Source organism: Bubalus kerabau, chromosome 11 (assembly GCF_029407905.1).
Source record: "Bubalus kerabau isolate K-KA32 ecotype Philippines breed swamp buffalo chromosome 11, PCC_UOA_SB_1v2, whole genome shotgun sequence".
Taxonomy (NCBI): Eukaryota; Metazoa; Chordata; class Mammalia; order Artiodactyla; family Bovidae; genus Bubalus; species Bubalus kerabau.
Window position 1 is genome coordinate 9418928 of NC_073634.1, and position 72089 is coordinate 9491016.

At 45.5% G+C, this 72089-nt stretch overlaps 1 protein-coding gene and 2 long non-coding RNA genes across 5 annotated transcripts in view; all 3 read left to right on the forward strand.

The window, feature by feature from the left end:
- Nucleotides 1-5834, forward strand: part of LOC129622336 (uncharacterized) — a 24080-nt gene extending 18246 nt beyond the window's left edge. The window contains exon 3 of the long non-coding RNA XR_008699910.1: nucleotides 5488-5834. This is a non-coding gene — a long non-coding RNA (uncharacterized LOC129622336). The remainder of the gene's footprint in view (nucleotides 1-5487) is intronic.
- Nucleotides 5835-19730: 13896 nt separating this feature from the next.
- LOC129622337 (uncharacterized) lies at nucleotides 19731-29297 on the forward strand. Of its 3 annotated transcripts, XR_008699913.1 has the most exons (4): nucleotides 19731-19932; nucleotides 24058-24201; nucleotides 27093-27145; nucleotides 27355-27612. It is a non-coding gene; the product is annotated as an uncharacterized LOC129622337 (long non-coding RNA). The 3 variants fall into 3 exon arrangements; XR_008699912.1 differs by lacking the exons at nucleotides 24058-24201; nucleotides 27355-27612 and adding an exon at nucleotides 28106-29297; XR_008699911.1 differs by lacking the exon at nucleotides 24058-24201.
- Nucleotides 29298-58443: 29146 nt separating this feature from the next.
- LOC129622339 (F-actin-capping protein subunit alpha-1-like) lies at nucleotides 58444-60227 on the forward strand. The gene is given in 2 exon segments (XM_055539062.1): nucleotides 58444-58711; nucleotides 58713-60227. Coding segments are annotated over 2 exon segments (858 nt in total). The 5' UTR covers nucleotides 58444-58451; the 3' UTR covers nucleotides 59311-60227.
- Nucleotides 60228-72089: the final 11862 nt, after the last annotated feature.

Consider the following 72089-nt stretch of genomic DNA (forward strand, 5'->3'; position numbering starts at 1 on the left):
CCGCCTTAGTTCATCCCTTCCTTTCCTTTTCTTTGTATATTTCTCAACTTAAAGGCATGATGGGCAAGGGTGGAGATATTTAACTTTTAAAATAAAGAAGCTCATTTTCTATGCTCTACTCCCCTTGCCAAGCTAGAAAAACCCCTGCAGTGATTCTGTATAATACTGTAGACTTGATAAGAATGAGTCCATGCATGTATATGGCTCATTCACAATTTGTCCCATTTTCTGAACCAAAAGGACAGTGAGGCTGGTTCCACAGCTATGAGCTGCAAGGATAGTTTGCAGCTGGCATTCTGCATCGTCATGGACTCCTTGACACATAGATTATAAACAAACTCTACTCCATCCTTCATTGGTGCAAGGGTCCTGGGTGGATCTTCAAGTCTTACAGCACTCATCGGTGGAGTGTGGGTGCCTCTTCCCCATTATCATATAAAGCTTCCTAGGTAACTCGGTAGTGAAGAAGCTGCCTGCAATGCAGGAGACATGGATTTGATCCCTGGGTCAGGAAGATCCCCTGGAGAAGGAAACGGCAACCCACTCTAGTATTCTTGCCTGGGAAATCCCATGGACAGAGGAGCCTTGTAGGCTGTAGTCCATGGGGTTGCAAAGAGTCGGACACGACTGAGAGACTAAACAATAGCAATAACAATTCTAGGTATAATGACAATGATTTCAGTACATAAGCACTTCACTTCCTTTTCCATCTGCTGGAGTGAGACCACAAACATTTGAGTTGAATTAAGAGGTTGCTCAAAACCATGTCATTTCTCATGTGTATCAGCTTACTGCCAAGACCATCATAGGGTCAGTTGTCAGTTTTGCTCCTAGGTTCTGAGCAAGAAACTGGATTTCCTTTTTATCTTCTGGCTCCATTTTTGAAAAACAACTCCTACTAACCTTCCGCTTCACCACTGAGGATCTGATTAGGCATACAGGCAGCAAAGCAGTAAGATGAAAGACTATCACTTAGTTAATTGGACTAATCAATAACTCATTTGACACCAACCACTTCTTGGTCTTATCCCTTCTTTAGTCTTCTGATCCCTAAGACGGGAAGCTTGATGCCTGGTTTTCTTTTCTTCATTCCTTTAACCTGGACTGTCACTGCCACCTCCCACCTCCCCCACCTCCAGTACACACTCATCTGCTAGAAAGGGATGCTCAGGGACTTCTCTGGTGGCCCAGGGGTTAAGACTCTGTGCTTCCAATGCAGGGGGTATGGGTTAGATCCCTGGTTAGGGAACTAAGATCCCACATGCTGTGTGGCACAGCCGAAAAAGAAAGCCTAGAAAGGGGCACTCATATCACTCCTCCCAGTACCTGTGAGGTGATAGACCCTTGAGTGTACCCCTCTTGCCTGTTCCTTACTCAAGCCCCCACGGGTTACTCGATTCATTGCTGACAGTCATCGGTCCATGTTCTCCACTGGTAGGATCTAATCTATTACAAGACTCTAAGCACAGAGGTATCCATCTCTCATCTTCCTTCTCTGCCACAGGCCAGTGTAAGGCACAGTCTCGGCTGAGAGGATGTGCTTGCAGACCCAGCATGTGGGCTCTTTGTAACCAGGCTGCAGGGCTGGGAGCACAAGGGTGAAAGCTGAGATGGAGTGCATATTAATAAGTCAATGGGAGCTCCTCTCCTGCACCTTATCCCCCAGCCTAGCTTTCATTAGTGACCGACCTGGTATTTTGATCACTTGACTGCTGCACCTACCATTCAACTGGGTCTGCTCTCCAGAGGGGAAGAGATCATCCCTTCTGTTGCTGCCATTCAGTCACTGAGTCATGTCCGACTCTTTGCAGCCCCGTGGATTACAGCACGCCAGGCTTCCCTGTCCTTCACCATCTCCTGGAATTTGCTCAGACTCAGGGCCATTGAGTTGGTGATGCCATCCAACCATCTCATCACTGTTGCCCCTTCTCTTCCTGTCTTTAGTCTTTCCCACCATCAGGGTCTTCTGTACATCTGTTCTGTAACATTGCCTAAAGTGAACCAGTGGTGAATGGTAGTAACTAGCTAAGCAGTTGAACAGAGAAAGATCACATACCAAGGTGACATGCTGCTTAGAGTCACCGTCTACAAGAATTCAGATGGAGGTATTTCCCCAGGAGGTGGAAACTCTCCCACGAAATCAGTTCCTCGCTTGCTGGTGGGCGTTCACCGTCACACATGTGCTAACGTGGAGGGGAGTTCAGTGGACGGCAGGGGAGTTGGAAGTTTGGACAGAGCTCAGATGGAGCTGTTATCCAGGAAACACCTTGACCCTGGGATCCCACCCTCCACTTACAGGGCTCTGTTTCCTGATGCAGCAGGACAAATTCTGTGCGAAGTGCTAAATATAATGCTTGAGGTAGTGTTTCTGGACGGGAAATGCAGTTTGAAAGTGAGGAAGATAAACATATTGGCAAAGAAGAGGCAAACACGAGAACTGAGCCAAAGGGAAAACCAGTGGCCTTCAAGCTGCAGACCTCGAGAATGTATTGGAAGGATGGCGGGTTTTGTTTGTTCGTTTCTTGTTTTGTTTTAGGGTGGCCTGAAGCAGGATGTGATACAAAACTGGAAAATCCAAACTTCAAGGGTTTTTGTTTTTTTTTTTTAAGAAACTCATCACCTTTGACTGAGGTATAAAAAGCAGAAACAAAAGTTATTTATGAGCTTCTTATAGCTTTTGCTTCATATTGTGGTGGTGTGTATCTTTTTCGTTTTTAAATACCAGGACGTTTATTTCAGTTTAAATTTCAGTATGTGAAGGCTTCTGATGGTAGTGGAAGTTACATGGCTTTAGTCTGTCTTCAGAGACACTGGGTTTCTTTTCTTGATAGCTTTCTGGACAGTCCTCTGTATACCTGACTTTCCAAAGTCTCACGCAATCCTAAAAGCAAGTGTGGGTCTTCCCTTTCAGCTGATGATCTGTGTGTGCAGGCATGCCCAGGTCCCTATTAACCATCCAAGTGATGGCTTAACACCAATTCATAATCCAGACTTGAATCCATGATTTCATGATTTGATTTCTAAGCTTTATACTCAGGAAAATGTCAAATACACACCGAAGTAGAAAGGAGCCTCTGATGAGATCTTCACGTGCCCATCTCACAGCGTCAGTGATGATTGCCATCTGTATGCCCACCAGCTCCCCACTGCCCAGTTTATTTTGAAGCAAATCCCAGAAATCACTTCATCCCATCTGTAGACAGTTCATCATGCATCTCGCAAATACAAAGACTCAAAAAGGTACCCAGAATATCATTTTCACACCCAAAATTTTAATCATTCCTTGGTATTTCAAATACTTCCACTAGATTATATTGAAGCACATATTAATATCAAGCATCCTGATAGTGTATCTACAAATAATTGTCTATACATCTAAAACATGAACACTGTTTCCTTTTTTCTAAGCAAAACCACAACGCAATTATCAGTTTTAAAAAAATTAGCCCCTTAATACCATCAGATATATTGTCATTGTATAAACTTTCCTGATATTCTCATAGATGTTATTTTATAGCTGGGTTGTTTGAACCTTGGTCCAGATAAACCTACAGATTGTGTTTGATAGCTGTGTCCCTTACATCTCTTTTGGTTTCTGGGCTCCCCTTCTCTCTTTGCTTTTATTTTTGTTTGTTTATTTATTTTTGGCTGTGCTGGGTCTTTGCTGCTGTGTGAGGGCTTTTCTCGAGCTGGGGCGAATGGGGGCTGCTTTCCGGTCATGGTCCTTGGGCTTCTCACTGTGGTGTCTCCTCTTGTTTCGGAGTGTGGGCCCTTGGGTGTGCAGGCTTCCGCAGCTGTAGTCCCCAGACTCAACAGTTGTGATGCATAGGCACAGTTGCTCCTAGGCATGTGGGGTCTTCCTGGACCAGGGGCTGAACTCGTGTCTCCTGCCTTGGCAGTTGGATTCTCTACCACTGAGCCACCAGGGAAGCCCTCTCTTTGTTTTCCTTGATAATTAATTCACTGAAGCACATGCGTCACATTCTGGATTTTTCAAGATTACAATCCAGTTGTGGTTTTCCCCCAAAAAACATTTTTATTATTGCCTTTACTTGTTTAAAAAGAAAATTTTATCGAGGCACATTTGTCAGACAGTAAACTGCACACTTTTAAAGTATGCATTTGGTAGGTTGTGACATAGGGCTTCCCAGGTGATGCAGTGGTAAAGAATCTGCCTGCCAATGCAGGAGACGCAAAAGACACAGATTTGATCCCTGGGTTGGGAAGATCCCCTGGAGGAGGAAACGGCAACCCACTCCAGTATTCTTGCCTGGAGAATCCCACGGACAGAGGAGCCTGACGGGCTACAGTTCATGGATTGCAAAGAGTCGGTCACGACTGAGCAACTGAGCACACACACAGGTTGTGACATAGGTGTGCACTTTGACACCATCATCACCATCAAGCTAATAAACGTATCTGTCACCCCCAGTTCCATTTCGCTCTGAACTACAGCACCCACTTGACTCATCCTGGTCTCAGTGTCTTTTCTATAAAATGAGGGCCCACGAAGGACAGGTGTATGAAACCAGATGATCGTCCGTGTTCTGCATGTGTTAAAATCTCTGTTGTTTCTTTCTTGGTTCATCGCTCTATCAGACGTTAGGAATATATCACATGTATAGATACGTGTCAGCCGCCCCTTCAATATAAATCCACAGATGGAACCTCTAGGTTAAATTAGCTTTTTTTTCTATTTCATGGAGTTTTGTTTTTCTTTCATTAAAAATATGAGTTTCTCTAGCAGCTTTCTCTCCTGTGTGTGAGAAAGGTCCATAAATTGGTTGCTCAGTGCTGGGAACTGGCATATTGCTATTTAAATTCCTGCGTCACAAATGTCTCATTTTGAACCTTTGTGAATCATCGCCCTTCTCCAAAACCAGACAATGCAATGTCAGTTTGGGGTCCTGCAAACTCTGATCATCCTCTAAAATGGGAACATGCCTGGGGAGGGGGATCAGTCATCTCCCTGGAAGAGGCCAGAGAGGTGTCGATTTTAGAATGTTCACAAGATGATCAAAATGGGCATAGCAGGAAAGTGTTTAAAGCTGACAACACAGAAGCAAAGGCCGTTAGAATAATACAATGTCTGCGTACTCGGGTCTCGGCAGAAAGTGCTGGCTGGCCAGAAGCAAACGGGGCCAATGGTCTGAACAAAAGAATGGTGGCCTTTTCCCTGGAGACATGCACATTTCAAGGACTCAAGCCTTCTGAGTAACAGGTCGTTCATCTGGTTACCCACTTGACACTAAGGGGCTGGTAGGTCTCCTAACACTAAATTAAATAATCCATGGCCCCCTAAGGAGTTTATTTTCTTGGGCTTCAGGATCTCAAGACAAAATACTCAAAGGCAATTCAAAGGGAAGCTAAAACGTTTCATTTCAGTTGCATTCTTGAGCATCTCTGACCCCAGGAATCTTTTCCCATCCTTTTTCCTGGTGAATACCTATTCATTTTCATATCTTAACTTCATGTCTTTTGTTCTAGAACGTCCTCTCCCACCTCTGAGTTTTGGCTGATGCTCTTCTCCACGTCCCCCATCGCTCTGCCGATCAAGAATCTGGCGCTCCTTGGCACCGTCCACACTCTGCAGTGGGAAAGAGGCCTTGGCTATTACCTGTGTCTGCTTTTTAAGAAAAGTCCCAGACTGAATGCCTTAAAGCCACAACTAACTAGCCAGCTCATAAACTTAAATTCCCACCAAAAGTGTAGGAGGATTCTCTTTTCTCCATGACCTCTCCAGCATTTATTGTTTGTAGATATTTTTAATGATAGCTGTTCTGACCATATACCTGTATCACTTCTGATTTTTCCTTTAACATGAGCAAGTTTAAGGATCATCACTGGGTTCTATATTTTTGCTTTAACCAATACTGTCTTTTTTCTTTTTTTAACACACTTTACCAGGAAAGTGTTCAAACACATACATAAGCAGACAGAATGATCTACCTCTTAGGGAGAATCCCCCTCTACCTAAGACCTGCTCCCAAGATGGTCAGTTCCTGACCATCCGGTTTGTCTGTGCCCCCATCCCTGTCTTCCTCCTTCCACATTTAAAAAAAAAACAAATCCAGGATCTCTCCTCTGTAAATATTTTAATGTGTATTTCTAAAAGATAGGGAAATGCTTTTAAAATGGATAATCACAAAATTGTTATAGCAACATCAGATGAATGGATAGAGAAGGTGTGGTATACACAATGGAATGCTATGCGGCCATAACAAATGAAAAGTTTGCCATTTTCAGCAACACCGATGGACTTGGAGGGCATCATGCTCACTGAAACAATTCAAAGAAATACCAAATGTTATCACTTATATGTGCAATCTAAAAAATATAACAAGGGAGCTCCCTGGTGGTCCAGCGGTTAGGATTCAGTGCTTTCACTGCTGAGGGTCAGGGTTCAACCCCTGGTTGGGGAACTAAGATCCCACAAGCCAGTGGGCAAAAAAAAATAAATAAAAATAAAAAAAAATTAAAAATACAACAAATCAGTCAATAAAACAAAAAAGGAAGCAGCCTCTCAGATACAGAGAATGAACTAGTGGTTATCAGTGGGGAGAGGGAAGGGGGAGGGCAATATAAGGGTAGGTAGAAGGGGCTAACATGGGATTACATGAAATCACGTGTGTGAAACTTCAAAAAATTCTAAAGCACTATAAAATTAAAAATGTATCACTATAAAATTTATCTTTTTAAAAAAAAGCACTTGAAAGAAACATTTGAAAATACAAATAAGAAAGGGAACAACAAAGGTAGCTCAAAGGTTCTAGCAGGGATGGGGTGAGTTTGAATCAGGAGCACCAGTGGAGGGGCTTCTCTGGTGGTCCAGCGGACAAAACTTCTGCTCCCAAGGCGGGGAACCTGGGTTCAAGCCCTGGCTGGGGAACTGGATCCAGCACGGTGCAATGAACAAGAGTTTGCATGCTGCAACTAAGGCCTAGTGCAGTCAAATAGATGTGTAAATGAAAATAGGTATGTTTCTTAGAAGAGCGTAAATGGAGACGTGAGCCTTGAAGGAGACAAAGGTTGAGAAAGCAGGGAGGCCGTGGCTGACCACTCTTGGCCCTTTCTGGTGGGCTGAGGGACTCTGCTCTGTGCTCCTGCAGCCGCACGCTCATACTTCTTTGTTAGTGCTGTGGGGAGTGCTTTTCTCTCCAGTAAACTGTGAGTGTCCTATCAAAACAACCCCCCAATAATTCCTTAAAATGATCAAGTATCCAGTCACTGTTCAAATCTCCAGTTGTCTCCACGCTAAGGTCTGCATATTACCGATGACCTATATGTCTGAATCTATAGACCACGCTCCTCTTTCTCTCTTCCTTCTAAGATATTGAAAAACACCAGGTCATTTGTTCCACAGAGCTCCCCCTGATCTGGATTTTTGTGGACGGTGACTCCAAGCAACCATTTGACGTGTTCATCTGTTTTCTGTATTTCCTGCAAATGGGTAATCGGATCTAGGGGCTTGGTTTGTTTCCAATTCATTTATTTTGGAAAGACTACTTCATAAGTGATGTTTATTCTGGAAGATTTTTTCTTTCTAGATTCATGGCTTTCAAACTCTGCCCTTCACATGATGTCCCTTTGTATCTTGAATCAATAAAATGTTCACAATCTTTTTCTCTCCATTAATGAAAAATTTTTTTTAGTTTTTCCATGTTTACTACCCTGGCAAAAAACACATGTGTTTTGAAATGCCAAAGCAATAAATTTTCAAATTCATTTTGTTTGGAAGTGCATTTGCTGCCTAGGTGCTCTAATTCCAGCCTTCAGCAGTAAAACTTTATGAGGAGATCTTGTGAAATGTCTCACGCGCTGGTGAGACCAGTAAAATGCCAGCAAGTGGTTAGAGAAAATGAAACCTCACAGGCCAGTGTGGATATTCGGAAGGAAGAGAGAGAGGTAGAGGCTGTTGATAACATCTGGTCCCAGGGTCAACATCAGCCATGTAAGTAAGACATACCTGCCTCCGTTGCCTATCAGGAAATATCCAGGTTAGTCGGCAGCTCTTCTCAATCTTGTATCAGTTAAGACTTGAAAACGTGGCTGTAACTTGTTTGTAAACACACACACACAATCATGGCTGACATGGTATCTTTTCAATACAATTGCCTTCCCTATTTGAACGGTGCAGCTATGCAGACTACTAAAGCAAAGCTTTTTTTTTTTTCTAAATTAACCACTTCATCTAACAATCTCTTTTTGAAAATCATTTTATTTAGTTAGTTTTGGCTGAGCTGGGTCTTGGTTGTTTTGCAAGGGCTTTTCTCTAGTTGTGGCAAGGGGAGGCTACTCCCCAGTTGTGGCTGGGGGCGCTCCCCACTGCAGTGGTTTCTCTTGTTGTGGAGGACAGCCTCCAGGGCTCTCAGGCTTCCATAGTTGCGGCTCCCTGGCTCTAGAGCACGGGCTCAGCAGCTGTGGCGCATGGGCTTAGTTGCTCCTCAGGCAGGTGGGATTTTCCCAACGCAGGGATCGAACCTGCGTCTCCTGCATTGGCAGGCAGATTCTTTCCCACTGAGCCACCAGAGAAGCTCTCTAATAATCTCTTTTAAAAGAACAGCAACTTTAGAGCTGGTGGCAGCACAAATATGAAGACGGGGGGAGTGCAAAGTGCAGCAGCCTGCTCTCCCAAGCCCCCACAGATGGTAAGGGGGGGTGGCCCCCTGAGGAAAGGCCCATCTCACCAACTCACTGTATATGGAGTTCAGGGAGAGAAAGCCACCACGCGCCCTGCACCCAAGGGCCATCAGGCAGCAGGCTTGATGCTCAACACACCCTCACTTTCAACATCCTGGTCTTTTATTTGATTCTTAGGAGAGTGTGTATGGGGCTCTCTTTTCTCTCTCTTCTTTATTCTTTTTGTTGTTTGTTTTTAAAAAAAAAACACAATTGTGTTCTCTTATTTTTTAAGCAGAGGAATCAAGGGACAGAGGTGACTTCCATGAAGAAGCTATAAAGGGTTACATTCTAACCTGATAGCATCAACTGAAAAAAAAATCACAACCTCAAAGTTGAGAATTGTGTTTCATTTGGCAGAAAAAAAAAAAAAATGAGGACTTAAGCCCGAGACACAGCATCTCAGATAACTCTAAGGGACTGCTCAGAGGATGTGAGGGGGGAGCCAGGATATATAGGAGTTTTTGCACCAAAGACCAGGTATTCAGAACACCCAGAGATTCCTGTTACCTAAAGAGAACCAGACATCTCAAGTAAAGGAATTTAGGGCTTCCCATGTGGCTCAGACAGTAAAGAATCTGCGTGCAATGTGGAAGACGTGGGTTCGATCCCTGGATTGGGAAGATCCACTGGAGAAGGGAATGGAATCCCACCCCAGTATTAATGCCTGGAGAATTCTATGGAGAGAGGAACCTGGTGGGCTACAGTCCATGGGGTCACAAAGAGTGAGTGACTAGTGACTAACACACACACATACACGTATGTGTGGGGAGATGCAAGCGTCTGGGCTCACTGAAATCATCCCTTTAATGTGCACCTCAGCTCTCTGGGGCCAGTATCCTGTGCTTTTTCATCCTGAGGCCCCTCAGGGCACACTGCGGGGTGGTAGCTGCCGTGCTTGATGGCAGGACATCCCATTCCATCCTCAGCTCCCTTGGGGTGGCTGTAACGCCTTTTGTTCACTGATGTGGCAGCAACATCTTTTCATTGACAAGTAAATACCATGGAGGCGTCCCTGGAAGCTCAGTAAATGGTGGCGGTGGTATTATTCCCAGTTCACGGAGACGGTGACAAGCTCAGCCAGCAGCCAGGTGGATGGGAGCACCAGCAGGTGGGAGGAGATGGAGGTGGAGCCAGAGGACAGAACGCAGGAGGAAGCAGTGAGGCCCCAGAGCCTGGTGCCCTGCAGTGTCACGGAGCTCATCTGCCTCCTCACGTGCCTCACCCTATCCTCACCCTCCTCCCTCTGGCAGTCGTGCTGGAGAGGAAAGAAAACGTGTCTAAGCTTGTTGTTATCATTGTCACTAAGTTGTCCGCCTTTTTTGTGACCCCATGGACTGCTGCCCGCCAGGCTCCTCTGTCCCTGGGATTTCCCAGGCAAGAACACTGGAGTGGGTTGCTGTTTCCTCCTCCAGGGGATCTTCCTGATCCACGGACTGAACCCTCAACTCCTGCCTGGCAGGTGGACTCTTTACCACTGAGTCACTTGGGAAGACAGCAGTAGATGAGATAAAATGAGGAAAGTCATGGACTTGGTCTTTATAAGGCTAAAGGGATGATGGTGTTTTTGGCATGGAGGTTAGAGGTTGTGCATGTTCTAGCTTTTGCCTCTGGACAAGGTGTGCTGATTGGATGAATGGAAAAACATCACCAAAACAGAAGTCAGGTGATTAGAAATCACAGGTGTTGAGTGTTTGTGCATTATTCTTTTTTTCTAATGAAAATGGAAGCTCTCTGTCCAATCACTGAGGTGGTCGTCACCTGTTGTCATATAAAACCCACTTTTGGTCACATGTCACTACCCGACGGACTAACAGTTTGTTGTTGTTTCGTAGAATAAGACAAGATGACGCTTCAGAATGATGATTTTTTGATTTTCAGCCAGCTCATCAGGCACCCACTTAACCGAGCTTTTTCACCTTTCCAATTTGCTTCAAATGCTTAATGACCATAGCATGGTTGATGTTGAGTTCTTCGGCAATTTCTCATGTAGTTGTAAAAGCATCAGCTTTGATTATTACATTCAATTGGTCATTGTCAACTTCTGATGGCTGCCCACTACTCTCCGCATCTTCAGGGTTCTTGTCTCCTTTGTAAAACTTCTTGAACCGCCACTACCCCGTACATTTGTTAACAGTTTCTGGGCCAAATGCGTTGCTGATGTTGCAAGTTGTCTCTGCTGCTTTATGACTCATTTTGAAATCAAATTTAAAAATTGCTTGAAAAAAGAAAAAGGAGGCTCTCCAACTTGGAACACTGCCTAATAGATCCCAGGAAGGAGGTCTGATAAAACCCCAAAGGGCAGGACTTAACCTTGCTTACAGATAGTATGGAAAGAATCAGCTCAGTACTAACTTCAAAGAGGCTCAGGGGCAGCTGGGCTGTGTCCCGGCAGCCTCTCCTTTGATGGTGGGACCCCTCACCCCGGCTCACCAAGGACAAGCCGGCAATCTGTGTGTGAAGCAGAGGGCAAACATCCCTGAGAAAATTCCTCCCCAAGGCCAGAACGAGTGCAAATACTGCAGATCAATACCTAGGTTCCATCTGATGTAGGATCAAAGCAGACCATTGACCCACAAGTGAACACAGTGAATCAATGCCTAGAAGCAATTTTGGAAATGTAAATATACAAGTTTATGGTAGCGTAAGGTATGTATATAGCTCACAAAGAAATAAGGATGTAAATATCAAGTTTGGTCAGACTCGACATCGGTTTGATCTTTCCGGACAGCAAAGCTGCAACAAGCATAATAATAGTGACAAACTTGTTTTATGACTTCCAACCCAATACTCTACCCTGGCAATTAGACCACATAAAATTATTTATATACAGAGACTTCCCTGGTGGTCCGGTGGTTAAGACTCTGTGCTTCCACTGCAGGCGGCATGGGTTGTAAAACCCTGGTCTGGGAGCTAAGATCCTGCAAGCTGTACTCCGTGGCAAAAAAGGAAAAATTTTTTATTGAAGTGTAGTTGATTTCCAATGTTTCAGATTAACAGCAAAGTAGTGGTTCACTTTGCTGTATACCTGAAACATTGTGGATATATATTTATACATATATATTTTACACATAATATTTTATACATATATACATGTGAGAAACACTGGGCTGGAAGAAGCACAAGCTGGAATCAAGATTGCCGGGAGAAATATCAATCACCTCAGATATGCAGATGACACCTTATGGCAGAAAGTGAAGAGGAACTAAAGAGCCTCTTGATGAAAGTGAAAGAGGAGAGTGAAAAAGTTGGCTTAAAGCTCAACATTCAGAAAACTAAGATCATGGCATCTGGTCCCATCACTGCATGGCAAATAGATGGGGAAACAGTGGAAACAGTGTCAGACTTTATTTTTGGGGGCTCCAAAATCACTGCAGATGGTGATTGAGCCATGAAATTAAAAGATGTTTACTCCTTGGAAGGAAAGTTATGACCAACCTAGATAGCATATTCAAAAGCAGAGACATTACTATGCCAACAAAGGTTCATCTAGTCAAGGCTATGGTTTTTCCAGTAGTCATGTATGGATGTGAGAGTTGGACTGTGAAGAAAGCTGAGTGCCGAAGAATTGATGCTTTTGAACTGTGGTGTTGGAGAAGACTCTTGAGAGTCCCTTGGACTGCAAGGAGATCCAACCAGTCCATTCTGAAGGAGATCAGCCCTGGGTGTTCTTTGGAAGGAATGATGCTAAAGTTGAAACTCCAGTACTTTGGCCACCTCAGGTGAAGAATTGACTCATTGGAAAAGATTCTGATGCTGGGAGGGATTGGGGGTAGGAGGAGAAGGGGATGACAGAGGATGAGATGGCTGGATGGCATCACTGACTCGATGGACGTGAGTTTGAGTGAACTCCAGGAGTTGGTGATGGACAGGGAGGCCTGGCATGCTGCGATTCATGGGGTCGCAAAGAGTCGGACACGACTGAGCAACTGAACTGAACTGATAGTATACATGTACATACATCCATGTATGAAGTGAAATGAATTGAAGTCGCTCAGTCGTGTCTGACTCTTTGCAACCCTGTAGACTGTAGCCCACCAGGCTCCTCCATTCATGGGATTCTTCAGGCAAGAATACTGGAGTGGGTTGCCATTTCCTTCTCCAGGGGATCTTCCCGACCCAGGGATCGAACCCAGGTCTCCTGCATTGCAGGCAGACACTTTAACCTCTGAGCCACCAGGGAAGCCCTATACATACATACTGATATGGAGAAGGCAATGGCACCCCACAACAGTGTTCTTGCCTGGAGAATCCCAGGGATGGAGGAGCCTGGTGGACTATTATCTATGGGTTTGCACAGAGTCGGACATGATTGAAGTGACTTAGCAGCAGCAGCATACAGATATATTTTTATGTACACACACATATATATGTATATATATTTTTCAGACTCTTTTCCATTATAGGTTGTTAAAAGATATTGAATATAGTTCCCTGTGCTATACCATAAGTCCTTGTTGTTTTATCTATTTTGTATTCAGTAGTATGTATCTGTTAAACCTCAATTCCTAATTTATCCCGCCCTTTCCCCTTTGGTAACCATAAGCTTGTTTTCTAGTCTGTGAGTCTGTCTCTGTTTTGTACATAAATTTATGTGTATAATTTTTGAGATTGCACAAATAATTGATGTTGTATGATATTTGCCTTTGTCTGACTTCATTTAGCATAATAATCTCTAGGTCCATCCATGTTGCTGCCAATGACATTACTTCATTTTTTAAAAATAATTTTTATTTATTTATTATTTGGGGCTGTGCTGGGTCTTCATTGCTGTGCAGGCTTTTCTGTCGTTGTGGAGAGCAAGGGCTACTCTCTGTAGTTCGCAGGCTTCTCATTGTGGTGGTTTTTCTTGTGGAGCACTGTCTCTAGGGCACAAGGGTTTCAGGAGCTGCGGTTCCTGGCTCGAGGGCACAGAGTCAGTAGTTGCGGCACACGGGCTCAGCTGCTCCATGGCATGTGGGATCCTCTTGGACCAGGGATAGAACCCATGTCTCCTGCATTGACAGGTGGATTCTTTACCACTGAGCCACCAGGGAAGCCCGTTACTTCATTCTTTTTTATGACTGAGTAATATTCCATTGCATATATGGACCACATCTTTATCCATTCATCTGTCAATGGACTTTTAGGTTGCTTCCAAGTCTTGGCTGTTGCAAATAGTGCTGTTATGAATATTGGGATGCCTATGTTTTTGGAATTAATAGCTTTCTCCAGATATATGAGGAAGAGTGAGATTGCAGGATCATATGGTAACTCTATTTTTGGTTGTTTAAGGAATCTCCATACTGTTTTCCATACTGATCGTGTCAATTTATATTCCACTAATGGTGTAGGAAGATCCCTTTTTCCCCACACCTCCAGTGTTTATTATTTGTAGACATTTTATTTATGGAAATTCTAACTGGTGTGAGGTGATACCTCATTGTAGTTTTGATTTGCATTTCGCTAATAATTAGCGATATTGAGCATCTTTTCAAGTGCCTATTGGTCATCTGTATGTCCTCTTTGGAAGGTCTATATAGGTCTTCTGCCCATTTTTATTTTTTCTTATTGAGCTGTATAAGCTATTTGTATATTTTGGAAGTTAATCTCTTGTCAGTCACATTATTTGCAAATACTTTCTCCCATTCCATAGGTTGTCTCTCCCTTTTTTTGATGTTTTCCTTTTCTGTGCAAATAAACTTACATGAAGTTTTTAAATATCAGCTTAAAATTTGCAGTGGAGTAAACAGTTTCAAAATTCTTTTAAGAAGATGTAACGAAAATCTTTGCAAACTATAGTTTTTCGAAGTCCTATTAGAAGTGCCTCACAAAAAGAGTGCCTTAATCAAATAAATTTGGGGAATGCTTCAAATCCCCATTTTGAAAACTTACAACTCTTACTGATTATCTAAGAAATCCTATGTAAAGAAGTGTGTTTAACTTGGTTTAATTCAGTGTCTCCCAAACTTACTTGTTCACTGATGTGTATTTTCTCAAATACTCCTATTAATATCCTTGCGGTTGTTGGGGGAAAAGCTGCTCTTTCACATCCCTCTGGTTACTTAAATGAATATCCTGATAAAAGAAAATTGTGAATGAAATACTGAGAACAGTAGACCAAAATAAGACACATGTTACAACTATGCAGTACTCTTTACCGAATGAAATAGTTTAGTGATCAATGTAAAGAGCTTAGCATTTCCTGTTCTGTTATAAAGTTGCTGAAGACAAAGATGATAAGTAAGAAGAGAAGGCAGGAAGGAAGGGAGAGAGGGCGTGCGTGGGCAGGCAGGAATGATAGCTGGTTGACTGACTGATTGAGGAGAAGGTCCTGAGAAGAAAATAGGACTCTGGGCAGATATCCTTGATGCACACCATATGACCGTCTCTGGGGAACTGTCTCAACAACTGAGGAAGTTGTTTTAACCCACAGAGCTTGGCTCTTGAGAATAATTACTCAGTGCAGGCTGGTGGACACATAAGCTTTACATTGCGAGGGCAAAGGCCAACTTCAGATTTGGATGTGAACATTTTGTGTTGCTTGGATAAGTCATCTCCAGCTCATGCCTGTTCTCTGGTAAAACGTCTTGGGAAGAAATGGAGCAGCGGGCTGGTTTTGATGGTGTCCAGGGGAGCTGTGTTTCTTCTTCCCAGAGAATCCAGCTCTTGCTGGTGCTGGCACTTCTGTGGAAGACTCAGCTTGTTGATCTTAGGAACAACATCAGAGCATCTATAAAACAAAGCCTCCCAGCTTTGAAAGGAAGAAGGGGTCTTAGGGGAACAGTGCCACAGAAAATCCAACAAGAGGCCCTTTGGTGCTCAGAGGGGCGGGAACGTGCCTGGCGGAGAGCCCCGAGTGCCAGTCCTCCGAACGGACCAGCCTCCGTCGATGCGGATGGATATGAACGACAGAGGACCGTCCTCACTCCAAGGATCGGTCAGCTTAGCTACCAAAGAAAGCTGGTATTTCTTAAATGACAGACTCTGAAGTAATCTACTCTTGACTGTTTGAGCGTTTTATCTAATTACAGATTATATCAATCATGTGCTTGTATTCTAAAAACAAGCATAATTATCTACTCTCCTACTAATCTTTTTGTATTTTTATTGAGGTAAAATTTACATAACATACAACTATGTTAAAGTGTACAGTTCAGTGGTATTTAGGATATTCCCAAAGTTGCACAACCATCAGCTCTAGTTGGTGTCAAGTTTTTTAATTATCCCATTAAAACACCCCATACCCATTAAGGAATCACTTCCCACCTCACCCTCTCCTCAAAGCCTCATTGTTGTTCAGCTGCTAAGCTGTGTTTCACTCTTTGTGACCCCATGAACTGCAGCATGCCAGACTCCCCTATCCTTTACTATCTCCTGGAGTTTGCTCAAACTCATGTCCATTGAGTCGGTGATGCCATCCAACCATCTCATCCTCTGCCGCCCCCTTCTCCTCCTGCCTTCAATCTTTCCCAGCATCAGGGTCTTTTCCAATGAGTCAGCTCTTTGTATCAGGTGGCCAAATCCTGATAATAAATTCAATTTGTTTGTTGGAAGCAACTGAGATTGATTGTTGCTTCTGACCAGATATTCCTTCCTAGGCCCTCTTGGACTGGTCACTTATCTTCACAATGTTTTCATTTCTTCACCTACAAAGCAAGGAAATTTGCCCAGATACCGTCGCACCTCTGATTTGCATCTTCCTGGAACCTGACTCCAATGTGAAGCTAGGGTTTTGCTTACCCTTGGAGGCCACCGAGATCTTCTACTGTGTAAGTTAGCTCTCTACAAGTTACACAAAGGCAGAATCTCACTTCCCCCCAGAGCAAATGTCCTTGCTTTGTAGGTGAAGAAATGAAAACATCGTGAAGATAAGTGACCAGTCCAAGAGGGCCTAGGAAGGAATATTTGTTCAGAAGCAACAACCAATCTCAGTTGCTTCCAACAAACAAAGAAATTGAATTTATTATCAGGATTTGGCCACCTGATACAAATGCCAGCCAGAGGGAGTTTTAATTTTTACATATATCTGTTAGGATTAAAGTCACCAAGAGATAAAATGTCTAGGTTGGCAGAAGTCTTTGCGAACAGAATATGGTTAGAATATTTTTTTCCAGATGGGAATTTTGGGGTTTGACCCCATAAACATGGAAACATTCTGGTCTCTCTATCCATTCTCTATCTTCAGTCAGTCCCATGAATTATATATTCCATCCTGAATTATATACTTTCTGATATTGCTAAGTATGGTTCTGTGATCATATATCACATCTTCCTAATGAGATTAAATATTCTTCCAGTGTGCAAGCATGCTAAGTTGCTTCAGTGTTCACCTGCCAGGCTCCTCTGTCCACGGGGTTCTCCAGGCAAGAATATCTGAGTGGGTTCCCATGCCCTCCTCCAGGGGTTCTTCCTGACCCAGGGATTGAACCCATGTCTCTTATGTCTTCTACATTGGCAGGCTGGTTTTTTACCCCTAGCACCACCTGGGAAGCCCATTCTTCTTGAGTATTCTTGAGTAAAGTTTGGAAACGTATACTGCCTATTCTGAACCCTTACTGTATCCATCCCATTTTGGGATGTGGTAGTTATTCTTGAAAAGCCCACTGTTAAATTGCGTTCACCATCCAATCAGAGCGTTGCTCACAGGTGTTCTTACTTCATCAAGATGCTTGAGAGAAGTGTATGCCATTTCGTGACCGAAGGGACAATGGATTGAATAAATGAATGATGCCGATAAGGTCCACAGAATTCATGCTGAACATCAGAAAAAGTGCACCCCTCTCCCACCCTGTGTACCCACAGCTCAGCTCTCCACAGGCCAGGAGCAAGGAAACGGGTGGGCGACTCTTCTATTCCCATTAGCAGAGGTTTATCAAATGGGTCACAGAAGGATACTTTGAACATAGTAGATGCTGCATTACTCCAGGTCATTGGAGAAACAGATGGAATTAAATGTGCAAGAACATATTGGGGGCCTGTGTGAGAGAACATAGAAAAGAAGCCGAGGAAGGCTGGAGACTGATACTAGTTTGACTCTGAGTGAAGTAGAGTGGGAGGAAAAGTTGGGTGAGGGTCTCCTGGGTTGCCGTGCTGTGAGGCTGCTCCCAAGAAGCCAGAGGAGTCCTGTGGCTCCCAGGCACAGACCTGCCTTCATACTGTGTGCAGCTCAGGCACTGATGGAGAGCAGCCCGTGGGACGCATGGTCCCGATGCAAACACAGATGACGGATTTGAGTGGAGCAGCTGGGGTCCTTGATCAATCATACCCCCATAGTCGGCAATCTGTAAGGCTTGGCCATCACAGATGTTCATATTTCTGCTTCATTGAATTGATGATTTTACCTGAAAGAGTCACATCCCTCTTCTTTTCTTACCATGTCCATGCTCTCCATGACAGAAGATGCTACAGATCTCGGAGTGTAAGCGGCCTCAGCCATTCACATGCTGGGCAAATCCCCATGAGGAAGTTTACAGGATCCATGCTTTCTTCTTTTATTTTTTATTGAAATACAGTTGAAGTACAATGTTTCAGGTGTACAGCAAAGTGATTCAGTCACATATATGTATATCTATATGCACAAATATTTATGTATACATTCTTTTTCAGGGTCTTTTCCATTATTATTGTTGTTTAGTCGCTAAGTCGTGTCAAACCCTTTGCCCCCATGGACTGTAGCCCGCCAGGCTCCTCTGCCCGTGAAATTTTCCAGGCAAGAATACTGGAGTGGATTGCCATTTCCTTCTCCAGGGATCTTCCCGACTGAGGGATTGAAACTGGGTCTCCTGCGGCTTCTGCATCGGCAAGCAGACTCTTCACCGCTGAGCCCCCTGGGAAGCCCCATTATCAGTTATCCCGATGTGTTGAGTCTAGCTCCCGTTAGCTCCCTGGGCCATACAGTACGTCCTCGCTTTTTGTCCACTTGGTGTGCGGAAACATGCATCTGCTGACACACTTTTTTTTAATCGCAGACAGTTCAGATCACATCTGATAAACACCTTTTATCTCTGAAATAACACAAGATTTGGTCTCCAAAAAATAAAGGGTGCAACCGGAGTGTACATCTGCGACAGACAGACAGACAACACGTCTGTGACAGACTACAGACACTTGTCCTATTCAGAATTTGCTCCAACTAAGCTTTGACTCAGAATGTTTCAGTGCTTTCCCTCTTCTGACTAAAATGAAAAAGCAGAGATAATGCAGCCAGATCCATTTAATATCAAGTCATTAATTAAAAAATCTGTTTCATACATTTTTTTTTTCTTTTCAGATTCCAAGCAATTTGGCAAAATTGCAAACCAACTAGCCAAGTACTCACTGACATAACAACACCCTCAAGATTAGCATTACAAAGAAAAACATTGCTTTCTGGGACTACTAAAAATTACTTGCCAATAACCAAAGCAAAAAAAAAAATCAATACTTATAATAGATCAAAAGTTTCCATTTTTTTTTCCCCTCCCCTATAGGTATGTTGGTTACACACAACAGAACCACTTGAGCAGACCATAATAATGTCAATTCTGTAGAATTAAAAGGCTAAGAACTTGCCCCTGCTTTGATGATGTCATTTTCTTCCAGTTTTATTTTTAGAAAACACTGTTTACCTTATTCTGGAAGAAAATCTAATCACATTAGAATCATGGTTTCTAGTAGTTCTTAGCAGATTAAACCAGACTTTCAGAGGGTCTAGAAATAAAAGTTTAATGATATTTGCAAAAGACCAAACTTTGACTGGAAAGTTAGACTCATATTGTGTTCCTGTCTCATTGTCCTACATAGCCAGGGTAAGAAAAAGACACTTTGTTCATGGGAAAGCCATTTGGCTATTTTCCTTGGACCCTCATGCTCAAGTCTAATTCCATCAAAACGAAAGGCAACAGGCCCTGGAGAAGGGAACGGCAACCCACTCCAGTGCTCTTGCCTGGAGAATCCCATGGACAGGGAAGCCTGGTGAGCTACAGTCCAAGGGGTCACAAAGAATTGGACATGACTTAAGCACACACGCATGCTAGCACATTCCAGGGCCTCCCAGGTGGCACTAGTGGTAAGGAACCCTCCTGCCAATGCAGGACGCACAAAAGATCAAGGAATCTCTTGATCCCTGGGTGGGGAAGATCCCCTGGAGGAGGGCATGGCAACCCCCTCTAGGCAGTATTCTTGCCTAGAGAATCCCCAAGGTCAGAGGAGCCTGGTAGGCTACAGTTCTTGGATTTGCAAAGGGTCAGACAAGACAGCGACTAAGCATGAAAAGGCAACAGGAAGCCAAAGGTAAATTTATACAGATGACTTGGATAGGTTTTAAAAATGACCTTTTGTTCAGAAATCTCATTGAAAATGGGAATACCTCCTCTCAAGTTGTATGATGTACTTTGTTCTTGAACATTCTTTTTTAAAAAATTTATATTTATCTGTTTGGTTGCCCTAGGTCTCCTGGTGACTTCCCTGGTGGCTCAGATGGTAAAGCGTCTGTCCACAATGTGGGAGACCTGGGTTCGAACCCTGGGTTGGGAAGTTCCCTGGAGAAGGAAATGGCAACCCACTCCAGTACTCTTGCCTAGAAAATCCCATGGACGGAGGAGCCTGGTGTCCATGGGGAGGTCTCCTGGTAGGCTGCAGTCCATGGGGTCGCTAAGAGTCTGACACGACTGAGCGACTTCACTTTCACTTTTCACTTTCATGCATTGGAGAAGGAAATGGCAACCCACTCTAGTATGCTTGCCTGGAGAATCCTAGGGACGGGGGATCCTGGTGGGCTGCTGTCTATGGGGTTGCACAGAGTCAGACATGACTGAGGCAACTTAGCAGCAGCAGCAGCAGGTCTTAGGTGCAGCATGCAAACTCTTGGTTACAGCGTGTAGGATCTTGTTCCCAGACCAGAGATAGAACTCAGGACCCCTGCACTGGGAGCAAGAATTCCCAACCACTGGACCACCAGGGCAGTTCTGTTCTTGAATACTCTGTCATTCAGCCATTCCTTCCAACATGTGTTGGCTAGCCTGTGCCTATCATTCTATAGGTCTAACAGAAGGGTATAAGATATATGGAATGCATCTATACTATCACAAGCTTTTCAGTTTAGTTGGAGAAATAAGACATGTACATAAATTCCTACAACACATGACCACAGGCAACAGTGAAGGAAGTTTAAAGCTGAGAGTAGGAATTTTGACCCAATTCTTGGGTAGTATTTGAAGTAGAGATTTGGAAAGATGTGTCTGAGGTGAAAGAAGACAAAGAACATACCAGACAATGAGAAAACTATGGAGAAAGAAGAGAAAACACAAAGCACAATCAGTGCTGTTGAAGGTGAGGCCCATTTAGGGGAGCAGTGAGTCACTGAACTGGAAAGGCAGACAGGGCCTGACTGTGAAATGTTTTAAAGTCCAGCTAAAGAGTTTAGCTCTTAGTTGGAAGAGAACTCTTAATGGCTCTTAATTTTTTTTACTTTTATCTTTTACAGATATTTGAATCTATGAACCTTGTTGTTTTTACATTTTTATTTACTCACTTATTTTTGGCTGTGCTGGGTCTTGGTTGCTGCACGCAGGGTTTCTCGAGCTGCACGAGCGGGGCTTCTCTTCCTCGCAGCGTGGGGCTTCTCGTTGCCATGGCTTCCCTTGCTGCAGACTGTGAGCTCTGGGGAGTGCAGGCTTCAGCGGTTATGGCACATGGGCTTAGTTGCCGTGTGGCCTGTGGGATCTTCCTGAACCAGGGATTGAAGCCACGTCCCCTGCGTTGGCAGATGGATTCTGGACCACCAGGGAAGCCCCACTAGTGGCCTTTAAAAGAGGAGTGACATAAAGAGATGTTTAGGAAGATATTAATCCAGGGGTGCTATGCAGATTCCTGGAAGAGGCAAAAACAAGAGGCTGGGGACCAGGAAGTAACCCAAGAATCAGAGTGTGATGAAGGGGGGCCGATTAAGATTGTGGTGATGGGGATGGAAAAGCAGGGTCAGAAGGAAGAGCCATAGAGGAGGACAGACAGGACTCGGCCCCTCAAAAGGGATGGAGGTGGCAAGAGAGCAGAACTCAAAGGTGACCCCAGTCTAAGCCTGGGTGATGGGAAATGGCTGTGCAACCAACAAAGATAAAAACAGTGAAGACAGGGAGATGCTGATGTGGACAGAAAGGATGTATGAATGTGCTTCAGTATGATTTCACGGCATCCCAGTAAACTCACCTTAACTTAAAAGTATCGTTAAGTTGAAATTCAATTAATTCACCAACCTACCGGACATCATAGCTAAGCCCAGCCTACCTTAAACATTCTCGGAAGACATATTAGCCTAGAGATAGGCAAAATCTTCTAACACAAAGCCTATTTTATAATGAAGTGTTGAATAGCTCATGCACTGATAACTGGTTAACTACTATACCAAAAATGAAAAATAGGATGGTTGTTTGGTAGCTTCATGGCTGTACGTGAGTCGGTTGTGTATCCTCATGATTGCATGACTGACTTGAAACTGCAGCCCACTACCCAGCATCATGAGAAAGCTCTGTTCTGCCTATCACTGGCCTGGGAAGAAGTCAAAATTCAAAGCACCATCGTTAAGTCAAAACCTTGTAAGTCAGACCATCTTAAGGCAGGGCCATCTATTGAGGGAAAGTGAAGAGGTGAAGTTGAACCTTGATCACATGGAGTTTGAGGGGTGAACAGTAGTCCCTTGGCAGGAAATATGGGACTCAAATCCAGGAGAGAAGTTCCAGGCTTGTGATCAAAACTTAGGAGTGCAAAGAAGGAGGAAGAGGTTGAATCCATAGGTGTACGTCAGCCCATGGAGGTAGGTAATGTGGGGAAGAGAGGACAGGTGTGCTGGAGAGTAAGGGTGGGGAGAGAGAACAGAAAAGAGAGTTCAAGGGAGATCTTTGTGAAGCCTGGCCCCCCACAGCCGTGAAGGCGCAGCTTCCTTTGATATATTTGGGAAAGAGCTTGTGTGCGGTGCGGTTGACCCTCCATCGCTGTGTGCTCCCCTGAACCCCTCTCGGCACACCTCGGGCAGCTCACACTGCCCCTCTTCACTTGGACCTCCGGCTCCTGTTCTCCCTAAAAGAAGAACCTGGGTGGGGTGGGCTCTGTGCTGAGATGTCAATGTGTCTCCTCCCTGGGCCGCCCCTTATTTATCCATAAACCGCTCAAGCAAGGCTCAGGGGCATGCTGAAAGGTTTATTAAAGGTTTGGGAATAGGGACTCCCCTGGTGGTCCAGTGGTTAAGACTTCACCTCCCAATGTAGGGGGTGAAGGTTCGATCCCTGGTCGAGAAGCTAAGATCCTACATGCCGTGGGGCCAAAAGATAAAAAATGAAACCGAGGCAATTTTTTAACAATTCAATAAAGTCTTTAAAAATGATCCCCATCCAAAAAACCTTTAAAAAACAAACCAAAAAAAGCTGTGGGAATAACTACAGGAAGTGGCAGTGTAGCAAAGAAGAAAACTCAAGTCTGTGAGCTAAATAGACGACTGTAACTCCAAATCCCGGAGAAAAGTCACCCCTTTCCCAGGGCCCACTCACTTCCTAGTCTTGCCTTCATGACTTCAACCCCTTCTGTCTCTCTTTAAAGAGAAGCCCATCTTGGGATTTCCCTGGAGGGCCAGGGGTTGTCCCAGTGGCACCAGTGGTAAGGAACCTGCCTGCCAATGCAGGGGACACAAGAGACGCAGGCTCAACCCCTGGGTCGGGAGATCCCCTGGAGGAGGAAACGGGAACCCACTCCAGTATTCTTGCCTGGAAAATCCCATGGACAGAGGAGCCTGGAGGGCTACAGTCCATGGGGTCGCTAAAGAGTCAGACAAAACTAAGCAGCTGAAGATACACACACACCAGTGGTTGGGACTCCAAGCTTCCCATGCAGGGAGCATGGATTCAATCCTTGCTTGGGGAACTGGGATCCTGCATGGCACGTGGTGTGATCAAGAAGAAGAAAAGCCCCCTGTTTCTCCTGTGCAAATCTGCACTTCTCTATTCTGGATCCAGTGGACTCTCTAACCCTGTTCCACACTGACACGCAGTCCAGGGCACAGGAAGCTGGTGGGACATTCCCCAGCAGGTGAGCTAATCAATTTTGAATGACAATGCAGGTGGCTTCAAGAGAACAGTCCACAAAGGGCTTTCCTCCTCCAAGTTCAGTCTCTGTTCAGACATCATGAGGAGGAGGTGAGGAGCCCTTTGAATTGTTCTGCAGATAATATGAAAACACAATCTCACACCCCCTTTTCAAGGACAAACAATAACTCCCAGAGACCTTGTAGTCTAAATACACATTAAGGAAGAGAAACATTTTCCTAAAGGCAGTATAACCCGTAAAAGTTTCCCCAGTCTAGCACTGAAATTGCCTTTTAAGCTGTTAGGCAGAATGATGTTTTCTCCTTTTTTCATTCTCCTGCTCTAGGACATGCCTGGGGCCCACCTGTGAGACGCTTGACTTGCCAACAACAGAACCATGTGCTCCAAAGGCCTCGCAGAAACGCTTAAATTGTAGTTGCCTCATAAGGAATGTGAGAGAGGCAGCCGCTGCAGCGGCAGACACGTAACGGTGAGGAAGGTAAAATGATAAGGGAAATAGAATTGCACTTTAGGTCAAGGGAAAAAGAAATTTAAGGAAAAGTAGGCCACAGTTTCATGTGCTCCAAAGAAATCAACACAAAAGAAAATAACAAAAGTCATTGCCAACCTAGATGTCATTGGTGACCGTCTACAAAGGAGTTTCCATAGAATGGGGTGAGAGGTGGAATGGAAACCATATATCTTCAGGAGAAAATATCCATGTCAAGAAAGAAAAAGAGGAGCCGACAGTCTGAGATGGGAGGAGATTTGGGGTGAGGTTTTATTTAGCAGGGAGTCCCTGGAGATGGCAACCCACTTCAGTATTCTTGCCTGGAGAATCCTATGGACAGAGGAATCTAGCGGGCTACAGCCCACAGGGTCACAAAGAGTTGGGCATGACGAAGTGACTAAGACTTTTACTTTCACTTTTCACCGGGAGATGGCTAGTAGTAGATGGACAGGAGAGGTTGAAGACGGACTGTCCTCAGATGAAGCTCAGGTGAGATGGGGTTGGAGGAGAAAGGCTACAGAGAGCTGAAGCCGTACTAATAATAGTCAAGCCGTTCTATTTACTTTAAAGTATTTATTTATTTATTTGGCTGCGCTGGGTCTTAGTTGCAGCACAGAGGGTCTTTATAGGTGCAGCATGAGACATGTAGTTGCGACATGTAGGATCTAATTCTCTGTCAAGGGATGGAACCTGGGGCCCCCTGCACTGGGAGCTCGGAGTCTTAGCCACTGGCCCACGAGGAAGTCCCTCCAATCATCTTATTTTGCGAAAGGGAGAAAGGAGGCAATAAAATCAGAAGATACAAAAACAAATAAATACCCAAACAATTATTTAAAAACCAACTCTGAGGCAGAGAGAATGGCGTTGAGAAAGATATGCCTCCTCAAGGGGGCAAAAAGCTAGTGTTGAGACAGAAGAACAGACATTGTCTTGGAAGCTCGGAAGTTGTGATGAAGGACACGGTGGCTCCTGTGTGAAACCTGAGAGGCAGCAACAAAAAGGGTAGAATTTAAAAACCCACTGGAGGAACTTCCCTGGCGGTCCAGTGGTTAGCTCCTCGCCTTCCAATGTGGCAAGGGTCGAGGGGGAGTGTGGGTTTGATTCCTGGTCAGGGCTCACATGCCGTGAGGTCAAAAAACCAAAACATAAAACAGAAGTGATATTGTAACAAATTCAATAAAGACTTTAAAAATGGTCCACATCAAAAAAATATTTAATTAAAAAAAAAAACCCACTGGAAAAGAATGGATGTTTGCTATATAGCAGAAATTAGCACGGCATTGTAAATCAACTATACTCCAATAAAATTTAAAAACAAACAAATCCTGCAATGCATACAAACTAGAAAAACAAAATAGAAGAAGTAACTATCGGGAGTGGGTAAAGATCTGTAAGAATTACTCAGCTAGATTCAGCAGATCCAGACAGGTAAGCCTGGCATTTGGTGTCCTTTCCCCTCGAGGGTGTTTGTTAATTCTTGCAGAGGCATCTTGAGCCAAGTCTTGGGCCTCAAGGGGTTAGAAGGTGACATGAACTTAATTAGTCAAATGCCCTGGGAGCATAGAAGACTGAAGGACCAAGGACCACAGTGAGGGAAACAGGGGGTGTGGTTCATGGATGGGAGAGTCTGAAAGAAGTAAGGGGTGTTACATACCAGGGAAAGCACCAGTGTACACTCCAATACAGCGCAATATCGTTTTCTTCTTAAATTTTTGAAGTATTGTTGACTTACAATATTATACCAATCTCTGCTGTACAGCAAAGTGACTCAGTTTTACACATATATGCATTCTTTTTTAAAAAATATTATTCTCCATTATAGTTTATCCCAGGGATTGAGTATAGGTCCCTGCACTACACAGTAAGACCTTGTTGGTCATCCAGTCTAAATAATAGTTTGCATCCACCAACCCCAAACCCCCGTCCATCCGCCTCCCTCCCGCCCTCCCCCCTGGCAGCCGCAGGTCTGCCCTCTGTGTCGGTGAGTCTGTTCCTGTTCCGTGGACAGGTTCATCTGCACCATATCTTAGGTTCTGCCTGTGAGTGATATCATATGGTATGAAATGCAGTGTGCTGGTAATACCATGTGCTCAGAACAGGCATCTTTTAGCCTAGTATTCACTCATTCATTCAACAAGTGTTTACTGAGCATCAAGCATGGTTTCAGGTGCTGTACAGTCCAAAAAAGCGGTAAGATAATTCTTCTCTTTCATTTTAGCCAAGATAAAACATGGGCTTCCCAGCTAGTGGTAAAGAACCCGCCTGCCAATGACGGAGATGGAAGAGATGCAGGTTTGATCCCTGGGTCGGAAAGATCCCCTAGAGTAGGAAATGGCAACCCACTCCAGTATTCTTACCTGGGGAATCCCATGGACAGAGGAGCCTGGCGGGTTATTGTCCCATGGGGTCGCAAAGAGTCAGACACGACTGAACAATTGAACCCATGACACATCTCACATTGAGAGGGAGGTACTGTTATCCCCTTCATGGGCTGAGTGACGCAACAGGCCCAGAGAGGTTAAGTAACTTGTTCATAGTCACACAGCTTGTAGGTGCTGGAGCCAGGATTCCAATCCTGGGAGTCTGGCTCCAGTGGACATGCTGTCAACAACCACAGCCGTCTTTCTCTTCAAACCCTTTCATCTTTCTGTGGCTTTGGATTGCTTCCTGCTGGCTTCTTCTCTATGGAGACAAATCTATTCATCTCCCCAAACGCAGCTTGAAGGCCACCTTCCTGCAGCGCCCTCCATGGCCTCCTCCTCAGGGCCAGGCTCGCCCTTGATGTTTCCTGGCTTTTGCTAACCCTAACAAGTCCCTGGAAGTCCCTGGAGGCAGAAACGTTGACTCATTTGTCTGTCTGTCTTCTCCAGGATTGGTCACACCTGAGATCATTGGCAACGTTGAACTGGTTCCAAAGAAGAAGGTAAATGCTAAAGAAATGTTGTCAATATTGACAGTCATTAAAGTTAGGAAAAAGGGAGGCTTTTGTAGTCTAAGTAGCTGGGGGAGGTTTCTGAACGTTGCATGGCTGAGGATGATGGAGGGCGGCCAAGGTGGGAAAGGTGGGTGGACAGGCCTGGAGGCTGCAGTGCCCATGTGTCTCTAGCCTTCAAATCCTTCCTTCAAATCTAGCCTTCAAATCTCAGTCTTCAAATCCACCAGATTGGAGGCTGCAGGCCACTCAATTGAGGCTTGGGAAGCAAGCATATCCAACTCCACTACGAATGCCTACCTACCCCAGTGGGGACTTCCCTGGTTATGACTTCATGCTCCCCATGGGACTTCGGCTGGCATTATGTGGCAGCCTGGATTCATCTGGGGGAGAATGGATACATATATATGTATGGCTGAGTCCCTTCAATATTCACCTGAAACTATCACAGCATTGTTTATTAATTGGCTATACCCCAGTACAAAAAATAAAACGTTTAAAAAAGAAAAAAGGACTTCGTGCTTCCAGTGTAGGGGGCATGGGCTCCATCCCTGTTTGAGGAATTAAAACCCCACATGCTATAGGGCAGGGCCTTAAAAAAATAAAAATACCTACCCTGGGAATTCTCAAAAGGTTCTGCTCCTTAAGTGAATCCAAAAAAACTGGAATACATATAAGTACAAGAGACCTGGGGGGTAGGGAAGACAGAGTCCAGTTTAACCAGATTTAGATTTTTTTTTCATACTTTTTAATTGGATAATGTGGTATACAATTCTTAAATTTTTAAAGAGATGGGAATACCAGACCACCTTACCTGCCTCCTGAGAAACCTGTATTCAGGTCAAGAAACAACAGTTAGAACAGGACATGGAACAACAGGCTAGTTCCAAATCGGGAAAGGAGTATGTCAAGGCTGTATATTGTCACCCTGCTTATTTAACTTATATGCAGAGTACATCATGAGAAACGCCAGGCTGGGTGAAGCACAAGCTGCAATCAAAATTGCCGGCAGAAATATCAGTAACCTCAGATATGCAGATGACACCACCCTTATGGCAGAAAGAAAAGAACTAAAGAGCCTCTTGACGAAAATGAAAAAACTGGCTTATAACTCAACATTCAAAAAACAAAGATCATGGCCTCTGGTCCCATGACTTCATGGTGAATAGATGGAGAAACAATGGAAACAGTGACAGACTTTCTTCTCTTGGGCTCCAAAATCACTGCGGATGGTGACTGCAGCCATGAAATTATTATTATTATTTTTTTTTTGCAGCCATGAAATTAAAAGACACTTCCTCCTTGGAAGAAAAACTATGACCAACCTGGACAGCATATTAAAAAGCAGAGACATTACTTTGCCAACAAAGGTCCATCTAGTCAAAGCTATGATTTTTCCAGTAGTCATGTATGGATGTGAGAGTTGGACTATAAAGAAAGCTGAGCACCAAAGAACTGATGCTTTTGAACTGTGGTGTTGGAGAAGACTCTTGAGAGTCCTTTGGACTGCAAAGAGATCAAACCAGTCAATCATAAAGTTAATCCATCCTGAATATTCATTGGAAGGACTGATGCAGAAGCTGCAGCTCCAATACTTTGGCCACCTGATTCAATCAGAGCCAACTCATTGGAAAAGCCCCTGATGCTGAGAAAGATCCTAATGCTGGGAAAGATTGAAGGCAAAAGGAGAAGGGGACAGCAGAGGATGAGATGGTTAGATGGCATCACCAACTCAATGGACATGAATTTAAGCAAACAGAGGAGATAGTGAAGGACAGGGAAGCCTGGCGTGCTGCAGTCCATGGGGTTGCAAAGAGTTGGACATGACTTAGCAACCAAACAGCAACAAGCAAAAGTTTTATCGGTTGATTAAGACTGCCAAGTTACTGAGCCGTGGAGGCAGGGCCCAGCCTAGGACCTGTGTCCAACTCTGTCCCCCGTGAGAGCAAACATATTACAACATAGTCCCGTTCCACAGAACGTATACATTTTTGCTGTATAATTTTTATAATTCCAATTTGGAGTTTTCTTATACCTTATAAATATTTTCTCATGATTCAAGAGGTTCTATTTTTAGGTAACCACACAGCGTTTAAGTCGAGTAGCAGTTGACTCATTGAGATCACATTACATTTTGCAGACTCCTAATTAAATTTATTTCAATTTCAACTTTCGTTTTCATACTTAGGAGCCAATACATTTTTTTCAGGTTTGAAATATTGCCATGGGTCCCAGAAAGGTCACAGGGTACTCAATCTGGCATGCCTTATGGCAGAAGGAGCCCTGCTGTGGCTTCTGCAGTACTGAGCCCCCAGCACTGGGGTGGGATGTGAGCAGAGGCTTGGAGGCTGAAAAGCAGAAAGCAGGAAAAGGTGGCCGTCGCAGCCTCGGCTGGCAGGCGCAGAAAGAACAGGCTCCAGGGACAAGCTGGCCTTCTAACAGTCATGTCTCTCTCTGTGGATCTTCTCTGGGACACTCTGGTGCCTCCGTTCAGGAACAGGCTCTGCCCTTATGTTAACCAGGCCATTAATCCACAGAGTGAAGCCACCACCCAGAAAAATGTCAAAGATGATCGACCGGAGAGTTTATTCTGTTACATATGTTAGCAGACCTCTCCCTACAGCAAATCTCATGGGATTCAGGGACCCTGGTCCAGACTGACCTCCTTACCCCAAAACCCCAAACCCCAGAGAGCACTAGGATTGGAGGCAGACTCAGAGCAGAAGGGAGCCCCTTCTTCTGTTGCCTTGGAAACACGCAGACCCACCACCACCAGTGACCCTGGGAATTCAATGCTGTTTCCATTGCACCTCCCTGGGCCCCGTCCTTGCTTTATAGGCAGCACATTCCCAATAATTCTGAGTAAGCTGAGATTTTGTGAGATCCATTTAAAAAGCACAGGCCAGGGACACCTAACTATTTAAAGGGACACTGCTTCAAATTTGTTTAGGAAGGAAAAAGAGAGAAATCTTTAATTGTGGAAACTGTCAGTGACTAGATTCACTCTTTGGATGTCCATATTTTTGTGTTCTGCAGGGTTTTATGAAATCAGAACACATGGCCACCGCACTTGCTAAAAAACCTACTGCGTCAGGCTTTGAGATTTAGAAAGAAGACCACGATGTTGTTATTTATGCCACATTTCTTCAGTAATTGAAACATATTTGGAAAGAGAGAGAAGCCTGGGGATCTGGGTGAGGCGCCGGACTCTAGTCTTTCAGTTGCCATGGAGAATAACAGGTTTAAAGGCACTTTTGGATACAGGCAACCCTGAGTGAAACCTCTCTTGTTGAGAACATGGAGCGGATTAGTGGGGAGACAAGTGTGTCTGGGCTCCAAACAGCAAATGAGCCCAGGAGACACTCCTCAACTTTCTGCTTATTCAGAAGAGGAGCTCATGGGGAGGACAAAGCAAGCTCCTGGGGCGGCATACTGGTCAGAACTCAGGGCCTCCCTCTCAGCCTTGGGATCCAGGCTCTGATCCCTGCCTACAGGCTTCCTTGCGAAAAGCTGGTTCTCTCCGTCTTCACCAGCCTGCATTTACCAAAACTTTTGCTTCTCCCGCCTGTTGTCCTGGGAGTCCTGAGGACACAGTCCACCCTGTCTTATTGCTTGCCAATATTAATAACTCTCTTTGCCCATCTTATACTCTCTCCCTCTCCTTCAAATTTCCCCTGTGATCCCTCATCCCCGGGGCCTCCTTTGTTCTGTTTACCATAAAGAAGGAGGGGACTAGCTAATCTAGTCTTAATCCTAAGTGGAGGGTCCAGGATGTGCAGAGTCCTCATGAGCTAATCTAATGACAACTATAATCATAATCATATATATCAAAGGACTTCCCTGGCAGTCCAGTGGTTAAGACTCAGTGATTCCACTGCAGGGGAGTGGGTTCAATCCCTGGTCAGGAAACTAAGATCCTGCATGCCATTCAATGTGGCCAAAAATTTAAAAATAAAAATAAAGTATTATCATTAAAAAAAAAAATAATATACATCAGTTAACCACCTATGAAGCACCTAAGGCGATGGCACCCCACTCCAGTACTCTTGCCTGGAAAATCCCATGGACGGAGGAGCCTGGTGGGCTGCAGTCCATGGGGTCGCTAGGAGTCGGACACGACTGAGCAACTTCACTTTCACTTTTCACTTTCATGCATTGGAGGAGGAAATGGCAACCCACTCCAGTGTTCTCACCTGGAGAATCCCAGGGACGGCGGGGCCTGGTGGGCTGCCGTCTATGGGGTCGCACAGAGTCGGACACAACTGAGGTGACTTAGCAGCAGCAGCAGAAGCACCTAATGTGGGATTTTATCCATGGATTTTAAATTTTTTCCCTCACTTTATCTTCCAACAGTCTTTAGATAGATCCTAGCTTGACCCCATTTTACAGAGGAGGAAATAGTCTTAGGAAGTATGACTGCCTTGGCTACACAGTCGGCAGCGGCAGAGTTGGAATTCAGCCCACACTGTCCAACTCTGAAGTCTCCGCTCATGTAATCTCTCCATCAAATCATTCATTCACTGATGCACCAGTTACTTACTGAGACCTCATTGGGGTCTCAGCTGGTCAGGGTTTATAGCGGTGATCAAGGCAAAAGAGGTTTCCACCCTTATTAGGATTCTTTGACTCCAGTAAGGGGAATTGGATGAGAAATGAGCAAATGAATTAGGAAATTTTGGAGTGATAGGAGCCACAGAGGAAATACATCAAGGAATGGGGGCCAGAGCTGTCCCATTGAACGTACATGAGCTCCCCTGGGGGGCTTTGTCTTTAGTCACTAAGTTGTATCCAATTCTTTGTGACCCCATGGACTGTAGCCCACCAGGTTCCTCCATCCATAGGATTCCCCAGGCAAGAATACTGCAGTGGATTGCCATTTCCTTCTTCACGGGACCTTCCCCACCCAGGGATCAAACCCGAGTCTCCTACATTGGCGTGCAGGTTCTTTACCACCGACTCACCTGGGAAACCAGCTGAGAAGGTCCTTGGGAGGCTTGCTAAATCGAAAACTTCTAGGCCAGCCTTTCAGAGTTCCTGGTCAAGGTTGGCAGTGAGGCTTGGTGATTTGCTTATCTAACAAGCTCTTAGCTGAGGCTGATAGCGCTGGTCTGAAACCACACTTGAGAACCACTGGGATAGTATATACTGGAGTTGGGGCGAGGGAAACCTCTCCTGGGATGCATGCTTCTGATCTGAGACGTGATGGATGAAAATGAATAAGCCACCCTGAGACGTGAGGAAGAAGGATTCCAAGCGGAGGGTCCAGGATGTGCAGAGTCCTCATGAGCTCAGACATTGAAGGGACAAAACCAAGATGTGCAGGGAGTTAAATGAGGGAAAGGAGAGAGACAGACAAGGGCCAGCTTAGACCCGACCAGCTGCGCCCTATCTTTTCCTTCTGCTCCACTGGGCTGTGTTTTTTTAACGTAAAAACCAGACCATTTCTAACTGACAAAATAGTGGTAGTCAGGTAATTCAAAATATAAAGCTCCCATATAAGATGCAATGTACACTGGCATTGTATATCTTTTCAGTGTTGTTGTTCAGTCGCTAAGTTGTGTGTGACTCTTTGTGACCCCATGGATTGCAGCACCACCCGCTTCCCTGTCCATCACTATCTCCTAGACTGTGCTCAAACTCACGTCCTTTAAGTCGGTGATGCCGTCCGACCATCTCATCCTCTGTCGTCCCCTTCTCTTCCTGCCCTCAATCTTTCCAAGCAACAAGGTCTTTTCCAATGAGTCGGCTCTTCATATCAGGGGACCAAATTACTGGAACTTAAGCTTCAGCATCAGTCCTTCCAATGAATATTCAGGGTTGATTTTCTTTATATTTTAAAAATCTGGCCATTTGTCAAATCTGCCAGTTGTTGCAACAACCCACACCTTTTCTTTCCTCACTCTTTTTTTCTTTTGGCCATGCCACACAACGCGTGGGCTCTTAGTTCCCTGACCAGGGATTGAACATACGTCCCCAGCATTGGAAGCAGAGTTTTAACCACTGGACCACCAGGGAAGTCCTTCATCGCTTTTCCACTTTAGTGCTTTCCTAATACAAATGTGCTTAGAACTGAACTCACCTACCAGAAAAGGGACATTTATGAAGGAAAAGTGCTCTGGGTGAAACTTATTCTTGCCAGAAACCCTTGTCCCCACCCTTCCCCCCACCTACCCTGAGGTGCAGGAATGCCAAATGGGAAAGCATGGGGTCCAGGCTTCCACTGGGGTCTCTGCCAAGGTGAGCCTGACTGTTGGGATCATTGTCTGCACTCCATCTCTCAGCAAACACACCTAGAGCGACTTTTGCAGCCAGGGTTTCATTAACTTCCTTTGCTTTGATCTGTTCTGATTAAGCCATGATGTTCTGCATGGTTGATAAAGCCTGCCTGTTCATCTCCTTCCTAAAAGAAATCGGGGCAATCTATCAAGCATCGGGGATTTCCCAAACATGGTGCAGTGGATGGTGGGAGCATCCGGAAACTAACCAATGGTGAGTGTAATGGGCTGAGTCTTGTCCTCCCCGATGCGTATGTTGAAGTCCTAGCCCCTGGGACCTCAGAATGTGACTGCATTCAGGGACTTTCAGGTTAAAGTGGGTAGGTGCAACTAAAGATTCCACACTTCTGACCTCCAGAAAAGGAGAAAAGGCATTTCTGTTGTTTAAACCCTGTGGTCTGTGGTACTCTGTTGTCGCAGTTGGAACAAAGTAATATAGGGAGTACTTGTGTCTTAGATTTTTATAGAAACTTTGTTATCGTTTTCATGCCATGCTGTAATACTTTTTTGCCTTTTACAAAATAAAAATTAAGAAAACCATGCGGCTCCTCTGAGCATATCTTGAAGGTTTCAGTTCAGCAGGAAGTCTGTCGGCCAGAATTAGAGTGTAGAACTCCTCTCTCTGAGGCAGTGGTGGAGGGGGGTCTCTTCCTTCTGCTACAGACCAACCTCAAGCTCCAGTGATGCCCAAACTTGCCATTTCCACAGAAGAAAACACTGAAGCTGCGAGGAAGGCGCAGCTGAGGGCCCACAGCAGATGGCATTGGGGTTTGTGGATATTTTTTTATGATTTTCTTTATTTATTTTTGGCTGTGCTGGGTCTTCCTTGCTGTGAGGGTTTTTCTCTGATTGCAGTGACCGGGCTACTCTCTAGTTGCAGTGCTCTGGCTTCTCGTTATCGTGGCCTCTCCTGCGGAGCACAGGCTCTAGAGCGCTCCGGCTTCAGTAGTGGCAGCTCTTGGGCTCAATAGTTGGAGCTCCCAGGCTCTAGAGCACAGGCTCAGTAGTTGTGGCAGAGGGGCTTAGTTGCCGCATGGCATATGGGATCTTCCCGGATCAGGGATCGAGCCCTGGTCTCCTGCACTGGCATGTGGATTCTTTACCACTGAGCCACCAGGGAAGCCCTGGGGATATTTTTTAAGTTATCATTTGCTGACGCCTCACGGGGTACCAGGTCCTGGCTTGCATGTCTCGTGCTCATTTCATCCTCACAGCCGATCTTTTATAAGCTTTATTCAGATATAGTTGATACACAAAATTGCACACATGTAACACATACATCTTAATGAGTTTGCTCTTTTTTTTTTTTTAAGCTGGACGTCATGAGGGATCATAGTTCCCCCCACCAGGGTTCGAACCTGCACCCCTGTAGCGAAAGCAAGTCTTAACCACTGGACCCCTAGGCAAGTCCCCTAAAAGCCAATTGTGCAGTAAGTTTTAGTGGCCCCTATTTTATGAATGAGGAAACTGGGATACAGAGAGGTTGAATAACTTGCCAAAAATGACACAGTTAGTAGAGGAGCTCAGATCCAATTTCATTTCATTTAAGCCCAAACTCTTACCCACTTTGGTCTTGGGGCTCAGGCAGCCCTGCTTCTTTCCAGAGCCTCATACACCTCCCTCCACTCACCTACTCCCTCCCACCTGCTTGGGATCAAGATTGACAGGGTCCAGATGGACGCAGACAGGTGTAATGAGACGTGAAGGGTATTGCTCACAGGGAGCCAAGAGTGGCTGGGAGAGCATCCCAGACTCCCGCATCCCCGCTTGAGATGTCAGGAGCACACAGCACAGCCGTGCATTAAAGATGAGCGCGGCTCCAGAGCCTGCGTCGTCAGGGAAGCTGTCCAGCTCCCGACCCTCTTGCCTCTGTGGTTGGTGTGTCTGGTGAACCAGGCCCCTCAAGCAGCCCCATCATCCTTCTGGGTTTTCAGAACAAGTGACTTAGTTTTTCAATGCTTTCACTGTTTTTCTCCCTTAAAAAAAAAAAACCAACTTGATTTCAAATAAAGGAGTGAAATTGTGCCATTTGCTGAGACATGGGTGTACCTAGAGACTGTCATAGAGAGTGAAGTAAGTCAGAAAGAGAAAATCAAACATTGTATTGTTCAATTGCTAAGTCATGTCCGATTTTTTGTGACCCCGTGGACTGCAGCATGCCAGGCTCCCCTGTCTTCCACTATCCTTTGGAGCTTGCTCAAACTCATGTCCACTTGCATTGGTGATGCCATCCAACCATCTCAGCCTCTATCATCCCCTTCTCCTCCTGCCCTCAATCTTTCCCAGCATCAGGGTGTTTTCCAATGATTCAGTTCTTCGCATCAGGTGGCCAAAGTGTTGGAGCTTCCTTCCAGTGAATATTCAGGACTGATGTTCTTTAGGATTGACTGGTTTGATTTCCTTGCAGCCCAAGGGACTCTCAAGAGTCTTCTCCAGCACCACAGTTGGAAAGCATCAATCCTTTGGTGCTTGTGGAATCTAGAAAAAGGGTGTAGATGATCCTATCAGCAAGTGAGGCCCTCCAGAAGGCCCAGGTATTGACTTTCCCCACCCTTCCTTCCCACATCTCCTCCCCTCTGGGCCTGATGCTGATAATCAGGTTTCCAGGTTGGTCCTGGCTCTGGAAGTCTGGCTGAGGCCCCGGGGCATCTGAGCTTGTGATCTTCCTTCTTTCTTCATCAGGAAGTTCTGATGAACAATTCAGTGGCCACCTCATCAAGTCCTTACTTCTGAAAGGCAGCCCATGATTGACAGGAGAGCCTGGCAGAGGCCAAGGCCACGGGCTTTCTATGGTGAATGTGACGGTTTTGTCAGGGACACGTTCTGAGGGGTTAACATCTCACTACAAAGGGACTTCTCTGTCCGTCCAGTGGTTAAGACTTAATCTTCCAATGCAGGGGGTGCCAGTTCGATCCCTGGTTGGGGAGGTGGGATCCCACATGCCTTGAAGCCAAAACAAACAAAAGAGATAAAAATATTATAACACATTCATTAAAGACTTGAAAAATGGTCCACATTAAAAAAAAAAAAAAAAAAAAGGAAAGAAATCTTAAAAAAAAAAAAAAAAAATTACACCAAAGAAAGAGGCGTGCAGGTCTTCACTCAGACCCACCAGCTCATGGACAAAGGAGCCTGGCAGGCACAGCCCGTGGAGTCACAGAAGAGTCAAGCGTGATTTAAGGACTAAACAGCAACTAGCTCAGAGACTTGAATGCAACACAAAGCAAAGGGAGTTTGGGTTCTACAAACCGCGTTTGAAATTTTCCTCCTTCAGGGAAAGCCTGAAACGGTGGGTTCTGAAGAGAAAACATCCCAGTACTGTGTTGGGAGAAATTATGCAGGCACGTTATTAGAATGTGTCAGTTAAATGTAATTACGTTGATAGCTGTTTAGTCGCTCAGTTGTGTCCAACTCTTTGTAACCCCGCACTGTAGCCCCCGCCAGGCTCCTCTGTCCATGGGATTCTCCAGACAAGAATATTGGAGTGGGTTGCCATGTCCTTCTCCAGGGGATCGTCTTGGCCTGAACCCGTCTCCTGCATTGGCAAGTGGGTTCTTTACCACTGAGCCACCAGGGGAGCCCCAATCACATTGACACTAGATTTTAAAATGCAATTCAAGTTTCTTGCTGGTAACAATGGCAGTGACTCATCCTATATGTCTTGAATGAGAGTTCTATTTCAGGAGAACTTTATTTTAAAATCACAGATTTGAGAATCTGACTTCCATTCAGTCACCTAAACAGTACATGCTGCCCAGAAAGAATGAAATGGCGTTGCAGAGATCTACGTGATGCGGTTAGAGCTTATGAGGGGAGTATGTGGGTTTTACTGGCTCCTTCTGATTTCTTGTTTCCTCAGAGTTGCTCCCAATAAGCTATTCCTCAGGGGACACAAAAAGGTTCTTTTTTGTTTCGAAAAAAAAAGTAACACATTTTATAAAGAATTATTATGGGGAATGTCACTGGTGGTCCAGTGGTTAAGCCTCTGCACTTCTACTGCAGGGGCATGGCTGGGAAGCTAAGATCCCACATGCCACTAAGCCAAAAACAAAAAAAGAATTATTGTGGTGCCAGCAATCAAGCAAACAGAACTGATTTTCTCATGATTTCCTAAAGTCAGTTCAGACAGGTAAGAAGAATAAAGCTGTTACCTGAAGAATACATCTGTCAGGTAACATTCACAAGATACCTAATGTGTGATCAAGGTGTGATCTCTAAGTGAGTCTAACCTTTTAAAGATTAAAAAAAAGAATGGTAATTCACAGGTTCTTTCTCCAGGGATTCCTCTGCCTTTGAAGAAATAGTTGTGTATCTTCATAGGTTAAATAGAACTGAGCTTAGAGAAGGAATTTATGGTTACCAGCTGGGAAGAATAGGGAGAAGGGATATTTAGGGAGGATGGGGTTGACATGTACACATTGCTATGTTTACAATGGATAACCAACAAGAACCTACTGTACTGCACAGGGAACTCTGCTCAGTGTTAGGTGGCAGCCTGGATGGGAGGGGAGTTGGGGCGAGAACGGATACATGTATATGTATGGCTGAGTACCTTCACTGTCCACCTGAAACCATCACAACATTGTCAATCAGCTAAGCTGCAATGTAAAATAAAGGTTTAATAAATAAATAGAGCTGAGAAACAGAGGCATCAGAACACGCCTGGACAAAGCCAATGAGAAAAAGGCTCATACTCTTGGTGTCCAGCTGAGTGAATCCTCACAAACCGAACGCACCTGTTTAATCAGCATCAGATGAAAGAAACAGAACTAGAAGTCCTCATTCTCCCTCCCCAGGAGAACCAGCATCCTACTTCTAACACCACTGAAGAATTTCGCCCGCATTTGTGCTTCTTGTAACCGGGATCCTGCGGTGTGCTCTCTTGTGTGCCTGCCTTCTTCCACACGGCATGTCTGTGAGGCTCATCCATGTATTGAGAGCTGAGAGGTGGCTGGCTCTCTTTGTGCCGGCGGGTATTCCATTGTGTGAATGCACACCATTTATTTCTCCATTCTACAGCTGATGGACATTTGGGTTGCTTCCAGTTCGGGGCTGTTATAAAGAGCCAGCTGCATGGGTTTTCACACTGGTTGCAGTGTGCTGGCCAGTGCCGGTCCCCCTCCTCAAGTGAAAGCTTCGTGAAGCCGTTTGGAATGGCACCGGCCCTCGAGCCCCCCAGACAGCATTGTCAGACGCTGGCAGATGCAGATCTTAGAAGAGAAAGGCTGCAGCACTCCACCTGCGAAAACTGCCTCTTGTTTTCATGAAAAAAAAAAGTTTCTTAAAAAAAAAAAAAAAAAGATCAGCAACTGAGAACAGAAGTCAGCATTGTTTGCATAATCCCAGAGTCTTGAGCAGCTGGCCATGGGGAATTTGGATGGGAGATAATAAGGTAACTTATCTTATTGAAACAGGATACAGCCTAACAGTTCTTGAACAAGGACCAGGGTGTACCCAGGGAAGTGAGGGATCGTATAAGCTGGGAGAGGAAATGCTGCCAAGAAAGCCTAACTGAACCATCTCATCTCAGTGGGTGAAGGGTCTAAAATGAGGGCCAAAAGCCAAGATTCTTCATGCGGAAAGTCGGGAGCTAAAGTCTTCTCTGACTGAGCAGGTTCACATCACCACCCTGGACCACCTAGAGGATGCTGCCTGAACTTCCCATGAAGTTCTGCTTCTCATCGGCAGAGAAGTGGTGATAAGTGCACCCTTCCAGGACTTTATGGTTGAAGAGACACCAGAATGGAAGTACAGGGAACACTGAATAGAGGCTGATCAAATGCTATGTCCCCCACAGCCCCCATGGGTTGTGACTTAGATGGGACACAAACGTATTTGCTTAAATAGCCTTAAAGTGTGAAATGGGACTTCCAGGTGGCACTAGGGGTAAAGAACCCGCCTACCAATGCAGAAGACATAAGAAACGCCGATTCAGTCCCCGGGTCTGGAAGATCCCCTGGAGGAGGGCATGGCAACCCACTCCAGTATTCTTGCCTGGGGAATCCCATGGACAGAGGAGCCTGGCGGGCTGTGGTCCGTAGGGTTGCAAAGAGTCTGACATAACTGAAGTGACTTGGCATGCACAAAGTGGGAATTAGAGGAAAGTCAGAAGATTGACCGCTTGTTTCTTTCAAATATGCAAAAGCAAATATGTGAAAAGAACACACTGGTGCCAGGCCAGAGTGGAAGGGTGGGAATCTGGGTACCCCTAAGAGAGTAGATGATAGCCAAGAAATAGGATGGGGGCAGGGAGAAGGCTGTGCATGGGGCTGCCTGCCTGTCTATTCCACTTGGCTTCACTCTCTGCCTAGCTGACTCTGGGTACCAAGAGAAAAGCCTCTACCATCATTTGCATCTTTGAGTATTCTCGCCTGTCTGAACAAACCCACCTACTCAGGCACTTGACCACCTGGTAAGGTTAACAGGCTAAGTCCTGGGGTCTCTGGATTTAGGGCTTCCCAGGTGGTTCAGACAGTAAAGAAGACCTGGGTTTGATCCCCGGGTTGGGAAGATCCCCTAGAGAAGGAAATGGCTACCTACTTCACTGTTCTTGCCTGAAGAATCCCATGAACAGAGGAGCCTGGCATGCTGCAGTCCATGGGGGCCCAAAGAATCGGACACCACTGAGCAACTAACACTTTCTCAGGATTTTGGTGGCCCCTCCCCAGAGCTTCTATGTTCGGGCCCTAAGGTGGTGAGTCCAAGACAGCCCTTCGTTTTTCTGCTGCAATTGGTGACAACACGTTTGGATTTCATGCAAAAGATGGTGTTATCTTTGGAAATAAATGGCAGGCAGCACAGTGATGCTTTGAGGTCCTGCTGCCTGAAGCATCTCTCCTGCAGCTGTAGCTGGGTTTGGGGATGCCCTGCTGGAGTTTGCAGCTGGGTAGTCATCCTGGCCCATGAGAGGATATGGCAAACAGAAAAAATGAGTGCTCTGGTGTCAGGCGGGAAAGTCACTCAGCTGGTTTCCCTATCCTGAGTGAGTCTGAGGATGGAATTCCAGCCCCAGTCATAACAATCCTTCGTATTCACTCATGGATGTGATAATGCTTCCTGGTCCTCAAAGCTACTAATTTCATCCTAACATGAAAGAAATATGGTGCATCTCTTTACACCCATTTTACAAATGCATGCTAAGTCGCTTCAGTTATATCTGACTCTTTGCGACCCCATGGACTATAGCCCACCAGCCTCCTCTGTCCATGGGGTTCTCCAGGCAAGAATACTGGAGTGGATCGCCATGCCCTTCTCCAGGGGATCTTCCTGACCCAGGGGTTGAACCCACGTCTCTTACATCTCCTGCACTGGCAGGCAGCTTCTTTACCACTAGGGCCACAAATAAGCTCAGGCAAACCCGGAGACAGGAGATGATTGGCTGGTGTAGGAAGAGCCGTGGGTCATAGGTCCAGGATTCCTCCCAGAGACAGGAGATGATTGGCTGGTGTAGGAAGAGCTGTGGGTCATAGGTCCAGGATTCCTCCCAGAGACAGGGGATGATTGGCTGGTGTAGGAAGAGCCATGGGTCTTAGGTCCAGGATTCCTGGATGTGCTCACCAGACCACACCTTCCAGAAGGACAGACATGAGTCTCTGACACAGGCAGGCATAACTGACTTTCAGTCTCCATATTACCAAATCCTGGATTCAGGGGTCAGATGGCAGTGACTGATGCCCACGTGGGGAGGATTAGCTTGTTGCTTCCTGGGCTTCCCTTGTGGCTCAAAGAATCCACCTGCAATGCAGGAGACTCCAGTTCTATTCCTGAATTGGGAAGATCCCCTGGAAAAGGAAAAGGCTACCCACTCCAGTATTCTGGCCTGAGAAGTCCATGGGGTCGTAAAGAGTCAGACACGACTGAACTACTTTCACTTCACTTCCTGTCTAAGAAAGTGAGGTTCACACCCACCTGTGAAGGAAAAACACGGGCATACGTCAGCCCAGCGCTCCACGTCCTTACTGTTGCCACGAGGTTTATGTCACACATGGTGTAATGGGATCGGTTTCAAGTTGATTTTTAGAAACGTGTGAATTAGAAAGAATTTAACTTCACACAGCACAGGGGAGCAGTGGAGTTTAAGTTAAGAGTTTAAGTTTAACTGCATTTGTTTGTTTTGAGTTTGAAGTCCCTTTTCACTAGAAGATGGTCCAAAAATCCCTGTGTACCTTTTCTTGCTTATACCTCTGTCCACTGTGTTCTGTCAGTCCCGGTTCAGACAAATCTGCAAGCCTGTGATACCGGTAATTTGGAATAATTCATGATCATTACTGTTTTGAAGGAAAAGCTATGGTCAGTTCTCTTCTGGCTCAGATCAGATCATAGACTATATATAATTAAGGGAGATCAGTCTTGGGTGTTCTTTGGAAGGAATGATGCTAAAGCTGAAACTCCAGTACTTTGGCCACCTCATGCAAAGAGTTGACTCATTGGAAAAGACTCTGATGCTGGGAGGGATTGGGGGCAGGAGGAGAAGGGGACGACAGAGGATGAGATGGCTGGATGGCATCACCGACTCGATGGACGTGAGTCTGAGTCAACTCTGGGAGTTGGTGATGGACAGGGAGGCCTGGCGTGCTGCAATTCATGGGGTCGCAAAGAGTCAGACATGACTGAGCGACTGAACTGAAGAAAAGCCAATGAAGGAATCCTCTGATTGCATTGATCGTGGTAGAAGCAAAAGTCAAATCAGTCCCTCCATGATCAGTATTTCTCATGGTGTGCACAATAAACTTGTTAGACTGAAAAAAAAGACAGTGAGGTGAACAGATTTGAGGGGCGTTCGGGTGGTGGAACAAGCAAGAGTCGGTGGCAAACTGCTGGTGGGGAGAGAAGTGGAGATGGCCCCGGGTTTGGGTCCGGTTCTGCATGATCACTGTCACCCTTGATTGGAGGGGAAAACCAACTTGGTTTCAGCAGTCATCACTTATTTATTCCATGACAAACCTGAAGAGCTGTAAGTGCGGAGCGCTCTGTCAGAGGCAGAATCACGTGGGGCTGGAGGAATTGATGTCAGGAATCAGTTCCCCTGAGGGTTGGATGTGCTTAAAAGTCCTCCTGGCTGCCCTCCGCGTTTGCATAAGATTGGGGCTTCTCCCCAAGAAAGCCCTGGGAGCCGGCCTCTGCAGACTCCCTGCCTCCTCTCCCATTCTCTCCTGGGGTCACCGCCGACCCTGCAGTCTCTCAAATCTGTGGGTTTGAGGCAGGTGTGGAATTCTCTTCATGGTCCCCAAATATCGCCTCCTAGAAAAGACCTTCCCCCACCTCCCTCTCAGGCCGCCCTCTAGCCAGTTTCTCTGGTAGGCTTTCTTCACAGTACTTAACATTCTGAGAAACTCCCTAATTTATTTGTCAGCATGTCTGTTAACCACTTCCCCAAACATATTTGTTTTGGGGTTTTTTTTGGTTGTTTTTTTTTCTGGGGTATAGTTGATTCACGTCATGTTAGTTTCAGATGTATGGCAAAGGGATTCAGTTATAAATATACATATGTGTGTGCATGTGTGCGAAGGTGCTTCAATCACGTCCGACTCTGTGGCCCTATGGACTGTAACCGACCCCCTTCCCCCCACCGCCCCGACTCCTCTGTCCATGGGATTCTCCAGTCAAGAATACTGACTGGGTTGCCATGACCTCCTCCAGGGCATCTTCCCAATCCAAGGATCGAACCAGTGTCTCTTACGTCTCCTGCATCGGCAGACAGATTCTTTACCACTAGCACCACCTGGGAAGCCCCAGGTATAAGTATAGATCTATTCTTTTTCAAATTCTTTCCCCTTATAACTTATTATGAAATACTGAGTATAGTTCCCTGTGCTATACAGCAGATCCTTGTTTGGTTGACTATTTTATGTAAAGCAATGCTGCCCACCACATTTCATGTTCCATGTTAGAAGGCAAAAGCTGAACAAGACTGTGGGCCTGGGGCCACCCTGGTAGAGACGGACAGAAGTGCTATACATCTGAAACTAACATGACATTGTGAACCAACTATACTCCAGAAAAAAACCAACAACCACTTTTTGGGGTGACGCGTGGGAGGCAGAGCTGACGGTGTCTGTGGATCAGCCTTCAAGGCCTGCATGGTTGGTGGTGCTCATCGCTCACCCAGGTTCCCCCAGCAGAGGGTGAGATGTGGGTAGAAAAGGTCCGAGATGGGCTTTTTGCTTACTGGGTCTGTGGCACTTGAGGCATCCAAGGGGCCCCGCTGGGTGTGCAGAGGGCCCCTGGGTCTGGGCTCAGCAGAGAACTCTGGGCTGGAGTGTAACTATGACAGAACTACGAGAGTCACGTGTGCTGTTGTGGATGGGCACAGAGGGTGTGGATGTTGGGGCCGAGTGGAGGTGGAAGAGGGAGGCAGTGGGGGATCCTAGGCTTGAAAAGGAGTCAAGAAATGGAGGAAGAAAACCAGGCACAGTGGCCAAAGACGGAAGAGTGTGCCGGGGTGTGGGGGGCCTCTCGGGGCTCTAGAGTGGGACCCCTCAGGAAGGTCACTTCCCACCCTGACTGTGGGGCTTTCCAAGTGACATGGCCTTTATGAGTGCTAACATGCCAAGGCTCCACAAGAACCCTGTCTGTTACTTTCCTCCAGGCTTCAGAGGAGGAAATCAAGCACACAGAGGGTGAAAGGCTCCCCTCTGTCACCAGCCAGCGAGTGGAGGTCTCAGGGTTCAGCCCAGAGTCCATGGTCTTTATCACCACATGTCCTAACATCCCATCCCCACCCCTACTTTTTTCAGGCTCCCCTTTCGACCGTGCTGGTCCAATATCAGACAATTTGCAATTGCCAAACATTGTCTTTAGCAATCAAAGCAGCTCTGACTGTAAACACAAGATATGAGCCAATCTCCTCTGAAGACTTTGGTTAAACCTGTGATGCAATCTTGGTTCTTTTTTTTTTTTTTTTAATTCCTTTGTCACTGTCTGGGATCATTCTCAAGCCCTAGGAGGCTTTGAAGAAGTTTCTGAAGTCAGGATCCCTTCCCAGGACCCCCAGGCCTTGTGGGTCCTCCTTTCCCATCTGGCTCCAGGTGGCAGGAGCCCTGAGTCAGATCCGCAGGTACATTCAGGTGAAAGCGGCTGCCCACCCAGCCGCACTGGCCACCCCTGCACACGGCCGCTGGGCTCCTTGACCTGCCTCACTGGGCCTGTCTCAGTAATGAACTGGATGAGAAGGTGCTAACTCAGGCGGTCCCTCAATGTCTTTGTTTGACCTTGACAGTTCCTCTTCTTAACAAGCTGACCTTCAGCATCCTTCAAAGCACTCCTTTCCTCTAACACTGATGACAAACATCTTTTTGCTGCCACTTTTCCTCACAATTTCAAGACAGCCTCTTTAAAAATGTGAAAACCTGCAATGTGAATGGAAAAAAAAAATCCTGATGGGCATTTAGTCTTGTCTTTCACCAGACTCAATAGGAGTTTCCCTTTGGTTTCATCAAATACCAGAACAGCCAGCCCTCGTGTATATTTTGGTCCCTTGGTATTCTAATAACACTGTGTGATTCGGTGAAAAATCATGTGTTTCTTATCATGAAATACAAGCGTACTGAAAACATCAAATTGTGATCGTGCAGGCTCTTCTAATAGCCTATTGGAACTTCCTTCACTTCAGAAATGACACATTTTGGGATAGAACTTCCCTTTTAAAAACCACATAAACTCCCCACCCGTTCCCCTTCCAACACTTCAGTGGGATTACGTAGTAGTTTTCTTTCCCGCTTCAATTCTTTACATCAAACGTTACCCAGCTCTACAAAGTACACAGGAATGCAGTCATACTGGAGGAGAGTCACTTTGGTTATTATTATTATTATTTTGCTTTTAAAGGTTATATCCATTCACTGTTTCTACCATTCGGCTCACTGTAATCAGGATCTGTCTGGAAAATGTGTTATAGCCTCATGATCACTCTTGCCTGGAAAATCCATGGACGGAGGAGCCTGGTAGGCTGCAGTCCATGGGGTCTCTAAGAGTCGGGCACGACTGAGCGACTTCACTTTCACTTTTCACTTTCGTGCATTGGAGAAGGAAATGGCAACCCACTCCAGTACTCTTGCCTGGAAAATCCCCTGGGTGTTAGAGCCTGGTAGGCTGCAGTCCATGGGGTCGCTAAGAGTAGGACACGACTGAGCGACTTCACTTTCACTTTTCACTTTCATGCATTGGAGAAGGAAATAGCAACGCACTCCAGTGTTCTTGCCTGGAGAATCCAAGGGATGGAGGAGCCTGGTGGGCTGCCGTCTATGGGGTCGCACAGAATCGGACACGACTGAAGCGACTTAGCAGCAGCAGCAGCAGCAGCAGCAGCCCCATGATCAGTACCCAGAGAGAAATGTGTTTGCCTTTTGCATTGATGGAATAATTACAAGGACTATGTCATTAAACAAAACAACAAAAAAAAGCAACTCGGGACTGGTGGTCCAGTGGTTAAGACTCTGTGCTTCCAATGCAGAGGGTGTAAGTTTGATCCCTGATTGAGGAACTAAGATCCCTCTCACTAGAGGCCAAGAAAAATAGGAAAAAAAAAAAAAAAAAGGCAACTTGATGTTATGACTGCATTTTTTGTAGAAATCTTTCCTTTGGTCAGACTGATTAATCTCACTGACCAATTAATCTGACACTGATTGCTCATTCATTCTCAGAAACAAATTGTAGGGAAAACTTGCAAAACTTCCCTGAAGACTCACCTGGACTTGGTCTGGCTTCTTTTTTAAAAAATCAGTTAATGTTTATTTGGCCGCACCTTGTGTCATGTGGAATCTTAGTTCCCCAACCTGGTATTGAGCCTCTGCATCTGAGGCTCAGAGTCTTAACCACTGGATGGCCAGGGAAGTCCCCCGTCTGGCTTCTGACCCTTTCTCTGAATTTACGTTCATGATGGTGATTCTCAACCACAAGTCTGACTGGCTGGCACTTCTCTTATGCTGCCAGTCTCAATGGCTGTGGATGCTGAGGACGTGGGTGCAAAATCTTCCTATACGGTCAACCATCTAAAGCAGAAACTTTTGTGGAGGGTCTTCCTTGATCTCCCCCTCCCCTGCCTCCCCCTACAGCCAATCAATCACCCAGTCCTATCCATTCTGCCTCTTGAACTACTCCTCTCCCCTGCTTCTCTCCATGGCCTTAGCCTGGCTCAGTCTCCATCACCCATAGCCTCAACTAGTCTCCCAAGTGGTCTCCTTGCTTCTATGTATGGGGTCAATCTATAGAAGGGCTCCTTTAAAAATGTAGTGCCCACTCCAGTATTCTTGCCTGGAGAATCCCATGGACAGAGGAGCCTGGCGGGCTATAGTCCATGGGGTCTCAAGAGTCAGATATGACTTAGCAACTAAACCTCCTGTTGAACAGCACTCAAGGCCATCCATCACCTGTAGGGTAAAGCAGAGGTCCCCCTTCATTACCCTGAAGCCCCCTCTGTGACACGATCTGGCCCTACCTGCTTCCCGGGCATGCCTCCTACACTCCCACCATCTCACACAGCCTGAGCCCTACACCTGTCATGAGCTGGCTCTTTTCTGTGTCATGACTCTGGGCATCACTTCTGCCTCTCTTCCCTGGGTTCCTGGTTACAGCCTCTAGAAACTTGCTCATCTTTGCTCTGTACCCTACCCCACCCCCACTCACTCCTCCAGGTCCACCCGAGTGCCTGCCTCCCAGGCTCGCCGGAAACCCTACACTTGATGGAATTTCTCTCTGGGTCTACCTCATTTTCCAGACCAGCATCCTTATGGATGAGGGCAAGCTGTGTTTATTTTTTCCCCCGTATCTCCAGCCCAGGACAGAGTCTGTCACAAAGCAGGGATTCACTAAACTCTTGTTCCTTGATGATGGGGTTGGGGTTCAAGGTGGTTCTTAGGGTACTGGGCTTCCATCTTTATCCCCTAGAAAGCACCATTCAGGTTTCCACAAATTTTGGTTCAGATTTCATGCTTAAAAAGTTGTTAAGCTATTTTTAATATTGTAGTGTAATGGGTTCAAAGGTGTTACTGACAAACATGTGACATGCTGCTGATTGATGGGCAAACTAAGAAGTGTGTTGCAAAGAAAAGTTATCTTTGTAAAGACTGAATATATATGTCATTGGCTGGTTCCTTAAATCCCAAGGTTATAAGGCTGGTTATTTTTAAAAAACTGTTACAGTTTACTGCCATTTGTGTGAATTAGAAATTTCTTATTACAATGTGACTACAGCAAATGGCGGAAATAAACTAGACCCTGAGGCTGGTATCAGATTGCAATGGTTTCCCATAACCACAATTTCTATTTTTTCCCATTTATTAAAACAGGCGGCTATAATTCTCACTGGCTGGCTTCACGGTGTGTGAATACCATAGGTCTGAATGGAAATGTGTGCCAATGAAATGTCAGCCCCTTGATATTTTAGGACTTTCCCTAAAGCATTGTTTGAAAGATGGGCTTAACTATTTCTTTAAAAGTTTGGAAACTATTGGCCAAGAAAAGGGTCCTGGGCTGAGGCTGCCAAGAGATTCAGCTCTCAATTCCCGCCCACCTCCACCGCCCCCCCCCCGCCCCCCAAAAAAATAGGCAGCTGCCTGGGACTGGTCTGGAAGGGCAATGGAAGAGCAACAGAAACTGGGAAGAACTTGTCAGAGTTTTGCTGAGAGGATCAGAGAATAGTGTGGAGCAGCTCTGCGTCCCTTCTAGGGGACTTCTAACTTCCTCCAGGATCCCCGACCTCCTCCAGCATCCCCAACCTCCTTCAGCGTCCCTGACCTCCTCCAGCATCCGTCACCCCTTCCATCATCCCTAACCTCGAAGGACTGTAGGTCAGCTCATTGCCTGCTTCACAGTGACCTCCGCTCGGCAGGAAGACAAATGATGCAAGGGCAGATGCTCACCGCCCACGTGCTGCCTGCTGGGAGGACAGTTCCTGTCCCTCCACATCTGCAAGGGGACTTCCAAAGGAACAGAGGTGAGACGAAGCCGGGCCTCAGGCTCTTTAAGAGAACCTGGGTGAGCTAAATGGAGTTCAGTGACTGCCAGCATTTGGGGTCAGCACACAGATCCCTTTCTCTTCCCTCTGTTCCTCCTAGATGTCAAGCCAAGCTGCTGCTGTGGGTTAGCTGTCCACCTGGGCTTGGTGCCCTTCTCCCTGGTTCTGGGAAATTTTGTTCTTTCTCATTTAACAAATGGAGAATGAGTCCTATGTCTGGAGTTTCTACAGCCATGCTTGTGGGTAGCCATTCTCTTCTCCAGAGGATCTTCCCAACCCAGGAATCAAATCCAGGTCTCCAGCATTGCAGGTGGATTCTTTACCATCTGAGACACCAGGGAGGCCCTCATGCTTGCCCAGGACTCCCTAAGTATCACCTGAAAAAAGTCCTTCGCTCAGGTTCTGGTTTCCCTTCAAGCTACTGTCCTGTCTCGTCCCTGCACTTCAGACTGAAACTTCCTGAAATGAAGCTTCTCCACCCCTGGCCCATCGCGTCATGCTCCTCACACCCTGACTGCCCCAGGTTTCCCCTGCTGCACCAATGACATTATTCTCAAAGGTCACCAGTGACTGCCTGGTGTTGAAAGCCAGCAGCTTTCCGTAAACCCTGCGTCCCCACTGATGGTTCACATCCCCCCTCCTCCTGCGGATTCTCTGTTCTGTGACTTGACCTCCTGCTTCCCCCTCTGCCTCCCTGACCACTTCTAGCCAGTCTCCAGGGGCTTTTCTGCCTCTTGTTCTCAAGAGTTCGTTAGGGCTGCTGGAATGAGGTACCACTCAGAGATTGAACCTGGGTCTCCTGTATTACGGGAAAATTCTTTACCGCTGAGTCACCAGGAAAACATTTGTTTTTTTATTGGCATATAGTTGATTTGCAATGTTTCAGGTGTACAACAGAGTGATTCTATGCCTTTATATCTGCTGATCCCAAACTCCTAATGGATCCCTCCCCCACCCTCTTTCCCCTCTGGTAACCATAAATTTATTTTCTGTGTCTGTGAGTCTGTCTCTGTTTTGTAAATAAGTTCATTTGTATCATTTCTTAGGTTCCACGTATAAGTAATGGTTATTTGTCTTTCTCTGTCTGACGTAATATGATCATCTCTAGGTTCATCCATGTTGCTGCAGATGGCATTATTTCGTTCTTTTTTATGGCTGAGTAGTATTTAAAACCAAGCCCAGGGCCCTTCAGAGACAGTCATAAGCCCTAAGGCAGGCCAGCCTCCCCACCCTGTTACCCCCAGCCCCAAGTCCTCCTGCACCCCACCCCCATCGATGTCCTGGGTTTCCACCAGGGCCTCCTCGCACCCCACCTGCCCCCTGCTACCCATCCCTCCCCATCCACACAAGACATCCGCTGCTCAAAGCCTTTGGCGTATCCTCACTTCCTCCCACACTGGGCACGGCCTCTCAGGACAGCACTTAAGGCCCTGATTTCCTGACTTGACTCCTACTCAGCCGGACACAGAGCTTGGGGTGAGTGCCGCGGCTCCTCCCCTTGACTGTCCTCCGCAAGGCTGGCCCTCCAAGCCCTGTCTCTCTGAAACCCTACCCCATCCTGTCTGTATCAGCAGAACCTCTCCAAACACCAGGGCCTCCCTCTTCCAAGTGTTTCCTGGCCTCTGACCTGGGTCTGATGGCTTCTTTCCGGTCAGCCTCACACATCCTGCAAGGGCTGGAGTGCTTGTCAGCCATTAAGCCTCCCACACCCCAGGGGCAGGCTCCATCTCTTTCCCCGGGGGCTTAGCCGGGCTGGCAGCCTTACGCCCTGTGACTCGCACTGGCAAGTGGTAGTCTGGGGCCCCACCCCAATGGTTTGGCTCAGCTGCCGGGCCTGTCCCGGGCCTTGTGGGGCAGGCCCTCCTGCATTTTGCCTGAGCCCGCACTAGACAATGAACCCTTAGAAAGAGAGGGATCTTTTTCATCTTTGTTTTCCTCAGGGCACTTGCCTTCAGCCCATATTGTTTCTGTGATGGAGCAGGAAGTTTTGAAACATTGGGTTAGCCCAGGAAGATGCAGTGACCAAATATATTACCTTATGTTTCCAAAAACTCAACCAATTAAGGATTCTTTGGTGTGACAACAGTCCCTTTCAAAAGCAATGTCCTTCGGGGACTGTTCAGGGAATCATGCTTGATTTAACAAACTCCTGCCTGTCTTCCAAATGAGATCCCTGGGGATGGTGGGGAGGAGGGTCTCTGACGGGAGGTCCAGCTTCCCCGACTCTTAACACTTTCATTGAGTTTTGTGTTAACTGCTGTCTGCATCTCACCCTCCTCACTCCCCAGGCTAGGCCATCAAAACTGAAGGAGAAAGCCAGATTTGCTGGTCTCCCGATAATTTCCTTCTCACTGGCGCTGGGGGAGTCAACTTCTTCCAGAACTTCTGTGGCGCCCAGATGGGAATGGTTCTGTCTCTCCTCCTAGTCCATTTCCTGCCCCAGGGCCAGTGATGCAGTGAGAACTGAGGGGGGCACGTGGTCAGCAGCAAGTTAGTGGATGCTCAATGTGGAGACCTCTCTGGTGGTCCAGTGTCTATGCTCTGTGCTCCCAATGCAGGTCCATCCCTGGTGAGAAAACTAGATCCCACGAGCTGCAACTAAGACCCAGTACAGCCAAATACATAAATAAATCAATTGTAAAATAATATTTAACAATATAAAAAATGTTCATCAAATATTACTGAGTGAGGGAAAAAAGTGGATTACAGAGCAGTATGCATAATAGGATCGCATTCTTATATTTTTATATTTAAATAAATACATGTATATTATATTTTACTCATAAACATTTCAGAAAATATTTATTGTAAAAAGGAAGGCAAATTTCCAAAGATATTCAGCAAGATGTTTTCAGTTTCGGGATAGTAAATTTTGGATGAAATCGTCTTCCTCTTTTAAACACGTATTTTAAAAATTGTCTACACTCAGAGTATATTGACCTGGTGGCTCAGCTGTAAAGAATCCTCCTGCAGTGCAAGAGAAGCAAGAGATGTGGATTCGATCCCTGGATCGGGAAGACCACCCAGGAGGAAGAAATGGCAACCCACTCCAGTATTGTTGCCTGGAGAATCCCATAAACAGAGGAGACTGGCGGGCTACAGTCCACGGGGTCACAGAGAGTCAGAGTTGGACTCAGCTGAGCGCACACAATGTATTATTACTTCGGGACAGGTGTGTTTTGCATGGAGTTGGAGACTTGCAAGCTGGTCTGCATCCCACACGGGGGTTTCCTCCTTTGGCGTCCTCTCCTCACCTTCACCATCCCTCCCCGAGTTGCCATCCCCAGAAAGAGGAAGTAGGTGACATCAAAAGTCCTGCTCCGAGGTCGGCAGGCATGTGATTGCCTTGAGGGGCCGGAGCTTAGTCAGGAGTGCACTACTCCCCTCTCGGCGGGAATTCCAGGGCTGAGGTGCTGATGTGGTTTGACCTGCGAGGGTGTGACCGCCCGGAGGAAGAGGGAATTGAGCTGAGCTGTCCTGAGTCCCCGCGGGGCCAACGCAGTTCTTTGTTGCTGGGGTTTTTTGCCACACTTGGGGCTGGGTGACAGCCCAGGGCTCCCTGGCAGTTCCCTTCCTGGGACCATGTGAGGTAAGGACAGGGCTAGATGGCTCGGAGGGGGCCCCTCCACCCTGCCAGCCCATGCCCCTCCCTGGCCCTCCTGCTCCCCTACTCCAGAAGTCCGTCAGCTGCCCTGCTCCCAATCTCTCCTCTGCCCATCAGGAGCTGGCACACGGCTCCTGGAGGGTGGGGGGAGGGGCGGCATTCTAGATATGCTGGCTTCAAGTTCGGCCCCCTTTCCACCAAGCCCGTCACATCTCCCCTGGGTCAGAGCGTTAATCACTCAGCTGGGTCTGACTTTTTGTGAGCGTAGCCCACCAGGCTCTGCTCTCTGTCCATGGGATTCTCCAGGCAAGACTACTGGAGTGCGTTGCCATTCCCTTCTCCAGGAGATCTTCCCAACCCAGGGATCGAAACCAGGTCTCTTGCATTACAGGCAGATTCTTTACCATCGGAGCCAGAGATCCCTTCCTAACTCCAGCGCTCGCCCTCCCTGCCCTGGAAATCCAGCCCAAGAAAACAGGAGGGAGGTCATGTTAAAGAACACCCTATCCCCCCACCTCCACATTCCCTAGCCTCAGATAAGGTGAAAAGTTTTAATGTAAGTGAAGAAACCCATACACCAAGAAGATACAAAAATCATGAAATCATACCTATTAAATAGTACAATCTTACAATTACGAAGCTAAAATTGATGGATTTACATGGGGAACTTGAAAAATCTACAATCATAGCAGGAGATTTTAAAGCTTATCTCTCAGAAACTGACAGATAAAGCAGACCAAAAATTATAGGAAATTAGGGCCCTTCAAACTTGGAAAGAAAAAAATTAAAATAAACTGTGCTCAGTTGCATCAAACTCTTTGCGACCCCATGGATGTAACCCACCAGGCTCCTATGTCCATGGGATTCTCTGGGCAAGAATACTAGAGTGGGTTGCTGTGCGCTCCTCCAGGGGATCTTCCCAGCCCAGGGATGGAACCCACATTACTTAACATCTCCTGTATTGGCCAGCAGGTTCTTTACCTCTGGCTCACCTGACAAGCTAACTGTAGTGGATAAGATATAGGTTCCTGTACCTGTCAGATAGATAAATGTTTTTTCTCAAGCACAAATGAAATATTTTCACAACTTGATCACACTAGGTCACAAAGGAAGTTGTAACAAATTTTAATGATTCAATATCATAAAGGCCCATGTTCTCTGAAAGCAATGTGATATTAGTAATTATTAGAAATCACCAAAGGGACTTCCTTTGTGGTCCAGTGGCTAGGACTCTGAGCTCCCAAGGCAGGGGGCCAGGTTCAATCCCTGGTCAGAGAAGTAGGTCCCACATGCTGCAATGAAGAATTTGCCTGCCACAACAAAGATCAAAGATCCTTTATGCCTTAGATCAAAGATCGGAGATCCAGTGCAGCCAAATACATAAATTAATTTTTAAAAAATATTTTTAAAAAAGAAATTACCAATAAAAAGATATCCAAACCACTTCTCCCACATATATTGAAACCCAGTGGCACGCTTCTTAAAAGTTCATAATTTAAAGACAAACTTCAATGGAAATTATAAAACATTTAAAATGAATATACAACTACAATTCTTTTGGACTGCAGCTAAAGAAACAGCTAAGGGAAAATTAGAGCCTTGTATATGTATATTAGAAAAAAAAAAGACTAAATTAATGCATAGGAGTTAAACTCACAAAGCTAAGACAAAACAAAAGTGAATTTAAAATTTGTCTAAAGAAGTGTTACATTTCAACACCATACACAAAAATAAACTCAAAATGGATTAATATCTAAACATAAGACCAGAAACTATAAAACTCCTAGAGGAGAACATAGGCAAAACACTCTCAGACATAAATCACAGCAGGATCCTCTATGACCCACCTCCCAGAATATTGGAAATAAAAGTAAAAATAAACAACTTGGACCTAATTAAAATTAAAAGCTTCTGCACAACAAAGGAAACTATAAGCAAGGTGAAAAGACAGCCTTCAGAATGGGAGAAAATAATAGCAAATGAAGCAACTGACAAAGAATTAATCTCAAAAATATACAACCAACTCCTGCAGCTCAATTCCAGAAAAATAAACGACCCAATCAAAAAATGGGCCAAAGAACTAAACAGACATTTCTCCAAAGAAGACATACAGATGGCTAACAAACACATGAAAAGATGCTCAACATCACTCATTATCAGAGAAATGCAAATCAAAACCACAATGAGGGACCATTTCACGCCAGTTAGAATGGCTGCGATCCAAAAGTCTACAAATAATAAATGCTGGAGAGGGTGTGGAGAAAAGGGAACCCTCCTACACTGTTGGTGGGAATGCAAACTAGTACAGCCACTATGGAGAACAGTGTGGAGAGTCCTTAAAAAATTGGAAATAGAACTGCCATATGACCTGGAAATTCCACTGCTGGGCATACACACCAAGGAAACCAGAATTGAAAGAGACACATGTACCCCAATGTTCATCGCAGCACTGTTTATAATAGCCAGGACATGGAAGCAACCTAGATGTCCATCAGCAGACGAATGGATAAGAAAGCTGTGGTACATATACACAATGGAGTATTACTCAGCCATAAAAAAGAATACATTTGAATCAGTTCTGATGAGGTGGATGAAACTGGAGCCTATTATACAGAATGAAGTAAGCCAGAAAGAAAAACACCAATACAGTATACTAACGCATATATACGGAATTTAGAAAGATGGTAATGATAACCCTGTATACGAGACAGCAAAAGAGACACTGATGTATAGAACAGTCTTTTGGACTCTGTGGGAGAGGGCGAGGGTGGGATGATTTGGGAGAGTGGCATTGAAACATGTATATCATATGTGAAACGAATCGCCAGTACAGGTTCAATGCAGGATACAGGATGCTCAGGGCTGGTGCACTGGGATGACCCAGAGGGATGGTATGGGGAGGGAGGTGGGAGGGAGGTTCAGGATGGGGAACACATGTACACCCGTGGTGGATTCATGTTGATGTATGGCAAAACCAATACAATATTGTAAATTAATTAGCCTCCAATTAAAATAAATAAATTTATATTAAAAAAGGAAGTGTTACATTTCAATAGGATGACACATATATATATATGTGTGTGTATATATATATATATATACACAGATATATCTTTTCAAAGAACATACAATGAATTTCTAAGGTACTGTTTTCTATTGCTGTAGCTATTATGCTTACTTTGACTTAGCACATATTAGATGCTCAATAAATTCATGATGAATTAATGAAAGAGTGAAAGCCCCCTAAATTTCCCATTTTCTAGCAGTCACATTACAAAACGTAAGAGCGCAAACATAAGGCCTTCCCAAGTGGTGCTAGTGGTAAAGAACCCGCCTGCCAATGCAGGAGACGTAAGACATGTGAGTTCAATCCCCGAGTCGGGAAGATCCCCTGGAGGAGGGCATGGCAACCCACTCCAGTATTCTTGCCTGGAGAATCCCATGGACAGAGGAGCCTGGCGGGTTACAGTCCATGGGGGTGCAAAGCGTAACTTTGTAATGGACATGACTGAGCACTCCTGCACAGCACACCCACAGAGCACGAAACAGGTTAAATTAATCTTAATATTATATCTTATTTAATTCCCTATTTCCAACATATGATCACTTCAACATATAATCCATATAAAAAATCATGAAGACATTTTACATTCTCTTTTTCATACTAAGCCTGCGAAAGCCAGTGTGTATTTCATGCTTAAACCATATCTCAGTTCAGATGCTAAATTTTCATCAGAAACACTTGATTGGTTTTCAGATTTCACAAAATTAACTATGGAAAAGTATTTCCACATACCCAAGTTGTTTGAAACTTATTTCAAGGGTTTTCAGTAACTGACTTGTCAGGTTTTTAATATAAATGTTAAAATTAAATAAAACATTCAGCCCTTCCATCAACACTGGGCATATTTCACAAGTTTAATAGCATAGGCCCCAGAAACTACAGGAGAGAACCATGTAGGTCTGGTCCATATAGACATTCACACACCAAGGAATTTCCACCTTCCCTTGTCTGTTGGCCTCTGTTAGGATCTGGGACTTTTCATTCTGACTTCAGAGTGAAGCAACTTTCCTGCCTAAGCTGCTGTGTAGAGGTCAGGTAGCCTGGGATGCCAAAGCACCCCTCCCCCAACAGCTGGTGAAAAATTCTGTGTAGCAATAGTCCTGGTTAGTGCTATTTTCTTTCTTTGTCAAGAATCAGCAGATTACACTTCCAAGAACTATTTAAAAACCTTAAGTAAGCAAAGCAGAAAGCAGTGAGAATTCACCGGGTCACCTCTTTCCCCGGTCTCTACATTGGGCACTTCTGAGAATGGTGTAGAAGGAGGGCTCCCACCCTGAACCCTCCCAGAGCCAGGCCCCATGCATCCTCCTCCCTCCACTAGGCTCCGTCAGAAAGGAGGGCTTATTTCAGCTGAGAAACTGAATACCCCGATCAGGTCATTCCTTACACTTTGGCATAAGCTCAAGACTTGCGGAACCGTCCTCACCTCCTAGCCTCGCAAGGCTGGTCCTCCCAGCTCATGGGAAGAGAAACAGGAAACAGTTCCAAGGCTCTGCTTCTGGGAGGCCACTGCCCTGCAGTGAAATTTGGGGCCAGTCTTTTTGGCTGAGATCTTAAAACAGGAATCAGAAGGGAATCGGGGTTTCCCTACTTATATCATGGGCTTTTTTCAGGGGGCTTTCCTGGTGGCTCAGATCGTAAAGAATGTGCCTGCAATGTAGCAGACCTGGGTTCCATCCCTGGGTTGGGAAGATCCCCTGGAGGAGGAAATGGTACCCCACTCCAGTATTCGTGCCTGGAGAATCCCATGGACAGAGGAGCCTGGCGGGCTATGTCCATAGAGTCACGAAGAGTCGGACACGACTGATGTGATTCAGCACGAGCACATTGTTGTTGCTCAGCCGCTAAGTCATGTCTGACTCTTTGCCACCCCATGTCTGACTCTACGACTGCAGCACACCAGGCTTCCATGTCCTTCACTGTCTCCTGGAGTCCACCCAAACCCATGCCCATTGAGTCGATGATGCCATCCAACCGTCTCATCCTCTCTTGCCCCCTTCTCCTCCTGCCCTTAATCTTTCCCAGCATCAGGGTCCTTTCCAGTGTCTCCTCTTCTCATCAGGTGGCCATAGTATTGGAGCTTCAGCTTATATGTAATTTTTATTTATTTGTTTTTGGCTGTACTGGGTCTTCGCTGCTGCCTGGGCTTTTCTCTAGTTTCTGAGAGCAGGGGGCACTCCCTAGTTGCAGTGTGGGTGCTTCTCACTGTGCTGACTTCTGTTGTGGAGCACAGGCTCTAGGGCACGTGGCCTTCAGTAATTGCAGCTCCCGGGTTCTAGGGCACAGGCTCAATAGCAGCAGCAAATGGGCTTAGTTGCTCTGCTGCATGTGGGATCTTTCTGGACCAGAGATCAGACCTGTGTCCCCTGCATTGGCAGGTAGATTCTTTACCACTGAGCCACCAGGGAAGCCCCATCATGGACTCTTGTGAGGGTCAAAGGAGAACACATATTCCATATAAGAATTCCCGGAAAAGTGTTCTTTGTGCACCCAAAGTATCATTTTAAAATCACGTTGGCTGCAAGTCTTCCAACATACACCCAGGAAACACTTAAAAAGGTAAGTCTGATAGGTTTTCTTGGTTCTGGTGGGGGATATAAAACAGAAAAAAAACATTTTCTGAAGGAAATTTGTCAGTATCTATCAAAATGTTAAATATTCATATCCTTGAAATCAATAAATTACATGTTTGAGGGTAACCAGAGAAACACTCACTTGTGTTGAAGAAGAACATACACAGATTTTACTGCAGCATAGTGTAAAAAAAAAAGTTGGTGAAGCTAGTGCCATTATTTTTATTTATTTATTTATCTCATTATTTTTATTTATTTGTTTTTATGTTTTGGCTGCAGGACATGTGGGATCTTAGTTCCCCAACCAGGGATGGAGCCCTTGCCCCCTGCACTGGAAGTGCAGAGTCTTAGTCAGTAGACCTCCAGGGAGGTCCCCAGCATGGCTTTTAAAAGCAAAAATTAAAACCTGCTTGAATTTCCAACCATAAGAAGAGTTAGTAAAGAAAATTGTGGAATGATGGAGAAAATGATATATTCCAAATGAGAGCATAACATTTTGATGGTTTACAAGAGCAGATTGCAGATAGACTGAGTAAATATATTATTCATATTGCACTAAAACCACGGACAACATCAGTAAGTGGCCCCTTGGGAGACGGACCTAGTGAGATCTTTTTTGTTTCTGTATTGTTTAAGGAGCTTTTCTGGTAATCCAGTGGTTGAGACTGTGAGCTCCCAGTGCAGAAGGCAAGGGTTTGAGCCCTGGTCGAGGAACTAGGATCCTGCAGGCTTCTTAGTGAGGCCCCACCTGCTAAAAAAAGAGAGAGAGAGGGACTAGAGAGTGTTACCTAAACAAAAAACATTCTCCACTTCTGAGAGCAGCCCAAGATGGCCGACTTTGAGGATCGGGTGTCAGATGAGGAGAAGGTACGCATAGCTGCTAAATTTATCACTCATGCACCGCCAGGGGAATTCAATGAAGTGTTCAATGATGTCCGGCTACTACTTAATAATGATAATCTCCTCAGGGAAGGGGCTACACATGCGTTTGCCCAGTATAACATGGATCAGTTCAGGCCTGTGAAGATAGAAGGATATGAAGATCAGGTCTTAATTACAGAACACGGTGACCTGGGTAATAGCAGATTTAGATCCAAGAAACAAAATTTCGTTTAAGTTTGATCACTTACGGAAAGAAGCAAGTGACCCCCAGCCAGAAGAATCCGACGGAAGTCTCAAGTCTTGGAGAGAATCCCGTGACAGTGCTTTAAGGGCCTATGTGAAAGATCATTATTCCAACAGCTTCTGTACTGTTTATGCTAAAACTATAGATGGGCAACAGACCATTATTGCATGTATTGAAAGCCACCAGTTTCAGCCTAAAAACTTCTGGAATGGTCGCTGGAGATCAGAATGGAAGTTCACCATCACACCACCTACAGCCCAGGTGGTTGGAGTACTTAAGATTCAGGTTCACTATTATGAAGATGGCAATGTTCAGTTGGTTAGTCATAAAGATGTACAGGATTCAGTAACTGTTTCGAATGAAGCCCAGACTGCCAAGGAGTTTATTAAAATCATAGAGCATGCAGAAAATGAGTATCAGACAGCAATTAGTGAAAACTATCAAACAATGTCAGACACCACATTCAAAGCCTTGCGCCGGCAACTTCCTGTTACCCGCACCAAAGTCGTCTGGAACAAGATACTCAACTACAAGATTGGCAAAGAAATGCAGAATGCTTAAAGGCTGAATGTAGGATTCTTCAGTACATGGAAAGAAAGGATTCAACATGTGGTCATATGATAAATAAGTGATTTATAAACAAGGGTGATATTTTGCTAGGGCTTTCAAAAGTTAACAGGTTTTCTAGCCTAATGGAATACTGTTGAACTTAGAGCATTGTCTTGATTGTTTTGTGTTTTCTGCCTTGTAATTTTGTTTTCACTATATCTACTTGTAAATCTTTTTTTTTTTTAATTCTGCCACATTTAATGATGGAGAGAGATATCTACCCTGGAGTCATTTTACTGTTTAGAAAATTTTCCTAGCCATGAAGCCCTGTTACTGACATAGACAGGTAATATATTCAGTACTTTTCCACCCCATCCTTCAAAGTACTTCTGGTGTTCAGTGGTTTTTACTGATTGGCCAACAGCTAAAGAGGCTATGCTGCAAACTGTAGCTGAATGGAAGACACATTCATCCTTCTCCCTCCAGTTGCTTTGATCATCATTTATAACATCTCATAACTGTAGTTTCATATGTTTGGATTGGGGCTTTTCAGGTTCATTTTGGAGGCCAAGGAAGTTTTCTGGAAATTCCATCATAGCCAACTTCTCTGGGGAAGTTGCTTTTAAATCCAAAGACTTGAACCACATTCCCTACACGAACATGTTTGCTTTTTTCCCTTTCCCTCATTGTCTCTTTCCCACCTAGTACCATTATAGTTATAGACATGTGCATTTTTAGAAGAGTGTTATCCATTTTTATTACTGTTTTTTTAATATTCGAAAACTGCTGACATACTAGGGGTATAGTAGAGTATAAAACTTGAAGAAATGCAGATGTTGAAGGAATAATAGGTATCTTGTGCTTTAATACTTTGTGGCAGGATTGTACTATAAGTGAATGAATCAAACAACTATGTCAATCACAAACAACTAAAACTGAACCAAAGTGAAAAGGATAACTTTCAGGCAGTATCTTTCTATTGTAACCTGTTATTTAAGGGAATACTAGTGATTTGTTCTAAATAGGATGTAATACTTATTCCAAATTACTCTTTCTCAGTCCTGCCTGCCAACTCAAGTATAACTGTGATATAGCAACCCTTCCCAGGTTTATTGGCAGGTACAGGTGTGATCTCAGAATACACAGGTGACATAGATATGATATGACAACTGGTAATGGTGGATTCATTTACATTGTTTACACTTCTATGACCAGGCCTTAAGGGAAGGTCAGTTTTTTAAAAATCAAGTAGTGTCTTCCTCCAAACACACGTCAAAAATAAGGGTATTTATGTTTCGGCTTTGTTTTTGCTGAATAATACAGTCAAGCAAGAGTTTATTTTTAAGTGACCTGTTGATTTGTGTAAGCATTTTTGTTTATTTCAAATAAAATATATTTGTATTACTTGTCATTCATACTATCCATCCATACTACACTATCCTCTGTATCAGGTAGTCCAATAGAAATACACCTGTTTTGTTCTTAAAAAAAAAAAAATCCTCCACTTCTATATTGTTTAAACTTTACATTTATCATATGCTACTTTTTGATAAGCAAAAGAAATAAAGATGTTCCCATTGTCATAAACAATGAAAGAGAAAAATTAGCCTAAAAGCTGTGCTAAGTAGTGAGGATTGGAAATGATTTTAAAATATGGTCCATCTCCTTGAGGGATTCACAGGTTAGCTGGGCATATTTAAAGAAGAGAGACTTCCTGACTCTCCCAAATCATTATCTCGGTTTTCCAAATCACTTTGTAAATTTTATTTTTACATGATTACATGAGACCTTCCTTCCACTAATTTTGAAGCTTTTCATTGCTTTTAAAGTCTCAAGATACACTTTACTTCACTTTTTCCCTTATTCATTCAGGAAATATTTACAATACATCTCATGGTTCAGTACAGCCAAGGCACTGTATTATGTGCTATGTAAAACCAAGGGGTTTCTGCTTCTGATCTTGAGGAGTTTGCAGTCTGATGGGAAACACAGAGATTTACATAAAGAACAATAATGTGTAAGACAAGGACTTCCCTGGCAGTCCAGTGGTTAAGACTTCACCTTCCAGTACAGGGGGCACAGGTTCAATTCCAGGTCAGGGAGCTGAGATCCCACCTGTCTCTGGGCCAAAAAACCAAAATCGAAAAGCAGAAGCACTGTTGTAACAATTCAACAAAGACTTTAAAAGTGGTCCACATCCAAAAAAAATCTTAAAAAAATAATTATAACACAAGACAGCAAATGGTGATAAGTGCCCAGAGAGATGAACTGAATTAAGAATCCCAGGGCTTCAGAGAGCATGTCCTGGGGACTGTAAGAGGTGAGAGGACGGCCAAGGCTTTGTGAAAGGGCTGCTGACCCAGGGTGGGAAGGAAAGGTTTCTCAGTTTAGAGATGAATTGAGAAATGCACAGTAGTTACAGCAAGCACTGAAGCTTACTGCTGTTGTTTCTATTTCCAATGACTAAACCTCACCCTCTGGCACACACCCCTTCCTTTATGTTGATAACTGAAGCCTGAGCACACGGACTTGGTGCCACCCATGATCTGCCGGCAGGCGCCTGACCTGGGGATGGGCTAGGGAGCCGTGGCTGAATGTTGGCATGGCTGTTCAGGGTCACCACCCCTCACCCCATCAAAGTAGCCCTTGGATAGACTTTTTGGCAATCGGAAACCTCTCTGCAAACCCGATCCTCTGAACTAAGTCAAAAGTCACACGTGTGTGAAACCCACGATCCACCTCCTGCACGTCTGAAGGCAGCTCAGGTTCACTGGGGCCCTGACACCAGCCGTGTGAGTGAAAACGGGCCCTTGAGCAAACGCCCCTCTGTGAAACAGCAACTCTAACCATTTCCTCCTAAATCCTTCTTTCAACATTCTAGAATGTCACTCGATGAAGATGCTCACTTTCTCCTTTTTTATTTCGTTCTCACCACAGTTTAGGGAAAGCCTTCATGAAGGCCACCCCTTCCTTTCCCGATAACCAAGAGGAGCTAAGTCATGTGGCTGGGTGGTTTTGATGGAGAGCATTCTAGCAAACACTTTGGGAAGCACTGAGATGGTGAGCGCAGACGTTCCTGGGCGCGGTCGCAGGGGTGGGTCTCTGTCATCCCGTTCTGTAGACATTTATGAAGCAGCAGCATATCCCGGGCACAGGGGATACACGAATGACACACCCGGTCCTTAGCCTCTAGGCAGCTGCAGGCTGCTGACAGTGATGTGGCAAATCAGACCAGCAGCTCCCATTATTCGGGATCTCCTCTAGGTCAGGGGCTGTGTCAGCGTGGTTTCAATCCTACTCTACCAGCCTGCAAGGTAGGTTTCGTGAGCTTCTTTCCACTGATGAGGCTTCCCAGGTGGCTCAGTGCTAAAGAATCCACCTGCTAATGTAGGAAATTTGGATTCAATCCCGGGGTTGAGAAGATCCCCTGGAGGAGGAAATGGCAACCCACTTCAGTATTCTTGCGTGGGAAATCCCACGGACAGAGGAACCTGACGGGCTGCAGCCCATGGGGTTGCAGAACAGTTGGACACAACTTAGCAGCTAAACAGTAACAGCAACAAAATTCCACTGACAAAGCAACAGAGGAGGTGCTCGGCGCCCGGGCGCGCCCGGTAGAGGCTGGGGTGGGGTCCATCCCACTGCCAGATGAGGGCACCTGAGGCCCACAGTAAGCATACAAGAGCGCACAGAGGCAGGGGGCTCTGGGGAAACAGACAGCACCGTACGAGGCAGATGGAGAGATGGGTAAGCAGTTCTGAGCCCAGAGAGATCTATTCAGGGGCAGAGTCCCCAGTCCCGGAGCCTGCAGAGAAATGGCTGTGCTTGTGCTCAGGAATCACACGAGGTCCCTGCTTCCAGAGGGGAGGTGTCGTTTTCTTTTAAGGAACTTACATTTAACTCATTCATTCATTTATTTATTTTCGGCTGCACTGGATCTTCATTGCTGCTCACAGGATTTCTCTCGTGGTGTCTCGAGGGTTTCTCTTTGTGATGGCTTCTCTCGTTGCGGAGCACGGGCTCTCGGCACATGGACATCCGTAGTTGTGGCACACGGGCTCAGTAGTCATGGTTCCCGGGCTCTAGACCACAGGCTCAGGTGTTGTGGCCCACGAGCTCAGTTGCTCCACAGCATGTGGGATCCTCCTGGACCAGGGACTGAACCCTTATTGGCAGGCAGATTCTTTACCACTGGGCCGCCAGGGAAGTCCTCGAAATGTCTTGAGCTCTGCCTTCTTCCACCCAAGAGCTTTCTTCCCTCTGGCTGCCCGTTTCCCTGGGTCAGCCACCCTGAAGGTGCAGGAGGACACACACAGGAGAGACTTGGAGGAGCATGGCCAATCTCCTTTCTGGGAAGGGCGGTGCTCCCCTGGGAGTGATTTGGCAAAATCGGGGCATATCAAGTAGAGAGCATCGTGTGTCTGTCACAGACCAGGTTCTCCAGGGGGAGGGGTGGGCCCGTGGGTGGTCGAAGGTGGCACTGGTCCCGAGAGGTTTGTTTATCTTTTCCGCCAGTTCCCAAAAGCTCTGCATGTAGTGGTCAAACTCGATCTGTGACATTGGGCAAGACACACTTCCTGTAGAATCTTGTTGATTTGTTTGCATAATGTGCGCAGTGTTGGACTCGATGATTTCCAAGGTCCCTCCCTGCTCTCAACATCCACAAGCCTCCGTCAGCATTTTGAGCAGCAAGATGCATTCTCACAGTCGTCCCTGGTGGCTCAGATGGTAAACAACCTGCCTGCAATGTGGGAGATGGGTTCAGTCTCTGGGTTGGGAGGGTCCCCTGGAGGAGGGATGGCAACCCACTCCAGTATTCCTGCCTGGGAAATTCCATGGGCAGAGGAGGCTCGTGGGCTACAGTCCACGGGGTCACAAAGAGTGGGACACGACAGAGCAACTAACACTTTCACTTTCGTGCACTCTCACACCTCTTCAACCATGTTAGATGAGTTATTTTTTATTGCAATAATCAAACTTTACTGATGAAAAGAAGTATCCTAAGTCCTAAGCAGCTTGTTATACATGGAGTGGGGAAAGGGTATCCTATGCCCTCATGTACTGACAGAATATGGAAATGTGAGTTTTACAGATTTTCAAAGTAGCTGGTGTCAGAGAATGCAGGTATTAACCAGGTACTTCCCAGGTGGCTCAGTTGTGAAGAATCTACCTGCCAATACAGGAGACCTAAGAAACACGGGTTTGATCCCTGGGTCAGGAAGATCCCTAGAAGAAGGAAATGGCAAGCCACTCCAGTATTCTTGCCTGGAGAATCCCATGGACAGAGAGTCTGGTGGGCCACAGTCCATGGCATCTCAAAGAGTTGGACACGACTGAGCATCACTTATTGGCTACTGAGGTTTAGACGCTGCCTGAACCCCAGTTTCTACTTCTGTCAGTTCCACAGCTGTCCCCAACATTTTTGGCATCAGGGACTGGTTTCATGGAAGACAATTTTTCCAAGACCAGCGAGGGGGTGGAGAGAGATGTTTTCGGGATGATTCAAATACATTACATTTACTGTGCACTTTATTTCTGTTATTATTACATCGGCTTCACCTCGGAGCAGCAGGCATCAGATCCCTGAGTCACAGGTAAGCATCGTACTATGAAGAGTTGTTGCAAGGATCAAATAAGATGATGGATACAGAAGAGTTATAGGTAAGATGAGAAACTAGGCCCGGGTACATTAGGAATGGAATTTCCAGTATTAAATTCTTGATGACTGAAGACTCGGCTGGTCAGGCAAAAGACAAGAGGACGTGTATCATGGGTGAACACAGGCAATCATGGGTCAGGACCCAGCACTGCGGGGGAAAGTTGCTGATAAAACGACAATCTGAAGAAGGTGAATTTATTTCAGTTGAGGAGAAGGGTGGGAACAGTGGTGAGCCAATGGAGAATTTTAGAGGATAGAAATTTGTGAAGCGAGTTCTTCTTTATGTAAACATATCTCCTCCCACGGGAAACCAAGCACCGAGGTCAGAGAGTGCTGGAGTTCACGGGGCTTCTCAGGTTGCTTGCCTTAGGATCATCTGACCGCCCCAACCCTGGCATTGAAGGATGAGGAGACAGACCAGGGAAGGTGAGGTGACTTCCCTGAGGTCACAGGAGTAGGAGCAAACTCAAGGGACCCAGGAAAGGAGCATTAAAGAGGGAGAGGGAACATCGACCCTTGAGCTGGCATCTGGGGTAGGCAGTGGGCAGATCTCGCCTCACTCCCAAGGTTGTACAGGATCCTGCCAGGAAAGGTTTCTGACCTCAAAGGTCAGAGTAGGGAGGTGGGCTCCTGTGGTTTGAGAAGTAGGCTAGGACTCTCAGGACACAGATGCAGGCCTTAAGGGACTTCCCCTGGGGCTTGGCAGTAAAGAATACGCTGCAGTACAGGAGATATAAAAGATGTGGTTTCGATCCCTCCAAGATCCCTTGGAGGAGGGCATGGAAATCCACCCTAGTATTCTTGCCTGGAGAATCCCATGGACAGAGGAGCCTGGTGGGCAACAGTTCTTGGGGTCGCAAAGAGTCGGACATGCCTGAAGCGACTGAGTGTGCACCCATGTATATGCCTTAAGCTGAATCAAACTAGGTTGCACGACAAAAGTGTAAATTCATGTATTACCCACCTCTATGCAATATCAGTAGATTCTTCACATTACAGTGAAGTACCTTTGCACCCTACATGGCTTCCCTGAGCACAGGATGTGTGAATGAGCCACTGCCATTGGTTTGCAATGGTCGTGTGTGCGTACTCAGTCATTTCAGTCGTGTCTGACTCTTTGCAACCCTATGGACTGTAGCCCCCCAGGCTCCTCTGTCCATGGCATTATCCAGGCAAGAATACCTGAGTGAGTTGCCATGCCCTCCTCCTTAGGTTTGATCCTAACTGGTGTCTACTGCATCTTCCACCTTTCTTTGGGATTGGAATTCCAGTTGAGCTATTTCAAATCCTAAAAGATGATGCTGTGAAAGTGCTGCACTCAATATGCCAGCAAATTTGGAAAACTCAGCAATGGCCACAGGACTGGAAAAGCTCAGTTTTCATTCCAATCCCAAAGAAAGGCAATGCCAAGTAATGTTCAAACTACCATACAATTGCACTCATCTCACATGCTAGCAAAGTGATGCTCAAATTTTTCTAAGCCAGGCTTCAACAGTACATGAACAGTGAGCTTCCAGATGTTCAAGCTGGATTTAGAAAAGGCCAAGGAACTAGAGATCAAATTGCCAACATCTGTTGGATCATCAAAAAAGCAATAGAGTTCCAGAAAAACATCTACTTCTGCTTTATTGACTATGCCAAAGCCTTTGACTGTGTGGATCACAACAAACTGCAGAAAATCCTTAAAGAGGTGGGACTACCAGACCACCTTACCTGCCTCCTGAGAAATCTGTAGTGTGTAGATCAAGAAGCAACAGTTAGAACTAGACATAGAACAACAGACTGGTTCCAAATTGGGAAAGGAGTACACAAGGCTGTATATTGTCACCTTGCTTATTTAACTTCTATGCAGAGTACATCATGAGAAACCCTGGGCTGGAAGAAGCACAAGCTGGAATCAAGATTGCCAGGAGAAATATCAATAACCTCAGATATGCATATGGCAGAAAGTGAAGAAGAACTAAAGAGCCTCTTGATGAAAGTGAAAGAGGAGAGTGAAAAAGTTGGCTTAAAACTTAACATTCAGAAAACTAAGATCATGGCACCCAGTCCCATCACTTCATGGAAAATAGATGGGGAAACAATGGAAACAGTGTCAGACTTTACTTCCTTGGGCTCCAAGATCACTGCAGATGGTGACTGCAGCCATGAAATTAAAATTCTTGCTCCTTGGAGGAAATGCTATGACCAAACTAGACAGCATATTAAAAAGCAGAGACATTACTTTGCCAACAAAGGTCCGTCTAGTCAAGGCTATGGTTTTTCCATTAGTCATGTCTAGATGTGAGAATTGAACTATAAAGAAAGCTGAGCGCCAAAGAATTGAACTGTGGTGTTGGAGAAGACTCTTAAGAGTCCTTTGGACTGCAAGGAGATCCAACCAGTCCATCCTAAAGGAAATCAGTCCTGAATATTCTTTGGAAGGACTTATGCTGAAGCTGAAACTCCAATACTTTGGCCACTGATTCGAAGAATTGACTCATTGGGAAAGACCCTGATGCTGGGAAAGATTAAGGGCAGGAGGAGAAGGGGACAACAGAGGATGAGATGGTTGGCATCACCGACTCAATGGACACGAGTTTGAGTAAGCTCCGGGAGTTGGTGATGGACAGCGAAGCCTGGAGTGCTGCAGTTCATGGGGTCACAAAGAGTCGGATACGACTGAGTGGCTGAACTGGACTGAATCACTCTATTGTGTGGCAGAAATTAACACAACATTGTAAATCAACTATATTTCAAAAAATAAAATAAAAAAAAAATCACCATTTCCATACTGTATCTAACTACTGTTTTAGTTCAGGTCACCACTTCCTAAGTTTGGTGTTGAAAGCAAGTGTCAAGGTAGTAAGCAGCCCATTAACATGGGATATGTGTATGACAGGAAAATATTTATTCTCAAGTAACACTAGATGAGTAATTCCAAAAGCACTTTCTGAGCATCAGCAATTACTAAATCCTGTATACACTACCTGCTAAGGAGCGGTTTCTTTATAAGACCTATAGGTGACACGTAAGAAAACAACATCTTTTTATTAATATTAGACTAATGCTTATAAAGGTCACCCTTGGTGACTCAGTGGTCAAGAATCTGCCTGCAGTGCAGGAGACAAGGTTCAATCCCTGGGTCAGGAAGATCCCCTGGAGAAAGAAATGGCTACCCACTCCAGTATTCTTGCCTGGAGAATCCCACGGACAGAGGAGCCTGATGGAGTTACAGCCCATGTGGTCGCAAAGGGTCATACACGACTGGGTGCACATGTGCACGAAATGCTTATACGTGTCTTGGGACTCTTTTTAGAGATCATCTTTATTAGCTGGATCAGTGATTTCATCTGGCTGGACCATGGTAGAGGCATGATGAAGTCCTCTGTTCATAACATAATTTAGAAGTCTAGAAGGGAAATAAAGAATGAAATTCAAGCAGTAAGTCTGGAGATGTGAATCAGTTTCTTAAACAAGATGAAGGGAAGTGTCATGGCCCAAGACAGAGCACTCAACAGCTTCCGGAAGTTGCCACTGTGGGGATGGCCAGAGGCACTGGCCACAGAAGGCAGCTCCCTAGACCTCTTGCATCCCCAAGGCCACTCCTGTTATCCCATCCCAAATGTCAGGGACCTTGGAAGAGAGTGGGCGGCAAGCCAAGCTGGAAACATTCTTGTGAGGGCAGTCCTGGGTCTTAGGAGTCCCTTGACCTTATCTCAGGACATGTGTGTGTGCAGGCTCAGTTGTGTCTGACTCTTTGAGACCCCATGGACTGCAGCCTGCCACACTCCTCTGTCTATGGGATTCTCCAGTCAAGAATATTCTCCAGTCAAGGTTGCCATTTCCTTCTCCAGGGGATCTTCCCAACCCAGGAGTTGAGCCCATGTCTCCTATGTCTCCTACATTGCAGGCAGATTCTTTACCACTGAGTCATTGAGGAAGTCCCTATTATTTTCTAAGGAAAGCAAAAAGTTGGACAAAAAAAAATGTAGTTCGTTTTAGTTAATTACAGTATACCACATGGACTTCACTGGTGGCTCAGATGGTAAAGAATCTGCCCGCCATGTGGAAGACCTTGGTTTGATCCCTGGGTTGGGAAGATCCCCTGGAGGAAGGCATGGCAACCCACTCCAGTATTCTTGCCTGGAGAATCCCCATGGACAGAGGAGCCTTGCGGGCTACAGTCCGTGGGATCACAAAGAGTCGGACACGATGGTGACTAAGCATAGCACAGTACACCGAGTGGCTAAGTCTTGAGTACTATTTCCATAACTGTAGTAAATAATGCTGTAATATAAATGCTATATACTGATTTCTTCTCATATATATGCATGTATGCTTAGTCATGTCCCACTGTTTTCCACCCTATGGACAGTAGCCCACCAGGCTCCTCTGTCCATGGGATCCTCCAGACAAGAATGCTGGGGTGGGTTGCCATTACCTACTTCAAGGGAACTTTCCAACCCAAGGATTGAACCCATTTCTCCTGCATCTCCTTCGTTGGCAGGCAGATTCTTTACCAACTGAGCCAGCTGGGAAGCCAATTTCTATTTAATAGAATATATTTATTTATATTGGGAAGGGATCACAACATATGAGACCTAATTGTTTTATTCCACAGAAGGGAGACAAAAGATAATATCAAAGCAGAACAAATCAAGAAATAGCAGCATAGGCAAGTGGTTTTTCAACATATAGAGGCAAAAATTAAAAAAAAAAAACCAACTAAAGTAGTTGGAACTAGAAACCTCTTGATGCGGGAATCAAGGGTGGGCAGGCTGGCTTGGGGACTGCTGCTTTTGTTACAAGCTCTTAAAATGATTTCACTTTTTTTTTTTAGCCACATGGCATATGATGTCTTAGTACCCCAACCAGGGATCAAACCCCTTGCTGTGGGATGGTGGAGTCTTAAGCACTGGACCACTGAGGTAGTCCTTTACTTTCTAATGTATGTGCATAACTTTAAAAATTGGAATTTTCTAAAGTAAAGGGGAAAGATAAGCTTCCAGACATCTGTAGGTATCTATAGAGACACGAGTGCATTAAATGATGCAGGATCTGACACATCTCAAAACCCCTGTCCCGCAGGACTCAGCTGCCCACAAGTCCCCAGGGTGACATTCCAGCCTGCTCAGATCTGCCTCTGGCTCCTCCTTCCGAGTTGGTCTTTAGGTCACTAAAGGCTGACCGAGTTGTCTTTGGAGGTTTCTACCCAGTGACCAAAATGCAAGCTCTAATAACAGTACTCTTTTTTTAGCATGAGAAAGAAAGGCATAGGTTGCCAGCGAATGAACTAAATGTTATATTTAGCTGGGAAGATAACATATCCCTAATGTCTGGATTTATCAAAACAAATTCCAGATGGCAGGCAAGCCATAGCGTGGGGCCATCTGCTAAGTTACAGCAGGGCTCATTTTTCTAAAGGCGAAAAGTAGCAAATGTCAAAACTTCTGATGGTGAAGCTCTATCTGTTGCTTCTACTGGGGTAGTCATCCTGAGCTCTGCATCCTATATGTGCTAATTTAAACACCTGTCACCGTATGTCCTTTCTAATAACTGAATGAGGAACTATGCTTTTTTAAAAAAGAAAAACACTTAGAGGGAGAAAAATCGTATGACAAACTTACATGCGGTATCTAAGAAGAAATGATACAAATGAACTTATTTATAAAACCGAAACAGACTCAGGGACTTAGAGAACCCACTGATGGTTGCCGTGGGGAAGGACAGAGGGGAGGGGATAGTTAGAGAGTTTGGGATGGACATGTACACACTGCTCTATTTCAAATGGATAACCAACCAGGACCTACTGTATAGCACAGGGAACCTGCTCAATGTTATATGGCAGCCTGGAGGGGAGTGGGGTTTAGGGGAGAATGGATCCGTGTGTACGTATGGCGGAGTCCCTTTGCTGTCCACCTGAAACAATCACAACATTGTTAATCATCCATACCTCAACACAAAATAAAGTTTTTTTTTTTTAAAAAAAGAAAAAAACCACTTAGTGGATACAGTAAGTTTCGGTGTGCACCTGCTAAACATGTATTGTATGGTGCCAGCTGCAGCCATTAACAAAGCCGTTTAACAGACTCCCGTGACACAAATTGAGAGTAGAAACCACTAAAAACCGGCATCTTTTTTTTTTTCAAAATGATTTAGGATGTAGCTGCCATTTTTGATTTAGCGCAACAGTGGTATTTTTAGTGCATACTCTGTTTGACAGGATGTTTCTTGCACATATTTTCTGCTCTCCCCACTCCCACTGTTCCCTCTGAAACTAATCATTACATGCCTGTGTTTATTCAGCCCCCCACCCCCACCCCCAGGCCCTGCTTGCACACAACTGCCAGCTTAATCTTCTTTAAACATGGCTCTGTTTATATAACTTCCCAGCTCAGAAAACAGTCAATAACTCTCCAATGTCTAGGAGATAATGTGCAGGCTTCTATTCACAGACACCCCTACTTTTTCACCCACCCCTCACGGGAGTCCCCCATCTGCCCAGGCTGCAGCCAGGCTCTCCTCCCCCAAACTGGATGGAGCTCTGTCTCCAACCACAGGGCATTTGGCAGGGACCCTGATTCTTTCTGATGGGCTCAGCAGCCTTCTCCCCGAGAAGTCTGGCGGGTGCTCTCTCTACCATGAACTGAATCCAGCATGCCATGCCCACCATCAAGGCAAGAATTCTTCCAAAACAGAGACTTCTGAGGCTAAGCCCACCCCCAGCTCAGCTTCCAGGGGTGATGCCATTATCCCCAGATCTTGTGTGATGGAAAACATTGGTCACCCCCTCAGGTAACCTCAAAAATGACCTCCCCACAATGTCTATGTCAGGACTTCCTTGGTGGTCCGGTGGCTAAGACTCCACATTCCCATTGCAGACGGCCCAGGTTGGATCCCTGATCATGGAACTAGATCCCATACACCACAAATAAGAGTTCATGTGTTGCTACTAAAGATCCTGCACAGGGCAACAAAAATCAAAGATGCCAGCACTAAGACCCAGTGCAGCCAAATAAATAAAATAAATGTATGTATTTTTTTAAAGGTCTATGTCTTAATTCCTGAAACCTGTGAATGTTACCTCACAGAGGAAAAGAGCCTTTGCAGGTATGATTAAATGAAGGCTCTTAGGACGCGCAGAGATGAT